General features: G+C 34.8%; 4 pseudogenes; 3 read left to right on the forward strand and 1 right to left on the reverse strand.

Moving 5' to 3' along the window:
* Window positions 1-2,971: 2,971 nt before the first annotated feature.
* On the reverse strand, window positions 2,972-3,720 carry LOC144365715 (la-related protein 1B pseudogene; annotated as a pseudogene).
* A 19,223-nt stretch (window positions 3,721-22,943) lies between these two features.
* Window positions 22,944-23,583, forward strand: LOC101964643 (ras-related protein Rab-6A pseudogene; annotated as a pseudogene).
* Window positions 23,584-45,167: 21,584 nt separating this feature from the next.
* LOC144365716 (complement component 1 Q subcomponent-binding protein, mitochondrial pseudogene) lies at window positions 45,168-46,029 on the forward strand (annotated as a pseudogene).
* A 5,130-nt stretch (window positions 46,030-51,159) lies between these two features.
* On the forward strand, window positions 51,160-52,712 carry LOC144365717 (grpE protein homolog 1, mitochondrial pseudogene; annotated as a pseudogene).
* Window positions 52,713-72,089: the final 19,377 nt, after the last annotated feature.

Genomic DNA, 72,089 nt, shown 5'->3' on the forward strand with positions numbered 1-72,089 from the left:
CAGAAAAATAATTTATTGTGACACTATTAATTTAGTTCTTTTGGTTTCAATTTTATATGACACAGGCCTTTAATTAAGAAAAGTTTTAAAATACTTTTAAAAATTTTTAACAATTAGATGAAAGAATTCATACCAAATCTATGAAACAATCATCAACACTAAGTGAGTGTCTGTTATCACTAATTTAAATTCTATGGTGTTCAATCTAGAAATAGTGTAGGACAGAGATGAGAAAAGCTAAGACAAAAAGTCAAGAATGAAGTCAAAGATGGGATACAGCTGGGACTCTTGGAAAGACAAGCCACACATTCTCACTTACTATTTCTTCTACTCCTCTTGTTCTCTTATGGCACTTGAAATGCTGAAATCCTCCAGGGAATGGCATACCCATCTCCTTTTTTTAAGTTATAACCTGTAAAACAGGATACATTTGGTCTCATACCTCTTAGTGTCAATGTTACCACATTCACATCATCAACATTGGCATTTCTACTGGTTGTTGGAATTATACACTGAAGTGCTTACATAATATTCCCATTTAAATATGTTCGAGACATCTTATATTTAACATATCTGAAAGAAATATCTATGATTCTCAGATCCAGCTGATAAAATCTTTCTCAGTTGTTTTAGTCCAGGACCTCAGAGAAATAGTCCTCATATGCAATTAAATATGAAAGAAAATTATTAGGGCATATTAGTTTCCTGTGTTTGCTGTAATAAAATTCCAATTTACTCCTTAACAACCATGGAAGAAAGAAGTGAGCATCAGTATGTTGGAAAGGCCACACTGCCTCCACATTCTGTAGAGGAAATTTCCTCCCTTGAATATTCCAGTTTCTTTGCTAATTGAAATTCCTCATCTTTCTTGGATTGTAGTCACACTACACCTATGTCTCCCTCTGTGTTCACATCACATCCTTCCCTTCTTTATATGATCTCATTTTCTGTTATATCAAAGATTCTTCTGGCATACCCATATAATATCACTTTTCATTGGATTTGGGTCAGACAAAGATAATCCAGAATGGTTTCTTAATTGAAAAACCTCAATTTCATTACATATGCAAAAATTCTTTTCTCAAAGAAGTTAACATTTACCAATATCAAGATTTCAGATGAAAAAGTATCTTTATGGAAGTGACAATTTAACCTACTGTAGTCATCCTCTGGCCTGTCAGAATTCATGTGCATCTTATGTGCAAAATATATTTAATCAATCCTACCATCCCCAGAAATCTCAACTAGAATCTCATCTCTGTATCATCATCTCTATATCATCATCTCTGTAGCTCAAAATTACAACTCATCATTTAACTCATTTAAATAGGTTAGACTCTGGATATAATCCAAAATCAAATAAAATTACTCTCCATTTGTGGAACTATGAACGTAGAAAGCAAATTATTTGCCTTCAAAATTGATGGAAGGACTGATATAACATATATATTCCATTTCAGAAGAAAGAAATTATATGTAAAGGAGGTTCACCAGTCCTAATCAAGTTCAAATCTAGCAAGAAAAATTTTGTTAGGTTTTAAGGCCTGGACAGTAATCTTTGACTTGCAGCTCCCCTCACTAGACTCAAAGATGGACCCAGGCCTCAGATTCCATTTAGTTTATTCACTCTTGCCCTTGCTCCACAAGCATCTGCCTTAAAGTCCATTCTGCCTTTTCCTTAAAGGGTCATACATATTTGCAGCTTAATGGCTCAACATCCTTAATTCTTGCCTTCAGAATTTTGGAAGTCTAAGGGTTTCTAACATATGCCTGAATTTTGTTTTTGTTAGCCCACATACAAAAGAATCTGGTTTTATCAGTGCTATTTCTGAACTAAACCATTCTCAAAAATCTGCTTGTCTATCTGTATGCATCACAAAGATACACATTATTAGAAAGAACAGTCCTCTACATAGCTTTCATGTACCATTTGTAGTTTTGGCTTCTGATGAAATCTTTAAATAGATACATGATTCAAAATTTTTCAGCATAAAGTTGACCAGATTGACTCTTTTTTATGATTTTGTTCTTGTAATTTTATTAACAATACATAAATATTAATGGACAGGCACCACCAACTTGACTGACCTAAATTAACTATCCTGTGGAAAAAGTGTTTCTATATTATCCATCTTACCAATGATTCTTCATAAGCTGGTTAAAAATGTCATGTTGAACCCAAGTTTACATAATAAATAAGTTTAACTTTTACAATCAGCCACTATATCTATAAAAAACAAGCAGCCAAGCAATGACACATTTCTTCAACTATTTAAAACACTTTCCCAAGTTGCTTGCTGCAATTAGAAGTACATGGCTGACAAAGAAATATGAGATAAAAAATTCTGTGAAACTCTCCATCATTAATGCTTTTTCTGATTGGCAGCAGTTATACTGATGTATCAAAAGTACATTTTAAAAAATTTTGGAAAAATACCCTTGTTTATTTATTTAATTTCTTACCCCTTAAATGACCACATTAATAAATCTTACAGTTCATTGAAACATCTTAACATGTGAGTTATGCAATGTTCACCATGGCAAAGGGCAGATCAAGAGCCAAAGGCCTGGAAAGCTTAGAAATACTACACATTCCTTTCTGTCTCTGCTTTATTGACTTGGATAATAATACATATGCCTGGAAACAAAAGACAGAACCTTTAAGTATTTCTACAGTGATAACAATTAGCTTCCCCCTCAAATAAAAGTAGCCACGCTGTCTAAGTCCAGCCACACAGAAAAGAACAGGCAGCTCCTGGAATGTCAGCAGGGGTCCTCAGCTGTGTCTCAGGTAGTGACACAGGTGGTCATCTCCACTGTCATGCAGCTCAGGGGTAAGAAGTGGATATTCTCACACAGAAGACAGTCTGGTGGCTTCCATCTCTACAGCACGGTTTGTTCCAGTATTTACAATGCATTTCAGTGGGCCACCTGCTATACTGAACATCCCCATCAGATGACATCCAGGGCATCAGTAGATCATCATGCTGACTGCATGTGAGCAAAAGGCTTGATCTTGCACAAACTCTGGACAATCCATCAGCTGAGAGAAGTCTGTCTGTGGAATACTTCTGGGAGAAGGACCTTGGATTGGCCACTTTTCTGGTTCTATCTTCTCCTCATTTTCTCATCCACAACTTCTACTTCTGTGCTATCCTTTAGGGCCTCTAAAATGAGATTAAGGTTTGGGTGAGAGCCTGAACACAGTGAAATCCAGCAATCAGTGAAAAAGGCAAGAAACCTTGTTCATCCATCTTTCTTTGAAGAAAGAAGTCATTTTCCAAGTTTTCTATACTAAAGTAATATTAAATTCAATGCTTAAATATTTTTTAAGCAATGCTTCTTCTACATGATACACCTGTACTGTCCTCATAGTAATACATCATACTGGCATTAATTTCTGTTTGAAATGGCTGATCTGTTCTTTCACCATGCTTTCACCATGTTCTCGGTAACCATATGAATAATCAAAGTGCACTCGGGGGTTTCCTCTGCCTCATCCTGGTCCTCTTCCTTGACCCCTGAAGGAAAGTCAGATATGACCCCCTCACTCTGCACATTGGACAGTTCATCTTGATCATCTCTTTTTTCTCTGTCTCGCCCCCAACTTCATGTGTTATGTCTCCTGTTATTATAGGAGGACTTATTTGCTTCAGGTTGACACGGAAAGCTGTTGCAGGATCCAGGTCTCTCCTGACTCTCTGGTCTGTTACTCCTCATTTCAACCTTCTCTCCTTTTTTCCTTTTCTAATTTGTTCCTTCTTATTTCTTCGGATGACGACACACTCTGAGACTGCAAAACAGTTTTTCCAGTGCTCACTAACTCTCTGGGTTTTGGCCAGTTTGCCATATCGTGGAAATCACTGGCCTTATTGGATTTCCTTGTCTAGAGTTTTCCTGTGTTTATACTGAGCTCTGCCTGCAAGGTCTCCATCCTGGGCTGCAGCGCCCAGTAATGGGAGGGATAAGCGCTCAGGAGGCTTTTAGGTCCAGGGGTTCTCCTTGGGCAGTGGCAGTCTCTCCTCAGGGCCCCGGCCCAGCAGCTCCTGGGTGTCCTTGGCTGGTGGCTCCCCGACAAAGGGGCCCTGGGTCTCCCACATCTTGTTAACCCGGTGGAGCACCCAGGCCTGCAAGAGCACCTGCGCCTGCAGGGGCATAGCTGCCTGGGGCACACTGTGGCCCAGCAATGGCAGCTTAGGACTCTCCCCACAACCCCGTGCTCCTGGCAGCCCTCTCCGCCTCCCTGCCCTCCTGCTCCAAAAAATAAAAAAATAGACTATCCCCTTAACACTTTCCTTGGGAATTCCTTAAGCTAAAGTTCATCACAAATTCTGCTTTGCATAAAAAAGAACAAAACTCAAGACAAGTTTTGATCACTATATTTCAGAATTACCTTTTCTCACATTCCCAATTATATATGCTTCACTTCTCCCTTAACACACAGTAGGAGGGGATCCAACACTCACATTTATGCCAATATTCGTTTGTGGAATATATTTATCAACTAAGACACTAGAGATTTCTAAGTTCTCACCAGACCAGTTTTGGAATTCCTGTCTACCAACAGTCCCTTTAGATGTTTTTTTAGTCATGATTTTCCAAATTATTCCAGTCTTCAACTTTTATCCAATTCTAAAGTCTCATTAATAATTTCTGGCCCTTCAGTATCCGTGTATTTGTTTTATGGCTGATAACATTGGGTGACATTGGTTCTTCTGTCTGTCCCAAATTTTCCTCTTCCTATCTCTTAGAGAAACAAGTCATTTGCTATGGCACTCAGATAATTCTGGGTCATCTCTTTATCTCAAGACCCTTTACTTTGTTAAAAATGCAAAGATAATATTTCCCTAACAGTGTAATCTGTTTCAGAATTTGGACATGGAGACTTCACATTGAAAGCCACCATTTCATCCACTCCATGTGAAACATGCCTGTGTGAGAGGACATGGAAGCTTCCTATAGGTTGTTGATAAAGTAAACTGACCACAATGAAAACCGGTACCTAATGGTAAGTTTATGAAAGGCTTATGTGGAAGTGTTGTAAACAATAGGAAAGATTTCCCAAAGCAATCTTTCTGCCATATTCATTGTATCTTTGTAGAATTGCTCATTTAGCTCCTATCTGCATCTCATCTCTTCCAGCCTGCAGCAACAGCTGTCTAACTCCTCCTCCTATTTCCCTATAATACAGGCCTCACACTATACTCACTGTTATGCTTTGAGCACATTCCAAATTTCTGTCTTTATATAACAAAAACATAATGAGATAAACCATGGATATGCTGGAGTTGTAAAAGAATAAATTATATTTATTTATTTAATAACACTTAAATAGTGCTTGCTATACACTGAATTAGGCTAAGAACTTCTAAATATTAATAATACTAACTTAACCCTCAAAAATTATCTTCATTTCACATATGGATTGTTCTGTGCATTGAGATAGGGTGGGTTTAGTGTCCTGTGCAAAGTTGCAAACTCAGTAATGGTATGAAAGTAATGGAGAGGCAAGTTCAAAGATCAAAAACATGGAGGTCAAATATCAACTATTAATTGTAAAATATCAGAGGATAGATATAGATGTATTTGTAGTTTCCTAACATTCACATTAGAGTAACATTAACCAGTGAGATTATGGGCTTCTTAATAGTCCAGAAGGAACTCTCTGTTCAGGAAAGCTGCATAGAAAATAAGCCATAGACTAAGTCATTTTTGTCTCAGGTCTCCTCAAATCCCTCATCAGTGAGCCTCTCTTACTCTTCTGGACCCAACTGAATAAAGGTGGACAGGAAGCTGAAATATAACTTTATCTCTCCATATGGGAGCATGTGAAGTAAAAAGCACATTTTCCCACCTCACTCTTTCCCTGAGCTAACACTCGTCCTTTGCTTTTGTTGCAACTTTTCATCACTGCCCTGAAATGCATTCCCATATACTCAGATTAGATTCCTGAAAGTTTTAGTGGCATGGTATTATTTTTATTTTTAAAGGAAAAGCTTATTGATAAAAGGTGGTTGTTTTCAATTTTAAAATTTATATAACATGAAAAGACCTGCTTTCTCATATTTTATTATACTGTTATCTTACTGATTGCTTTTATTGATCATAATAGTTAAGGGATAAATGAATTTTTATGATTCCTTATTCACAGCTCTGAACTTCATAAGGAAACTTCATGAATTTATTATTTTTGTTTTAGATTATTTATCTTACAAAGTTATTATGAATAAACATGTTTTAGATGGAACAAACACCAAATTCATTTGTAATGTATTTTATATAATATATTTAACAATTTTTACATATAATTATAAAATATATTAATATAGGGCCTAAAAAAAGACAAAAAACAAAGGAAGAAAAATTCTCACTATGAGGCAAAGAGGAAAGAATTATAAAGATGAGAGAACTTTGTTGCACAAATTCAGAACAACTCAAACAATGAACTGTTGAACCCAGATTTTGAAGAGTTCTTTATGACATATCTATGCTAAAATGGCTGTTATTCAATACATACTTGTTGAATGAATGGCTAACAAATAATAATAAATTACTTTTGAAACAGTCATGACTTCCTACTGGAATGGCTTTTCTTGACCTTCCATACTTATCCCTCAGGTCTCACCTTGAATGTCACCTTATCTGGAAAACATTCTTGGCATTATTCTCCTTTATAAAAATGGGACAGAGACAAAGGAAGTACTGTGTTCCTAGATGTACCATAAAGGGATGGCCTCTGTTTCTAGCTCTCTATTATATATAAACAACCCTCTGTAATTGGCTCTACACAAAATTTAGCATAACTTCACCTAAGTAAGGTCTAATGCAGTTTTAAATCTTCAGTAGATACTTTTAAATGCACATTAACATTTGATTTATATTGTTAAAATCAACATACCAATGTTGCTATTTTTAATTTCCCACAGTTTAGAAAATACTTTTTTTTAAGATTGTGGGTTTAAAAGTTCTGTGGTTAAATGAATTATTTATTTTCAGCTTTGTGGGATGCTTTTTATGAAAGTAAGTTGCCCTTGTGTTCTTGGCCACAGTTCTCTTTCTCCCTGTTAATATAGCAATTGCCATCAGCTGCTTCCCCAAAGCTAGAAGATGTCATAAAAGGTTTTTGAAATTTAAAATGTATGGAAATTGAAAGTTAATGTTATATAGGGAAAAGTAAATTTGTTATGTGGGGCTTCTATAAAAACCTGTGTTATGAATCTTGAATGGAGTCAATAGCATTCTGTACCTTTAAAAACATTCATTAATTCTTAATTTATAAATAAAATGATGAACTCCAATATAAACACAAAATTGTTCATTTGTATATAAGGATTTCTTTGCTTTTCAATCTATGAAAGAATAAATATGGAATAATTATGTTTTAAAAATAGAATTTTAGAACATATATACCAAATATGTGTTAAAATATCTGCTCCATAGGAATAAGTTTGCAGCACATTTTTTAAAAAGGAAAAAGATATTTGGCACTGATTCTTTGCACATGCTTCAGCCACTGGTCCACAACAAAGATGTTGTGTCTGCCAAAAACTAAAAAACAAATATTTGGTGCTCAACTTTTCCTCTCTAGGCCTGTTGCACACACACACACACACACACAAAAAAAATCACTAAATTATGGCTCTAGTCTTACTGTTCCTGAGTCTCCTCTTGTGATTATTCAAGGTATTGTTTTTCCAATACTTCCTGAGAATTTGTTTCATAAAAATTTCTGGAAATAAAATGGAACTATATTTTGAATGTCATCTGCCCTTCTATCCTGACATTATTTGCTCCCTATATCACAGTCATCCTGTGGTGTTCTCACTCTGCAGCATTCTAAGGAAGGCTCCAGTTGAAGACTTTGGTTGACATTACTCCTTCTGAACAAGAGTAGCATCCAATGTTCTGCACACCTATTTACATTGATTGATGATACAAAGCCAATTAATTAGTGCAGGGATTTGAAGGAATTTTAGGCTATAGTAGCTGCCTATCTTATCTCTAGTTTAGAGCTTCTGGAGATAACATGGGTCTGTAACTGAATTTGGTTGAATTAAGTGTCTATTAAAAATTCTCCAAAGACAGCATGTAAAAAATTCATATATTTTGAGTGTGTATAATGTACTGTCTTTATTTTCTTTAACAAATTTAAAATTCTTTTCTCTGTCCATATTTTCTCCTAAGCCCAATAAAATACTTGGTTGTCAAAAAAAAACCTGTGTTAATAATTGTGCAGATACACAAATAATCTCATTTTTTTTTTCATTTCTATAAAAGAAGCTGGGCTGGAATGAGATGAACATCACTACCCTAAGTGCATGTATAAAAAAGACATGAATAGTGTGAATATACTTTATATGCAAGCAGAGAGATGAAAAATTGTGCTGTACATATGTAATATCAATTATAATGCATTCTGTTGTCATATATAACAGATAAGAATAAAAAATATTTAAAAAAGCTGAAGGGATTTGGATATACTATCACCATTAAGATCATTTGAAGCAAATTTCATTAGTTTTATATTTACTTGTTATTCAAATAAAAATGTTAATCAGAAAAACTTTTAATTCATTAATACTGTTATTGAAATTCAAAATTGATAGAGGTCTAGGGGCTTGAAAAATTAATCCTGAATTTAGTGCCATGATACTCTCTTCTTTGGAGGGAGTTTTACATAGCACTTCAGTGGCTTCTAGGCCAACATATTTATTTGTATATTTGGATAAGGCCTAGATAATATATTTACCCAAGACCATTCAGCCACCAGTGGCTGTGCTTCCTCATGCACATTGGAAAATAGAAAAGAATGTCTAAAGTTCACACTGAAGGAGATCCATCCAAGAGAGCCCTTTTCAACTACCAAAGCAACACCCATTTCAACAACCAAAGCTTAGAGGCTGGCTCTCAAGAAACTATTAGGCCAGCACACCTCCATGTTTGTGGAAGGTTTGCCCTCTACCCTAGTTTAGCACTCTTCTCCACCTCATTCATCATGGTGAACTCCTGAGCATTACCCATTCCAGATATGCCATTGCAGATATCCTCCTCCTTCTAGCTATAATTGTGTAATTTTTGATAATGACAATTTTATGTCATTATTTGCAATGGCTTTTGAAAGTATTTTTGTGTTATCACCTGGTTCACATGCACATTTTATGAATATTCAAATTTTATGGTCTATGTATTCTCTAACATTAACTCTATTAAATATTGACTACTAATCCTAATATTATGTTAAAACTAAGTCTAATATAATGGGAATACAGTTGGATCATATGAGGTTTTATGTATCATTTGTCTTTCCCTTTCCATTAACAATGGTATAGTTATATAACTAGTCACATATTCATTATAATATGTATCCATGAATTCTCAAAATTAAGAAATGCATAATATCATGACTCTCATTACAATCTACCCAGGGTCAGAAAATTATATATATATATATATTCATAAATTCATATATATTATCACATGAACATTCTTATGAGTACTCTAATGTTGGAAGATACAAATTCCCTTATCAGAACACAAACCATAAAAGTTGGCTGAACTAAAAATTAACCTAATGGGATAACCATATTTAAACAATTTTTTACATAAGAGCATGTAGTATAAAATCAATATTTATGTGGACTTTGAATGATGTATACTCAATTATCAAAGGCATATTTCATATTTATTATTATATACTCATGTATATGGTATATGTACAGTCTACAAATATGAGTAATATTATACTCTAGCCTGAGTTATTACATGTACATTTAAATGGATTTTCATGCAAATTTTCAATAGTTCAATTTCAGGAATATTCATATTTCCTGGTATTCTTATTCATTCCTTCATGCTTGCAGTAACCTTTATAATATTAAATACTAACCTTAATATTACCACTGTAACTATACCTAATTTATCACAAATCCATATATATTCATATGAGATGTGATGTGTATTTTGACTTATAATTTTAATTATAAATGGTTAAATTAGTATATATTCATCATATGATATATCTATTCATTCCAAGTTCAAAACTTTGTATTTGTATGATTCACTTTAAATCATTTATTGTTTTAATACACATCTAGTCATCCATATTTTCCTACTCTGTTTGACATGAATATTCTTATAATTATACATGGTTTTCAAAATATATATTTATTTTCTTTTTAAAAAATATTTTATTTGTTTATTTTTAGGTGGTGCTGAGGATCAAACCAGGGCCTCACACATGCTAGGCGAACACTCTACCACCAAACCACAACCACACCCTACATATTCATTTGTACGAAAAATTCAAACAAACTCAATATGTAATAGTAACCCTGATATTACCACTATACCTATAAATAGTTTGAATTAATTAATTTTCATGTATATCAGATTCCATATATATTTTAAAATGTAATTTTCTTCATCCATGTTGAATTTCCATCAAATATTTTATATATTCATTATATGATATATTTATGCATCATCTTGTTAAAAATTGGTATTCATAGAACTCACAGTACACCTTTTTCTATCTAAAAACACTAATTTATAGGATTTCAAAACATTTTCACATGTATAGTAGAATAAATACTCATGTTACCTAATGCACACATTTATTTAATAATAGTAAATTACTGACACAATATTCAAAACTAACCCTGAACTGATGTTTATACCAAAACCTAATCTCAAATAAAAGCATGTATGGCTATAAACATACATGGTTATGTTCATAAATATATTGAAATTTCAATGATATTTTTGCATATATATTTTGTGTCTTTGTAATATTATATATATTCCGCTATTCCCAATTTAAAAACATTCATGATCATATAACTCACATGATACTTTTCCCTATCTCAGAACTTCAAGATGTATATCTGTTTTCAAACATATTTTCTCCTGTACATCCTTTTGAGTCTTGTATGCTGACATTCACATTCAGAATCTAACACAAACCCTACTGAAAACAAAAATCAATACTAATCTTAAACTCATTCTTCTTCCTAAATCTACATTTCAAACCTACAAACTGAATGTTTCAGTGGATTTTGACATGCACATTCAGTACACTTTCATATATTATCATATATTGACTTCTATGGGACATCCATGCAGCCCCTAACTTATAAAATAAGTGTCTAAATTACATACCTAATGCCCTTCTATGTTTCAGATCTTGCATATTTTTATGTTTTCATACATATTTTCACCTATACATTCTTATGAGTATTCATGTTTCCCCATACCAATATTCTTTCACTAGAGTGACTCCTAACCCAAACAAAAATGGCATGTTAATCCTAACCTTACTCCCTTATCTAAATCTAATTTCATGAATAGAGTTGTTTTTTCAGTACTGGTATGTAGGGGACTATACACCTGCTGAGAACCTCAAAGGTAGATGCCAGAATGATCCTTGGGGAATATTAAGGTTGCTCTGTAGGCTCTGAGATGCTTAATGTCATCTTCCAGGACAAAAAAAAAAAAACATGGTCAGAATGAGGGGATGTGTCTGAAGCAATCCAGGGAAGATGGACAAAACCAGGCCTGTCAGGATACTTGATGCCAGGTGCGTTGGTATAAATGTCAACTTGTGAAAATGCCATACGAAGATGGGTGCAGCCTCCATCCCATGAGGCCCTTGGAAACACCTGGTAGGAGAAAGTGGTTGCCAAGGAAGTGACCTCACTTCACTTCTTTGAAGGTAGTGACCCCACCTAACTTCATTGTTGATAGAACTCTCTGAACTTGGAATCCAGGTAGCTAGGCACCCAGAGCCACACACAGTACCAGTCTGCTTACTTGTTTGGACTCAACAAGTGCAGAGTTATACTTTCTTGATATCTACTGATCTGTGGATTGGCAAATTCCAGAAAAGCACCAGGAAGGGCCCTTTCCTGAGAATGAAAGTACTTGCTCATCACTGGGTCATGGCAACTTCAGTGAGTTTGCCCAAGGAGACCAGAGGTGAGACAGGACAGGCCATTGCAGGTGATAATAGTTCAACCCACCATCAGATGACATTTTGGATAGATGCAGAAGTTCAGGGGTATGTCTTGGTATGTTTTTGTAAATATGTTTGAATTTGTGTTTTTTTTCTCATATTCCCTGAGAATATGGAGGGAAAAATCATTTATTTGGTATTTAATTGACTGTATAGTGGTGAGTCATTTAGTTGAAGGCTATTGTTTCTATGTTGATATGCCCTATTAATCTGTCATCCTAGGGAGAAGGAAAAAGTGCTGTTTTGTGTAGTGAAAACATTTCCAGCACTCCTCTTGGAAAGTGTATGAATGAACTGCTGCTTGCCTTGAAGATGGGAAACAGTTAATATAGTCTTTAGATCCTGTATTCCTCCTGAAATCTGGCTGCTACCCAGAAAGTGTTCATAAAAGATGTGTACCACCTCCAAACCCTCTGAAATGACTTGGTGAAAGGAGTGCTAAGCATCACTGTGAAATTTAGAAATCACTGACAGGTAAGGTTTTCAGGGGAGAATTCTGCCTGGATAGATGGCAATCCAAGTTGGGCAAGCAGTAGAAGTAATTACCAGAGTCTTGGTCCTGTTTAAAACTCTTTTCATGGTTTGTTCTTCCATATTGTTCTGTTCCCATAAATGTAAGGAAATTCTTTCCCTCAGGACTCTCATTTGTAAAGCCTCAGGAAAAGCAATTTCAAAATCTGGATGGAGGGCTTGCATCTGTCTCTCAGTGTGAAAGCATTCTATCTAGATATGTCCAGTGACACCTAGTGGATAACTGAAACTGCTGATAGTTCTGAACCCTGTATAAATAATAGTCCATCAGTATCTATGAGGTATTGATATTTATATATATTTATAATATATATTTATATAAAGTATCCCTTATATAAATGTAAATACCTTATATAAAATATATTTATATTTATATATATTTATATAAGGTATCCCTTATATAATAATACCTAGTATTTACATATAATGCACATACTCCTGTACATTTCAAATCATCTCTAATTATGTATAATACCTCATACAATATACACATTATGTAAATTGTTATGCTGTGTTGTTTATGGGATAATGACAAGAAAAACTGTACTGTATATGAGAAAGAAATTTTTAAATATTATTGATTCATAGTTGATTGAATCTATGGCTGTGGAATGCACAGATAATGAAGAGGTTGAACCATATAGAAGTTGTACCATATAGGAGTTGTAATATATTTCTTCTTTTTAAAAAAATCAGCTGTAGATGGACACAATAATTTTATTTGTTTGTTTGTTTATTTATTTATTTATATGGTTCTTAGGATTGAACCGAGTGCCTCACACATGCTAGGCCAGTGTTTTACCACTGTGCTACAACTTCAGCCCTGTAGTATATTTTTTCATATCCACCTAACCCATGAAAAAGTTTAATTTATACATTAGGTGTGGCAGGAGTCTAATTTTAACTCATAATAAAATAGAACAATTATGCTAAATGAAATAAGCCAGTCCCAAATTATCAAAGTGAAATATTTTCTCTGATTTGCAGAGGCTATTCTAAAATGCATCAGGAAGTAAAAGGGAGAAAGAAAGAAAAAATGAGAAAGGGAATTTCATTAAAATAGCGGAAATATCAGTAGAGAAGTTGAAGGAGATTGAGGTGGAGAAAGAAGGAAAAGGAAAACAGTGTATAAATCTGACTGTATTTTTTTTGGTACATACAGGAATATATTACAGTGAATCCCAAAATCAAGTATATCTGCAAGACACTAATTTAAAACAACAATAACAATAAAACTATAAATAAACTGCAGAAACACCAGTGGAGTAGTTGGAGGGGTGCAGGGGCAGGGAGGAGGGGGAAATGGAGAAATTCTGGGGACTGAATTAGAACAAATTATATTCCATGCTTTTGTGATTATGTAAAAATGTATCTTAATGTTATATATGGATAAAAATCAATAAAAATAAAAAGAACAATCTCTTAAAAATAAAACAGAACAATTATAACAGTATACTGTGACAAAATTGATAACATTACTATGCTTGTGCTTTAGGGAGATTATTAAGTGAAATAAGGAATACTTGAATACAAGCACTATAATTCCTCAATAGTTTATCTGATAACTAAGATGGTTATTGGGCAAGTAACATATATAGTGTGGAAACTCTAGACAAAGTGATGATTCACATTCCAAGTGTAATGGGATAGGATGCTGCAAGATTTCATCATGATTCAGAATAGCTTGATTTAAAATTTATAAACATTTATTTCTAGAATTTTCTGTTTTATAATTTTGGATCTCCATTGACTATGGTAACTGAAACTTTTGAAAATGGAACTGTGGACAAAGAATGTTTACTGTAAATATAAACAGGAATATGGTTTCAGAAAGTAATTCAGGCCCTTAATTAATATGCATGCTTTTTAAAGGTATATGACCAGACAACAAAGTTTTCCTCTGTTTTCTTGTCCATGTTGTCTGATATTTCAACAATTTTACTTTCCATAGCACTTCATTTTCCTTCTACTATTCCCTTCATATTGAAATGAATGAAAAAAGTGATCCCCTTCTCTTTTTCCTATAAGCTCTACACCTGAATTGGACTTTAGTTTCTGTGCCTGTCATTGGTGATTAGTTATGACAATTTAAATGCAGGACTTCAGTCCATCCTGAAAGGTTTGCCAACTTTATACAGTGGCTAAACTCAGATAAAATTTAATAACACCATTAGAATTTAACTACTTTAAAAATATAAGCATAATTCATTTAGTCATTGTTTTCTTCCTAATTTTTAATAATGTAAAATTCGGCTCAGGTATTTTTGTATGATGCTGTTCTCTTAAGAATAGTATAATACTACAGGGCTGGGGTTGTAGCTCAGTGGTAGAGTGCTCACCTAGCATATGTGAGGCCCTGGGTTGGATCCTCAGCATCACATAAAAATAAATATAAATAAAGGTATTGTGTCCAACTATAAGTAAAAAATAAGTGTTTTTTAAAAAAGAATAGTATAATTTTAACATTTCCTCTTCTAGCAAAAATTTAAACAGTAAATTTAAAAAGTAAATTGTAAGTACATGGCTATTACTTTTATTTTTTATTAATGCATTATAATTATACATGATATAAGGGTTGATTTTTACATAATTTTACAAGCATAGATTATAATTTGTTTCAATTCAGTCCCTAGTATTTCCCCCTTCTCCCCTTCCCCTCCCATTTCCTTTCCTCTACTCTACAGAAGGTCTTTCTTCCTATTTATTTATAGATTTTTTTAAAATTTAGAAAATACATATAAGAAATACAATACAAATTATACAAAATCTAAACAGTGAAGAATATCTTAATATTACAATTAACTTTTTTATCTATATTTTAATATCTTAATATTACAATTAACTTTTTTATCTATATTTGTTCTTCACCTCTAAGTTCATTTTGTACTTTTTCTGTACAAAATGAACTTTTTTTTTGTACTTTTTTGTACTTTTTCCCTTAGCAGAGAATGGTTTCTGGAACCAAAATCTGTGTGCTACAAGTAGTCATTGATATTGGGGTATTGCTGCTTCTAAGCCCAATTGGTAGAAGAGTTAGGGAACATACCCATATACAGATTAATATCTGTATTTTCAAATGTTTATACATGGAAGACCATGAGTTCTTTCTAATACCTCAAGTTCTAATTCAAGACCATTCTAATTTTTCTTTTTTCATATTTTCACTTCTCAATAACTAACATTAAAAAAATGTGACTCCCAATATTTGACTGGTTCTGATGTAGGCCAACACTACTCTGTTAATGCACTTTTGCCCTCCCCCTCTCTAAATACCCTCCTTACTCTTGGCCTCCAACAGTCTATGCCTGGCTGCAGCTGCCAGCTCCCAGAATGAATATCCTCCTCATTTTTTCAGGCTTCAACTTACTGTGCCAGGTCTCCCCTAGTCCCCCTATCAGGGAACATCTGCTTTGCTGGGCCCCAATAACAGGATTTTGACTGAACTGTTCAGGAAAGGAAATGAAAAAAACAGTTTCTATCCTTTGATTTTTAAGTTGATGTTACCTATTTTCTCACTACCAGGATTTTTAAAGATTACTACTCTTCTATTGGATGTTCAGGTATCTCACATGTTCTTGTTGTGGTTGTTCTTATAAATAGTGATTTACTGCAGGCAACCTCCACATTTTATATTATAATTTATGGGAATTTTGCTTGCCAGATTGAGTGCTGTTCAAACTAATACTAACTAGCTTGCTGGGCATGGTGGTGCACACCTGTAGTTCCAGTTACTCAAAATGCTAAGGAGACTGAATTTCTTGAATCCAGAATTTTGAGGTCAGCCTGATAGCATAATTGATATCTCAAAAAAATATACAAACAATGACAACAACAGGAAAAAAAAACCCCAACACTAGTTTACTCATTTATTATTGTTGCTGGTTTAGTTTCTACCTAATTATATTATAGAAATAATGGCTTAATAAATGAGGCTGCTGGGACTAAAATGAGTTTTCAGATAATTTTGGCATCATTTGAAAAACTCCTACTGTTTTCTTATAATAAACATTTTTGAATAAAGCTAATTTAAAAATATATTGCATGTAATCTATTCCTAGTTATTTAAAAATAAGAATATGAGTTTTTAAAAAGTCTGATATCCTTTGCATGTCATAGAAAGCACTCCACTGGACTCCCAAACTACCTCTTTTGCCACTTTTCATTTTGATTAATTTATCACATGATTTATCCTTCCTCAAGTTGCCACCTTGTTTTTTTTTTCTGCAATAATGCTGTGTTCCTCAAGGCATAGGTACCAAACAATGAGGTGAAAAAAAGTGTATTTGATATTTCATGAGCATTATATTTCTAATCACCAAAGAAATTAAATCTCTATTTGACTTCCTTATAACTAATTCACAGTTTAGAACTGTTTATATTTTGACATACACATGAGGGAGACACCATAACCTTTTTCTGTAATTAGGCCTCTGAAGTTTCAATAAGATCCTCCTCTGTGCCTTTGCTCTTTCTGAATATTAGTGCTGTGCAGCTTGCCTCCAATCAAAATCACATGATTTTCTGTTCCATAGTATTTGACTGCACATCTACTAAAACACTTAGAACGTACTTGTGTAATATTTTTAATAGTCTCTCCTGACTAGATCATGAAATCTATGAGAAAAATTAAGTGTTATTATCTAGCCATTCATTTCCTTCAGGTAGCCTAGTGATTTATCTCATGTAGAAACTCATTAAATGTTGTCAAACTGAATAACTTATTGTCTTGTTTATAAATGCAGCTGGTGGCCCTTATAGCAGAGACTTAATTATTTCTCTTAAACTGCTGGACACTTAATTCATTAGTATCTGCTAGGATAAAATTTGACATGTCCAAGTATTCAGTTTGCCAATACCTCAAACTATTCAGAAAATAGGCAGTGTAGAAATAAACAATACAAAAATGCCATAAGATTTTTATGCAAAAAGATGGTTTGCTAGTGATTTTTTTCCTCTGTCTCGCCCAGTATTCTGACAAGCAGGATACATTTTTTGATTTTCTAGATTTATCTCTATACATATTCATGTTCATTAATTTGAACTATTTTTTTTTTAAATCAGAGAACTTTCTTAGATCAGGTCCAGCATTCTAAGCACTTTCAATTTGTACACACTAAAGGTAATTTAAGGGAAAAAATAAAATTCTGTTATTAGATAGTTTCCATATCACTGGTTCTTTTGCTGTATAATTATAATTTATCTGTGTCCTACAGGAGCCACAGCATGGCAAAATTCATTCCTATTATATCTGTCCTGCTTCATACTATAAATAAAACTCCAAAGGTCATGTTTCAAATGTGGAGCCATCTGAGTAGGACATTTTCCAATGGCAGTGAATCTCATATGCTGATTAATATCATCTTCAGTGACATATAAAAAGCAACAACTTGATTTTTCCTCAGAAAGCTAGATTTTTATTGAATATAAAGGATTATCCTTTATTCTAAGATTGTCCTTCATACTTATTGATTATTTAAATTGAATTTTGCCCTTTCTTTTAATGAAACATTCATGACCAGGTACTGTGAATCTGTACCCTTATAATGTGAAATACTTGAGACAACATATGTTTCAGAATTTAGGTTCATTTTGGATTCTGGAAAGGTAATAAAGTCCATGTATCCTATATTACATAACAGCCACAGCAGGGTCTGAGAGGACACTCTCTAATCAATTACAGTAATGTTTCTGCAGTGAAACATAAGAATATTTATTCTACATGATAGAATAAGCCTGTGAATAGCCTCATGTCAGTTTAGGTCAGGCTTTATTGCCAGACGAGGAGGGTTAGTTGAGATGTTGATGACAAATGAGTTACAGGCAGGAATAAAAAGGTATGTTTTATTTTCAAATGTTTGGATTTTGAAATTGTTGTTGAGAGGTTGCCTTTTAAAATGTTCTTACTTTGAAAAATTAAGTTGGCTACCCTGTACAGGACCCCAAGATGTTTTTTTTTTTTTGAAATTTCACTGGTCCACAAAATCTGAAAGCATAGAAAACACTCCTTGAAAGCTATTGAAGTGAGTGTAACTATACTTTTATATTCATCCCTAGCCAATAATAATGTCCCTTCCCATTTTGTTTGCAAGAAAATACATCATCAGTTATAATCTTTGAATGTTGCAAGATTCCCAAACATGCTTTTTTAATTGAAATAATCAAATTTATCTTGTGGCAATTTTCAGAGATTAGGGCAAGATAAGTTGCAGTCTAAACCCATCTACAATGTCAAATGATGGGTTAGGATTTTCCTAAAGGAATGGGTTCTAACCAGAAAGGTCTTCTTGGTTGTATTTGTTTGGGTTAAATAGAATTGTGAACATAAGACTTGAGGTTGGTCTGTGTTGGGTAAGGGCACAAATATCTATGTGAATTTAGGTTAACTTTGGCATTTGTAGTTTATGTGCCTATTCATCAAATGGAGCTAATAGTTCCCACCCAACAAGTACAAAATGAGTTAGCAGTCATGAAAGTACTTGGATGAGGAGGACACTTTAACATATCAAATGGCTGTTTTGAGAAATAATTTATATAGTATGAAGCAACAAAATAAAAATAACACAGATATACAATTCTTATCCTCGCAAATTTGTCCAGAAAGTAGACTTCGTACTTTATCCTAGGTTGACTATAATTAACTATTGCTTAAAAACTCTATTTTTCTTAGCCATTGTGTCAGTTATTTATAGAGTTCTAAATTTAAAATCTACTAAAATCTAAATTTAAAACCTACTACACAGGTACTTTATCCTAGCTAGGCTATAATTAACTCTTTCTTAAAAACTATATTTTTCTTAGCCATTGCATCAGTTATTTATAGTATTCTAAATTTAAAATCACCTTTTTGCCTGCTTTGTGAAATGTACCTGCCTGATCTCAATTTCCTTCTTGGGAAGGTAGAGATAAAAAAGATAATAAATTAATTAAATCAAGTACCTTAAAGTGCACCATGTAAAATAAGGTGACATTACTTGTGTTTGTTAAATGTTTTTTCTCTTCTATATGTTTAAATTTTTTAAAATATTTACTTTTTAGTTGTAGTTAAACACAATACCTTTATTTTATTTATTTACTTATATGTGGTGCTGAGGATTGGACCCAGGGCCCTGCAATGCTAGGCGGATGCTGTACCAGTGAGCCACAACCCCAGCCCTAAATTTTAAATTATATATAAAACCATTTCAGAAATCTGTCCTGTAGACTAAAATAAAACTTAGGTATTTTAACAACAAAACTACACTAGAACACTATACATGACAGCCCTTTTATGAATGGCATTGAACTGGCAGAAGACAGTTGGACATACTGTTACATACTGAGTGTTCATTAAATATAACCTGGATAGATGAAAAGTAGGGAGGAAAGAAAAGAGAGAGAGAGATGCTAGCCTTTGGGCTTAGGTTCCTTATATCTCTTCTCCATATTATGGCTACCATTCTTAAATGAAATGCAAAAACTAATTCCTTACAAAATCTATAGCATGGGAACTAAGCATAAATGGATTTGAAAGATCTCTGGGGAAACATGAAAATTTTCTAAAATTATCATGGTGGATATTGGCACAACTCAGTAAATTTACTAAAAAACATTGAATTGTATACTTTTCCAGGTGAATTTTATGATATATGTTATAATCCAAGAAATCTATTTTTTAAAATTCAAATTACATTTTATTTTTAAAGCTTTGAGGTTCTTTCAGAGATACATATAACTTAATAAAACATATTTACATATAAATATATGTAACTATCAAATGAGGCCGAATGTGCTGGTGCTAAAGTAAGGGAATAAAACAGGATACAGCAGACCCAACAACTGGAGCTTAATCCAGAAGATTCATGAATTCCAAGGCAAGCCAGGTGATTTTGCAGGATCTAAGCTGCCATTTCATAAATGGCTGTGACATAAATGGATCTGATACTAGGCAATTTACATATATTATCAAATTTAACTTTACATTTTTTTTTTGTACCAGGTGATTAAACCTAGGAGTGCTTAAACACTTAGCCACATCCCCAACTCTTTTAAGATACTTTATTTACGGAGATAGTCTCATTAAGTTGCTAAGGGCCTCATTAATTTGCTGAGACTGTCTTTGAACTCAAGATCTTCATGCCTAGGCCTCTTGAGCCCCAAGGATTACAGGTGTGCACCACCGCACCTCACTATGTATATTATTAAATTATTTTAATATGTCGTGGATTGATTTTCAAAATACTTTGAGAACAGGTTTATATTCATATGTTTTGTTCTTTAATTGAAACTCACCCCTGTTAGTTGTGTGAGCCAGTGACGGTAAAGTCTTCAGATAGAAAATTGTTTTATATACAGTTTCTTAGGCATATCCTATTTTTGTATACAATGATGGACACTTGCACTTGGAAACACCATTAAATATGTTTTACCTCAGAATTAGGATAAATAGAAGGATGATATGATAATCTCCATATTAAAAAAGGAAAATGATTTGTTCACCAATTAATTGGGTTTAAAATATTCTAGGGATTGACATACTTGTTTGCATATAGGAATAAATATAGCATACTGTTTAAATTGGAGATTATTACTCTTCAAATCCAAAGTATCCTATGAAATCACAGGATGAGTGCATCACCCAGTGGAAGATGTTGCTAAGTGCAAGTGATTGTGAGCCCTCCCTATGGTACTTGTCTTTCCAGCTGGGATTCTATAAGATGCTCCCCAAAGACACTTAACTTTTCTCTTGGGAAGTTAAGAGGAATAGATCTTCATATTTATTTCCAATTTTTATGAGGAGTCCATACTTTTTCCATTTGAAGAAGAGGTGGAAACTTCCTCTTTCTTTGGCAATAAAATGGGTGAGGATAGCTTATGCAGCTTTAAAAAAATAGCCCCTCTCATATCAGCATTTTCTGAAGTGTGGTATACATATTACTAGAAGTAGACAAACACACATAATTTAAATTTGCTTCTTATTTTGATGCTTATTAGAAAAGAGAATGCCTTGGTTGTACCATACTTATCATTATATAAATGTTATTGGTGAAGTTAAGACTAGAGCAGGTGTCAGCACCCTATCCAGACCAAGTGATGAATTACTGACGCAGTGCTCAGGTATGCCTGAAAAAGTGTTGCTACATTTAACATATATATATATATATATATATATATCTATATCTATATATATATATATATATATATATATCTTTTGTTGTATATAACTTTATTTTATTTATTTTTCTATGTGGTGCCTCACACATGCCAGGAAACCACTAAGCCACTGAGACACAACCCAAGCCCTGTTACTGCATTTTTATAGGGTACAGAAAATCTTATTTTCATAAAATGGTAATAATTAAATATACAACATTTACACACAATTGTGAACTGGAATCAAACCTGTGCTCTGTTTTTTCTTCCTATTTTATTGTTCAAGTCAACATGAATCAATAGGTAAAAATGGAATTTTTTAAATATAAAGGGATAATCTGTGAGCGAAATGTTAATACAAGGGAATGATTGTGATGAAATCAATTATGTATCTTTAGATATTGAGACCAAATTTAGTAATTGCTTGGATCATCTACTACTATTATAGAGTGACCAGCTGTAAAGAAAACTATTATCCCACAAATATGATAAAAACATATTTGAAGTTTGTTTTTTTCATAAGCATATTTAGAATGAACCTATTACCTTGTATGCCATAAGTTTAGGGACATGCATTTGGTGATTCTTTTTTAACCACAAGTGTTATTTTGAAACAAACACATAAAAAAATGCTACACACAAAAAATATATAAAAAAGATTCCTCAAAAATTTCAACATAGAATTAATCATATAATCTGGATATTCCACTCCTAGATACATACCAAAACAATTGAAAATTGATAATGAAACAAATCTACACCTATGTAGAACTGTGTACAGGGTAGCACTATTCACAAGAGCCAAAGGGTAGACAGGGGAGAATGGGGATCAGTTTTCTCTTAGGGTGGTGAATATTTTTTGTAACAAGATAGAAGGCATGGACAGGTTTGGCTGCTGCAGCTGCAGCTGTGGGAGTCGGGGCGCTGTGTGTGAAAGGTCCCAGATGCATCTGCGGTTCTAGCCCCGCCACCCTCAGCCTCTCCCACCCTAGTCTCCGGCTGGGTTCTGAGGGAAAGAGAAGGCGCTAGCCTTGGGAGCCCCTTGAACACCCCTGGCAGCCTCCGACACCGCCCTCCTTCCCTTCACTGAGGCTGGCCTCCTGGGGGCTAGGCTACTCTGCGGGAAGGTGGCTGTGTGCTATGGAGATCCTGCTGCCCTTCAGCCTTGCTCCTTTGCCCCGCCCTGCAGGGGCCCGCCCATCTGCTCGCCTTCTTCATCAGCTGGTTGGAGCAACGTGGATCTGGGAGGTCTCTGGGCTGAGGATGTGGCAGCTCCTCCGGCTCCATCTTGTCCGTGGGTGGAGACTTCGGGAATCTGCTGAGGAAATTCAAGCTGGTGTTCCTAGGAGAGCAGAGCGTTGGGAAAACGTCCCTGATCACCAGATTCATGAATGACAGTTTTGACAACACTTATCAGGCAACAATTGGCATTGACTTTTTATCAAAAATCATGTACTTGGAGGATACAGCAGTATGATTGCAGTTATGGGACACAGCAGGTCAAGAGCGGTTCAGGAGATTGATTTCTAGCTACATTCGTGACTCCACTGTGGCAGTTGTTGTTTATGATATGACAAAAGTTCACTCATTCCAGCAAATACAAAATGGATTGCTGATGTCAGAACAGAAAGAGGAAGTGATGTTATCACTATGCTAGTAGGAAATAAAACAGATCTTGCTGATAAGAGGCAAGTTTCAATTGAAGAAGGAGAGAGGAAAGCCAAAGAGCTGAATGTTATGTTCATTGAAACCAGAGCAAAAGCAGGATACAATGTAAAGCAGCTCTTCCGACGTGTCCAGCGGCTTTGCCTGGGATGGAAAGCACACAGGACAGAAGCAGAGAAGATATGTTTGATATTAAACTGGAAAAGCCTCAAGAGCATCCAGTCAGTGAAGGAAGCTGTTCCTGCTAATCCCTCATGGCATCTTCAAACCTTCTCCAGAAGCTCACTGCTTTGGCTTCTTTACTCTCATTGATTGCAGTGTGAATATCGGTTTGAACCTTTTCCCTTTAGTAATAACGTATTGCAATTCATCATTGCTGCCTATATCGTGGACATGATCCATTAGCTTCACATGCACAAAAAAGTCAGTGTCTTCATTGTTTATATTTTACAAAGAACCAAAAGATTCCAGCATATTCCAGTGATGACCTTAAATATCAGATACATTTGCTTAACATTTTTCTTTTTTTAATGTTATGATAATGTACTTTAAAATGATGGAAATCTAAACAATATGAGCATGGCTTGGTTAAGCAGCAATATGTTCTCAGCAGCATTTACCCTACCTACTTGATCTTTCCCTGCTTTTCTTACCTTTCTCTTATCTGCATTCCCTATTCTCATCCTCTCACAAAACAAACAGGAGGTGGCAATGCAGCAAACCCATTGGAATTGTCCTTCAGTTTTACAAATAGCCACTTGCTTTAGGCCAAGATGTCCAAAATTATTCTTGAGCACTGATATAAATTACTTAGACCTTCTTAGAGGTCAAAACATGGTGGACAATGCTTAAATGAGGAAAGGGTTCAGGTATATCCTCAAAATAAATCCTAATGAACATACTGAGTACTTATAAGTAGATGAGCACAAAATTTATTTCTGACCAAGACAAATGAGTTATTCACATGTACTTTATTAGACTCTGGGAGAAAAAAAATAACCTAGTGCTTCAGAACAAGTTTTTAATGTTTAATTATTCATCATAAAATCAGTTCCAATTAACTCTTTGTCCCAAGTTTTTAAAATTGTTGATATAGCTATTGTTTGTTTTAAAACAAAAAACTATACCACCACCCTTTTAAGCAACAGATTTTGCTTGTATTTTCTTTCTTTTAAAAAATGCTATGCAGGCAAGGCATTGTGAAAATCAAATTCCTTTAAGAAACAGTGGAAGTATTTAAATTTGATGACTTGATCAAAACTATGACAAATAGAGATAATGATATCTAAAGCTTACCCACAAAACCCTCACAGAATAGCAAATACCCTACTCTGATAATTTTAAGTCAAAATTAAAATGGAAATAATTTTTTGTAAGCTCCTAGAGGTAGAAAAGAACATTGAAAAGGGAAAGGAGAGAATGGAAATAAAAGTCAATATTATGCAGATTTATGCTTTATTTTTTAGCGTTTTTTTAAAAATGTTGGGTCTTTCAAGCTGGTTTTGCTTTTTATTAGATCTGTATTGTTTGGTTAATTAACTAGTGATTTAGTTTTATATTTAAGCTACAATTAATCTTTTTTTCTTTGGTGATATTTATTTCTTTGACTTTTTTTTAGATTTGAATTTTTAGATATTTTGGTGAGTCATTTAGAGCTTCATCACCATGGCAATATGCATTTTTCTTAAAACACTGCAACCAAATATACTAGGAGTGCACCCTTTTAATCTTTACTAGTTACTGTGAGATTGCTGTGTAAGTTAATAAACACATATGTAAATACATTGTTTGCAGGGAGAAAATTTCTGAGCTAAAGCTCATGAAAAGCCTGCTGAATTTATGTTGTAAGCATTACTTAACACAGTATAAAGAAGAAAATACAACAAAAATAACTTCATACTTCCTTGTCTCCTCATTGCTACAAAACCCTTAACTCAGAAAACCTTGCTCCCCTCTATTCCTCTTCCACCTTCACTTCTCATTTATTTTCACCTTGTAATATTCAGAGAGAACTTGGATTATGGATCTGAATAGAGAAATGTTTTCAGGTGATCATTAGCCCACATACCTGTAACTTATACTCAAATATGAGACAGAGTTGTAAAGTGCCTTTATAATAGAATGTTATTGCTAAAAGCAAAAAAAAAAAAAAAAAGATAGAAGGCATGATTCCATAACATTCTGAATGCACTACATGCCCTGAATTTGAATTATTCATTTTAAAACCATACATTTTATGTCATGAGAATTTTACCTCAATTAAAAAAATGCAAAGATAGATAGCTATCCTGTAGTGTGGTATGTTTAATAAATAGAATGATATTAGGGTATGTATAAGCATTACTTGATTTAGAAATTACATATCTATTTTATGGTTTTCTTTTTATGGTAAATTATATTAATTTTCTACTTTTAGGAATACAAATTTTACTTTTAAGATAAAATTTAAGTCTAAAAGGATTAATATAAAAGAAAGAAATAATAAAAGTACTACAGATGACAAATGAAGACAATTAAGAGATGAGTGAAAACAGTAGAAACTTCAAGAAATACTGTATTTTATGTTCAATCCAATTAATTTTTAATGAGAAAATATTGAGTACTAATTGTTGTTCATCAAAGTTGAACAAAATTTGTTTCTTGCCATCAGGAATTTCATCTAATAAAGATTATAAACCATATTCATAGATAATTTTAGGCAGAGGCTAAATGTGCCAAGTGCTCAGACAGACTGAGATCAAGATCAGGAACCTGTTTGGTTACCATTACCATTCAAGAAAATGAATGGAGAGAGAGAGAGAGAGAGAGAGAGAGAGAGAGAGAGAGAGAGAGAGAGAGAGAGAGGAACTAAAGCCAAAGATAGCAACTTAGTTTAGGCATTGTTAGTTGGTAGAAGGGGTATTGATGTGACACTATTTTAGAGAACAATTTGCCTTCAAAGTTAGAGATGAGGAGCTGCAGTAATTAACAAATGCACAAGCAGTGTATTTAAGTTCTATACACTGTATTACTTTCTGTCTGTACTTTTTCTCTCTCAGTAACCTGCAGTTATCTGGGTTCCCTGTCCTTGATGATAGTATGCTGAAGCACTTAAGAATGTGGGCTCTGAAGCTCAATTGCCTTGGTTCAAATTTCAGTTCCATTAGTTATATGTCATGTAAAGTTATATGACACTTGCTTTTACTATCTTAGTTTTCCAACTTGTAAAATGAGAATACTATTATTGTCTACATTACAAATTTGCAGTAAGGATTAAGTCAAATGATTAAGTGGATAAAGCATTTTTTATTATTATTATGGTGCTGGGAATCAGATCCAAGGCCTGGTGTATAAGAGGTAAATGCTTCAACACTGAGCTACACCCCAGCATTGACAAAGTGCTTTTAACATTGATTTGAACTTAGTAAGTGATGAATAAATGATAGTCATTATTATTATTATTGGTCTATTAGTCTTGTACAGTCTACCTCCTAAAAATATTTTTGAATGTCCCCGAATCCCACTGCCTTAGTTTAAGACCTTATGTAGTCACAGTTGCTATTTTATCCTAACTACTTGCTTCATCCCATCCAAATTCAGAGGGCTAATGACTTCTTGATACACTTTTGCTTAGTCTCATATATTCAACTCAGGTTACATCTTTTGAAACTTTCCCCAATCCTGTACTACCCTAGTCCAGTTAGAGCTATTCACCGGCATTTATGTCACCTTGAGAATACCCCAATTATAGCACATTTCATGGTCCTGACTACTTGATGATCCTTAGGCTATGAAACCTTGAAAGCTGCTGGTACAAAGTATATACTTATTGAATGCTTAAGTAGATGAATGGATGATTTCTGCCTGCGGACTGCTGGCTCACAATCTATACTTAGAAAGTTAAGGTGAACACACTGAAGAATAAATAACTATGAACATTGTGTGGTAAGTGCTGTAAGAGTTCAGGGAAAAAGGAGTATTTGGTGAGTATTGGAGTAATCTAATTAGGTCTCAAAAAGGTAGAGCTTGATTTGGAATTGAAGAAAAATTAAAACTTGTGTGAAAAGAAGGGCAACCACAATCTGTGTAAGGGAGATATTTTATGAGTTCAATGGATGGTGACATAAAAAACATGTAACATTTGCAAAACAGAAGACACCAGTCTAACTAGGATGTTTGGGTAGGAGTTATATGTTGAAAATGACAAGTAGTTCCCATAAACAGTGTGTGTTCTAAGGATATATTTTCAAATTATTAGAACTTTAGAGATTATATACATTATAATGAGATTTCTGAGCCAGCCCAAGATACTGTAATTAACCTACTTAAGTAATAAAAGTGGCCTAGGACAGCACTGGTCTGAGCTCTGGGGCCTGTAGAAGCAGAGGGTCAGAAAAGTTGTGGTGGATTTGGGACAAGAAGATAAAGTGATAGAGGAAGTCAAGCTTTGTCTTTAGCCTATGGCCCTCTCTACACCACTTTTTACATGTCAGTTTCTTGGTTCTACAGCTAAGTTTCTCTATCATATCCCAAGACATCTGTGCTTCTAACTACCTTGAAAAAAGCAGTAGAGTTGAGGGTGCTGGGTCTCATCTCCAGCCTTTCCCACTCCCTCAGGGTAACAGCTCTTTGCTATTTAAAGAGAGTTGATTGAATTCATTCAGGACAATGTGTCAATGACTGATAGCTACCTCATTCTGGCAACTGTATTTCCTATAATTTTAACACCCTACTCCTTAGCTCAGCTCAAATGAACTTGTAATTGCTGGAATTTTTGACAGTACTACAGACCAATAATGGGGTGGGATAAGGGTTGAAGAAAGAGAGTTCCCCTGTGTAAGATATTTTCATAAGGGAAACCTTGGCTAAAAGATTTTCATAGTTCCATTTCTTCTTCACCTCCCTCCCTCAAGTTGTTCTTGTGCATTCTTCTCCACAGAGTTGCAAGTTGTGTAGTTTTTTTTCATATATTCATGGCAGTTCTTGGTAAGTATTGTTATTCATTTGTGCACAAATCTGGGACAGCCTGTAATGGAAAATAGGGTTCATTACAAAGGCAAGAGATATGGTTAAGGGGCCCTTGAAAGTGGAGCATACAAAATACATCTACACAATTAAACAGAGAAGGTTTTTGAGTAGAATATTGAGATGATGAAAGCAATAAAGAAAGCACAATTAATTCTAAATTTTGGATTATAAATGATGAATCTTGACTTGTAATGATTAATACAAAATCTTATTTGTACCTGCTGTTTTTCATTTTACTTTTTTATTAAAATTGTTAATGTCTAGTTCCCTAGTCATCTGACTTTTCCCTGTGGCTCCTGATCAGATTTCCTATAAGATTAAAGCTCTTTGAGGCTTTTGTGTTCTTGTATTCCCAAGACTACTTTATAAGACAACATTTTTCTTTTTAGTAAAAGTCTCCAGCCCTTTCAACTGTCCCCCCCAGAACACAACAGAGATAGAAGTTAATTATCTGCGTCCGTTAGCCCACACAGCTGCAGGAGATTCTGCCCTCCTCCCCAACCTATGCATGGTAAACCATATTGCACATAGACTTTTTCCCCTGTTGTTTTCTTCTTTATAATGTTCACTATGTTAATACCTTTGATGTTTCTACCCTCCCAGTCTGCAGAAAGGAAGAGGCAAGGTAGTGGGAGAGATAGACATTTCAGACACTTTCTTAAGCCTAAATTATAATGCTGTAATTGGAACAGGATTCATAGGCTTTAATCAAATATATATATTTTCCTACATATTGAAAGTTAAAGAGTCTTGTTAATATTAGATGCTGGGGCATCACATTTGTATACTTTACTCTTGAAAGCTTGCCATACCATTTGTGATACTGGGTATTGGTGATGGGCAGTGACTTGCTTGGTGGAATTTGCTATTTTGTTTTCTTGTTCCATCTAATGGAGCAGTTATTGTCAAAATTGGATTTTGTGGTTTAGTCTTTAATCATCACAGGTTGCAGCCATAATTCAATGAGATCTAATAATCCAAACAGTACACTTTCATCTTTTTCAATTTCCAGTCTGTATAAATGACTAGTTTTAGGTGATACTATTTTATTGTGTATTATTCACTGGTCTAGCTGGTGAAAAACCAATGAAATGCATTTTTTACTTTCTAGCATTAACAATACTATTTTGACTTAGAAAACTAATTACTGACATTTCCCTTTCTTGTCTGAGCTAAGTATTTCCCTTGCTCAGTTCAGTTCAGCAGTCACTTATTGAACAAGCCACACACACCCTACATCCATTGATCATAAAGTTGTTGTGTATCTGTTATGCTGGGCACCCTGCCAGGCACACACAGGGCTCTATCAGGCAAACATCAAGTGGAACCATTTAAGAATACTGTTTGTAATTTTAATATTTTATTTATTTTTAATGATTCATATCTTAGTTTTATAAATTAAGAATTTCTTTTAAATTTTCATCAGAAAAGTGAGCATAGGCATGGAGAAAGAAATAACCTCTCTCTGCTGCCTAGATTTCACCAAAATTGCCTCCTATTGGGTTATTATGTGATAGACACTGAGGTAGGTATCATATCAAGATGGGATTTAATTCATGAACCTATCTTGTGACAAAACGGGGAAACCCTGAAATAGCAATGTCCCCAAACCTACAAGATTAGAAAATCCTCATGCTTCTAACATTAAAGAAATTGGCGGGGCTGGGGATGTGGCTCAAGTGGTAGCGCGCTCGCCTGGCATGCGTGCGACCCAGGTTCGATCCTCAGCACCACATACCAACAAAGATGTTGTGTCTGCCGAGAACTAAAAAATAAATATTAAAAATTCTCTCTCTCTCTCTCTCTCTCCTCTCACTCTCTCTTAAAAAAAAAAAGAAATTGGCATGCCCACATTTTACCTGTGTTTTGTTTTTTGTTAGAGTTTATTTTATGTTCATTTAAAGTGATTAATGCTTAAGTAATTACTGATGTGAAAGCATAAAAGTATAGCTAAGACATTGCATTAGAAAACTTTAATGTTTAACATGGGATTTTTAAAAATTCTACTTATCTAAAACCTGATTTCTTATGTGTAATAGCTTAAAATCTGATGATTGATGGTGGTGATGGATTGTATATGGAATTGTCTCCTATGGTATTTTTGATGAATTTGAAACATTTGGAATTAACATATTGGTCAGAAAATGAATCTTTCAATCAAGACTTTTATACTGTAGTTGTATGTCAATATTAATAAGTTTGATGTTGCATTTTTTCACTTCTGTCATTCGAGTTCTGAAGTATAAGTTCAAATTCCTGTAGATTATACTTTGAGCAGTTATTTATCTGAGAGGATGAAAAATATTCTATTTGTTATTATTTTAGAAATGTATATTAAGTAAAAAATACTGAAATGCATTGAGAAGTCTATCCAAAATTTTTTAGAATTTTCCAAAATCTTGTTAATTTCATAAAATGTAATTTTAAAAACAAACTTTAGGAGATAAAACAAAACATTCATTTAAAGTAGTATTCACAAACCTTTTCTTTTGGTGGAAGAAGGAGTCAAGGAAAGCTGGATATTTTTAAAAAACAAAATTAGTGCAATAAAATCTTTTGAGTAAAAAAAGAATATATATTTTAACTGTGAGTGTTCACTTTAAAATATTTTCCAGTAAGAAAGATGCAGAACTTTTTCCTGCTTTAGGTTAATTGTGTTGTAAAAGTCTGGTGAGTTGCCATTATTAACTTAGTTTTTCTTTTATGTTAGATTCAGAAACACAGTGACATCTGTCAGGTTCTTTGAAAGGCTTTCAGCTGCTGAGGAAGTGTGTTTATCTTTCAGTCCAAAAGAAATGATTCCTTGAGAACCACTGAAAAAATGAGGATATTTCAGAATCATTTTCAGATTATTTTTTATATTCCTTTTTGATGCTATAAGTTATTTTATCTGTTATAGGTGTTAAGCACTTTTTTTGAAATAAAAATTTAGACTATATTTGGAAAAAAATACCCAGCTATATCTGATTTTTAAAAGCTGTTTTATCAAAAGCATAAATGAAAAGAGGTGACAGGTTAATGGAGGTAAACAAATTAGTTGAGCTGTCTCACATTATTTGAGAAAATAGCAAATGCTTGAGGACTTTATGAATCATGGCTGGTGAGAAATCGCCAAGATTTACCAGAAGCAACTTTATCATAAACAAACTTTATTAAAATCAGCAGATTCCAATTAATAAAGGTTATAAATGTTTCTAGTATTCATACTGTTCAAAAGATTCCAATCACAGCTCAAATTGCAGCTGATTTGTCAGTTTTTAGGGATGGTTGAATATATGCCCATATTTTATTAATTAATACTAGCCACAAGCCAATATACAACTTAATATAAAATATTTTAAGTGAATCACTTTCTTACTTTTAATTATTTACCTCTTTGATCTAATGATATGAGTGAACTGATTTAGAAGATAGAATCCAGAAAATACCACAGGTTTTACAATGTAAAATATTGATCATTGGTGGTACACATAGGTAGAATGGAAAAATATGTTAGAAGACCTGATGGGAGGCTAAACTATTTTGACTCACATCAATATATATATATATATATATATATATATATATTTAAGTTTGCCTAACTTAGTTTTCCTTACAAAAGAATTAATATTTATTTTTAAGTACATATACACCAAGAGAAAATATTACATATAGGGAACACTTGCTTAGGGAATTTAAATCAGGTCTTTTTTTAAAAAAATCGTGTAGTTTTTGATTATTTTAGATCATAGTTCATTGCCTCACTTTACATATAAAAACATCCTATTTAATATGTTCTCATCAGTATTTCTTTATATTACATAAACCTCCTACATGCAAAATTGATATTAAGATTAACATAAAATTTAAATATGAAAACTAAGTTAGATTACTTACTCAAGTAGTGTATTTGCTCTCACAACTGATGGGCTGCCAAACATAGGTTAAATCAATTTAGTTGCCTAAACTTCTTGCATTGTAATGGAATAAATTCTGACTGCTTGAAAAATTGTGATCTACTAGAAATGTACCTGTAAAATCATTTTTAAACATTAAATATTTTGAATATAGGATTCATCACAGTTGATATAAATAATTTTGTATGTACATTGTATGGCATCAGTGTTGATTTTTAATGTTTATCATTATCTTCTGTAACTTGTCTAAAACACATTATGAGATTTTCATTGAAGTATTGGGTACTTTCTCCAAGACTGAAATATAAACATGAGGTGTGTTTGAAAGTTGCAGAAATGTGTTGCATTAATTGAGCAAATGAAGAAAAATATAAAGACTCTTTGTGATCTTTTTCTAAACCTAGTGTAGGTGTGGCTTAGCTGTAGCTCTTTATTGATGCTATAGATAGGGTGGTTCTGCTATGCTAGTGAAAGTTAAAATACAAAACATTTCACTTACTGCACACCATGAAGAGAAAGGCTATTTTTTTCTTTGTGCATTTAAAGACCAGTTTGTTTTCTCTTTTTAACAACACGAGTGATACTTGAAATGTTTCAACAATTTTCAGACTTCTTGATGATCAACTATTTGTGGCGATTTTAAGGAAAATAGATTCTTTTAAAAAAATTTTGTTTACACTAATTTTAGTATTGATGATGGATGCAAGGGCAATGAAAACATTATAGAAGCAAATCATGTCTGGAATAAATGAGGAGAAATAAGTAGGAGATAGGTACCGAATTTCAACGTGCCTATCGTACAGCATAGAAAATGAAGTTTATGCCTAAACTTAATGGTATTCTTTTGAACAAGAAGGATAGAATGCCATCCTTCATGTTGGGCAGGGAAAAAATTATTGTTTAGATGTTTTTTATATCATATAAGGGTACACATATTCCTTTCCAAAAAGCAATAATTTGGTCCCAGAATACAGGATGAAATCTTAGTTTAAAATAAAATTATTTTGTTTCCACTTACACTGAAATTTTTTTTACTGGAATAACTTGCTATGATGAAGTTTCCTGTTATTTTTATTCATTTTTTCACATTTTTCATATGGTAAGACAAGAAAATACCCAATTTGCATTGAGAGTGCTTCTTAAACTATTGATTGAGAAGTTAAAAAAATCCTTCAATAAGGGAAATATAAACAAAACCAGTTTAAAACATTAATTTATCTTGTATAACAGATATTCTCAATTTCATATGAGACATATTTATTCCCAATGTAAAAATGTGCTGGTTTAGCTTAGTTAAATATAATACTCTTTGTTGAGTGCAGCTGTAAAAGTGCTAAGCAACTTGCATGATGTTATACCAAAACTTTTTAAAGTAAGTCTTCTCCCTGTTTACATATAAGTACAATCCCTTTACTCTACTGATGTGTCTTCTATTTTAATGGTACTCCCCCAACACTTTTACTTTTTTTTGGGGGGGGGAGTATCAGGGATTGAAGCCAGAGGCACTTAAACCTTGAGCCACATCCTCAGACTTTTCTATTTTTTTTACTTTGAGACAGTGTCTTGCTGAGTTGCTTAGGGACTCGCTAAGTGGCTGGGGCTGGCTTTGAACTTATGATCATCTTGCCTCAGCTCCTGAGCTGCTGGGAATAAAGGCATGCACCACTCTTTCCAGGAAGTACATTTATTTTTGAATAATCACATCAATGCAGAAATGAGTAAAAACTAAGATGCTGGGCATTAAAACTTTGGTATTTCTTTGCTTTCTTCAGATGTAGGTTGCTTTGTGATAATTTGTATGATCCAAATCTTTTTTTAAGTTAATAAGTAGTAGTGCCACATTTTTAATAAAATCATAGAATTTTTTTTCTTAATAAAATTTGATGTAAAAAATAGAAGTATTCAAAATTATTCCATTGACATCAGAACTTTCAAAAGTACAAAAGTGAGTGCATAATATAAGTTGGTCAGTGTTAATTGTATTGAACAACTGAAGGATTCAGCTGAGTGTTGTGGCACACACACTATCCTAGTTACTCAGGAGGCTGTCACAGGAGGATCAGAAGTTTAAGGCCTACCTCAGAAACTTAGTGAGTTCCTGTGTCAAAATAAAGATGGATGGTGGTGATAGGATTGTAGCTCAATGATAGAGTGCCCCTCAGTTCACTCTCCATTACTGAAAAAAGAAAAATTGAAGGAATCTATGTTTCCATCTTAAAACATTTTCAGTTTGTTTAAAACGGTTCAAAATCAGATAAAATATTTAGGCTGCTATGTACATTACAATAGCAAAGTTATGGAACCAGCACAGGTGCCCATAAACCTAAGAATGGATAAAAATATGTGGTATATATAAACAGTAGAATTCTACTCAGCCATAAAGAATAATGAAATTATGGCATTTGTTGGCAAATTAATGGAACTGGAGAACATCAGGCTAAGCAAAATAAGCCAGACTCAGAAAGTCAAGTGTTGAATATTTTCTTTTATGAAAAAGCTAGAGATAGGGAAAAAGGATTTCAAAAACAAAAATAGAAGGGAAACTAATAGATGAAGTTGCTTGAGAGCGAGGGAGAAGGAGAATGTATGGGGGCATACTAGTGAACAAAATCTACCAAATTATGCTTGATTTATGTAAATGTACCACAGTGAATCCTGCATGTATATATAAAGTTAATACATTATATGTGCAATATATATATATATATATATATATATATGTGTGTGTGTGTGTGTGTATATATGTACAAATATATACATATATATTGCATTTAAATAATAATTATAGAAGGGATATTAGTAGGGGAAAACAAGCAAATCAGGGGTACTTAGGAATGATAATGATCAAATTATGAAAGTATGAAATTGGCAGAATAAATCCCACTATTATGCCTAAGTATAATGCACCAATAAATAATTTAAAAGAAACAAAGGCCACTATAAAATAATAGTTTACAACCTGAATGTTCCCTCACATCTCTAGAAATGGCACAGATTGTTGCAAACACTTTAAAAGTCTTCATATGTGTCAGTTTAAAAATAGATTTATTTTAATTTGAAAAGGAAAGAAATTCAATAACCTTAAAAATATTTACCTAATTCTATAACAGTGGCAAACAATTATATGGTTGTTGGCCCTTCAACACTTGGTCTTTTGCAGATGAGTCGGGACAATATTAAAATTTGGGTTGTGACTCAGTTAATGTTGAATGAAATAGGAGCTGTAAAATAACAAGTGATGAGCAAGTATGCTACTATTTCTGAGCTTTTAAACCTGATTCACCAGGAAGTGACTCTAGCCTGAAAAGTAGCATTTCTCAACTTGGAGTTGAATGTAGGAAAGTTCTTAACTCAGATCGATTTTTCTACCTCTCTAGAAACTGTTTCTTATCATGGGAATGTCAAGGGCTTGATTGCAATTGCAAAAAGTTAAAATACTGTATTTTTGAGTACCAAAAGTGTAAGAACCAAACGTGAGGAGAATGATGGATGAGGTGGCAAGCTGAGTCTAGGGTATGTGGATAGTTGTGCAAAACTAATGCTTATGCTATCCCTCTGACTCTTCCCTTGCTTCTTCTTTCCCATATTTAAATCTCTCACTGCAGGTGTTTCAAAAATTTTAAATGATTCTTATTCATGATTTTCAAGGTTCCTTGTATTATCTTCTATTTTAATTTTTCATTTTTCTGGTTTCAAAAATATAGAGTGTTTCACCAATCAATGAGATGAGAACTTGAAATCTTAAAAAGAGCATAATTATCTTTTTAAGAGCTCTTTGAATCCAAGAGCTCAAAGGCACCTTAGAAATCACTCTTTTGGTTGTACTTTGAAATGCCTAATCACTTTTTCCTTCACCTAGGTACATTTTTATTTGATGATTCAACCCAATCTTAGTTTATATTTCATTTTTTAAAAAATACCATTTCATCAACTGTATTACAAGTTAATGTTAAAGATCAGTTTACTGTAAGATTCAAATATATCTCTCTTTATAGATATGATCACATCAGAACTTTCTTGTTTCTATGGCGAAGCATGTTCCAAATTAATAGTCTGATGTAGCTAAAGATAAAAGTATTGAAAATGAAAATTTTTGAATTCTATGGACGAAATAGGTTGCTAATAGATGATTCAGTAGATAATTCCTTAGCATCACCGGGATGAATCAATTTTTCATTTATTATGAACATTTTTTCCTTCAAGGGATGTATACCTAATCATTTCTGAATGATTCACAGCTAAACAGAAATATGGGGAACTGGAACCAAAATTTTTGTCTTCAGTAGATCAGAGACCTGTCTTGTTAACATATTTTTCATAGATATTTTGCTGAAGTATATAAATAGATGCAATTAAATGCTGCCATTTTTTTAATTATCATAAATTTTGTCTTTCTTTCATATAAGTATAGTTGCAGTTTATTTTGGGGGAGGGAAGTTAAATCAGCCTTTATTAGAATGTTGTAGCAGTTGTATTTGGAAAAGGTGGTCTTACAGAATAAGGATTTTAAGTTAAAGTCCCTAAATGCATCAGTAGGAAAATGGGCTGGAGAAGAACTAGGAATAGCGGTGCCCAGTCTTCTTGCAGACACACAGATGTGCATGTATGTGGGATTCCCTCACATGGGCACAGGGGTGGCTCAGTGTGTGGTAGACACAGAATGGCTTATACCTTTTCTCATAGAATCATTTTTTAAGGAGAAGGGCAAGAAATAAAAATAAAATAAAACTAAAAGCAGACCTGATCCTTTAAAAAAAATTCTGTAGATTATAAAGGGGAATAGTGAGAGAAAAGAAGTCTGAAAGCAGACCCTGACAGCAACCCCCAGCTTTAAGGAAAGGCTCTAACTAAACACAAGTGGAAATCCTTAAGTCTGGGGGAAAGCAGCTGGCCACCCATCTGGACACACTTGTGCTCGCTCACTGACAGGTGCACCTGCCAGGGTGGCTTGAGATTGTGTCCATCAAAAATATAGGAAAAGAAAAGGAAAAAAATAATAAAATAAACCACAACAACAATAACAACAAAAACCTCACAGCAGCCCTCTCTCCCAACTTCCTGCTCAGGTCCTGGATGCAGCTGCCAGTTGATTCTCTCCTCCCTGATTTGAGGGCAGCGCACCACTTCAGGAATTGCTGGGTCTCTGACTGGATCTGGTTGCATTTGTTCTTCTGCTACGTGTGGGAAGTTTGGGGGTCTCGAGCAGCAACGGAGGCTTTCAGCTGAAGCAAGAACCATGTTGGCTATCTCTGTATCCATCAGTCATCTGGGTTGGGCCCGCCATCTCTGCTGGGGGACTGCGGCACCATCAGTGAACCATATTCCAGGGTATGGGCCTAGTGGGACTACCCTATGCATGACAGGGACCCCTGGACCTGCGCAGTTTACTTTAAATTCCTATCATCATGAGGTGATTAGGAAAGCGCGGGCGCGCGCGCGCACACACACACACACACACACACACACACACACACTTCAACCTATAGGTTGCCATCAGGGGAGGCAGTGGAAGACTGGGAACCTAAGATGGGGAAAAGCAAAAAAGAAAATGAAATGCCTCCAGAAGCCCTGGGAGCCAGCCTCGCCTGAGTGTGTCACAATGTCCAAGATGAACTCACTGAGTGTGGGGCAGAGGGAGGGGGCCAGAAGCACAGCCAGCCCCCAAGGTCCACTTTTATGCTGGTGTCTGGTAAACTAAAGGCAAAGAAAGAAAGGAAGAAAGCCCATGGAAAGGTCCCTCAATTATGATCCTTGTCCACCATGAAGCAGCACCCCTCTCCCCAGCTGCGATGAGGCTCTGCAACCTCATGGACTGAGATCTTGCTTCAGTAGCAGCATGGCCATCACTTGCTTGCAGAGGGCAATGTAGTGTGTCCTTTTAGATTTCATGTCAGTGTGTGAGGTTCCTATATCCACTGGCCCATCGCTCACCAGTCTATCACCTCTGCCTATTGTGGTGGCCTCTGCTGCGCTCAGCAATCCTTGGGATGGACCTGCTCCTGGGTCAGGTGTCACTCTTGTATCTCCATCAGAGTTTAAGTCTGCAGCTGAGGATCATCTCTCCAGTTACATTTTCTTAGCCTCCACATCATCCTCTCTAGGGTCCGGTTCACGGGCTCATTTCTGATTTAGAGTTCGGCATGCTTCCTCAGTCATTCTTAATGGGGCCGCGGATCCTCTGGGCAATGCTCCGGTTTGCGGAGCTGAGGGGCCAGGCGGAGGGGCCAGGGGCGCCAGGCCATGAGTATTCGCTATGCCAGTGGGGCCGCCTGGGGCCCGCGGCGTTGCTCCACGGGTCTGCCCACTTGCCTGCGTCACCCGCCCACGCCGCTGGCCAGATCAGCACTTTATTTTTTGAATAGTGGATATTATTTGATTGCTGAGACAGACTTACATATAGCCTAATCCAGAAGAAAATAATCCTTTAATATTATAGTAAGAAAAAATATGTGACTTTAAAAAATTTAGTGTTTATATGCTAAATATGAACTGATACCCTTATGGACTGGGAACAAAATTTGCAATTAATTGTTATTATTGTTTATATGAATTATACAACATGATATTTGTTGATAGATTATGTTATTTTATTATATCAGTTAATCTTTTGGAAAGTAATTATTTATTTGATGCTGATCTCTTAGCAAGTATCCTGACTGCTGTTTTTTTTTTCTTGTTTCTTAATGCAATTCCTAGCATATAGCAGCTAATGAATGAATGTTGAATGTATGAGTGAATTTAGAGAGGCTAGTTTTTAAGTCTGTAGCAGTGTTTATATCTATTCATTTAATAATGTTGGGTTTCATATATATATATATATATATATATATATATCACAATATTACTGAAGTGTAATATTTTAGGGTATCTCTCTTATTAAAGAATGGATACAAAATTTAGATTCTATTCATTGTTGATGATAAATATTCAGATGCAAGCACAGACTGGAAGTAGTTTCATTAGAAATAGTTTGGCAGTCACAAAAATACTTAGTTATGGTGCACCAAATTGTAATTTGATAAAGAAAATAATGTTATAATCTGCTGGAAGGTTGCAATTACTCTTAAAATTAGGAGTTATTTGAGTGATTTTCACATCTTTTATCAAAACAGAGAAAACTATTTGAGACAAATTTATATCTTGAAGCTAGTATGCTTGCACTTAAAGGATAGTGTGTTTGATGTGAGGAATTTGATAAAAAGAATGGCTGACTAGGAGAAAAAGAAACCTGACTAGGGTTTAGAAGAAATATATTTAAAATTAGTACTCAAAAAATCATCCACATTTACTTATGTTTGAAGTTTTTATACTTAAAGCGCTTCAATGTAGTTAAATTATAAGATTAGCAGATATTAGATTTACATGAAATGAATTTTCTACTAAAAATGTTTAAATAAAATCGTTTTTCCACATTACTTGGTTAGCAATAGACAAAAAGTCATAGCTGTGAATATATATAAGCAATGTACTTTAAAGGAAAAAATATTATGTTGAAATATTAATTTATATTTTTGTTTATTCTCTAATTTTATTTTGAATCATTTGTTGGAATGTGGAATCAGTCAAAGAGAGCTTGGTGAAAAAACTTTAAATATAAGAGTGTAGGATTTGATTGTTTTTTAGAGAGTAGTGAGTCATTGCATAGTTTTGAGAAAGGGAATGATTTACAATCAATCATTTTATAGTCAAAGCTACAAATATAATCATAATATATAAAGCTATGCCATAATGTTTATGAAATTTGTAATCATAACCAAATCCAAGAAACTTTTAGTAGAGACTAGAAGTATGGTAGAGGCAGTGAAGAGGAGGTGAAGGGTAAAAACATTCTAGAGAGATGTAGTACTTAAAAGATAAAGCCATCTGCAGTGGTTTACTCCTGTAATTCCAGTGACTTTGGAGGCTGAGGTTGGAGGGTTGCAGGTTCAAAGCCAGCCTCAGCAACTTATTGAGGCCCTAAGCACCTCAGTGAGACTCTGTCTCTAAACAAAATACAAAAAAATGGCCTGGGGATGTGGCTCAGTGGTTAAGTGCCCCCAAGTTCAATCTGCAATTTTAAAAAAAGTTGATTAGACATGAGAGATGAGGAAGAAGCAGTGGTCAAAGATGACAAGTATTTTGATGATAACAATTTTCTTTTAGAATCCAAAATATTTCGTCTGGAGTTGCAGCTCAGTGGTGAAATGTTTGCTTCACAGCATGAGAGACTGGATTTGATGCTCAGCAACACATAAAAATAAATAAATAAATAAATAAATAAGTATTATGTCCATTTACAACTAAAATTATTTTTTAAAAATCCAAAATATTCTTTGTATGTCTCTCTTGAATGTATGACATCAGATACATTTGAGATTCCTAAAATTTCTTTTGACTAACCAAGCTTCCAGAATGGTCATTAAGAAATATGTAGTGAAATGCATTCCCCTGTACATTATCTTGAGTCTATGAAAAGACTGTATTTTGAAGATTTAAAAATGATTATAACTTCAAGAAATAGCTCATGGAGACGAGTGCAGTAGACTTTGGAATAACATCTTCCAACTAGCTGGGCAGACTTTTAACACCTCAACTCCCTGCTATTCTCAATTTCTGGTTGACTCTTGACTTCCTTTGTCTGCTTCTTATCTCCAATCTGAGAGTCAGAAATAATAATTCAGGTGTGAAACAATTGTTTAAATGTCTATATTGAAGGAAGAAATAAATGCTTCTATCTCAAACAAATTAAGGTTATACTTAATTATTTCACAATTAATAGGATGCTTTTTCAAAACACATACTCATACAACCCAAAATGCTCCAATTATTTTTATTTAAAATTTCCAATTAAATCAAGAATTTGAATGTTTGATAAATATGGTAATATTTCATCAAATGATATGGTCTGTATAAATGATGTCATTTCTACCTAATAAACCAGAGCCCATGGTATTTCTTTAAAAAATCTTACTCTCAAACAAATAAACTCCCCAGTGATTTATAATTTGCATCTCTCTTCCACCCCATACACCAGTCTGGCTTCCAGGGAAACATTAAACATTTTATTAAGAAATTTTAATTGTTTTAATGCATGGCACAAAAATAATTTGCCCAACTAACTCCTTCCTTAGAATTAATGCACTATGGACAAAGACTTATAAAAGAGTTTTTAAAAAACAGTTTTCATTATTCACTTAACACAATTTACTGTGGCTAGAATATGAAATTACTTGTGATCTAGAAGTTAGCACTGTAGTAATCTTCATTAAAATAGTTTCTAAGGAGTGTAGTAAAATGGTCTGGAAGGCATTTTAGGAGAAAAATCCAATACCATTTCTAGGATTAAAAACTGCATCTATAAAATTGAAATATGATCATTGTTTTTTAATAGATGAGTGGACTATAAGTGATAGTATGGATTTTTGCATTTCCTAACAAATAGCTTAAGGCCAGCAATATATATGTTTCTTTCTGGAGAGAATAGTACAGAAAGATAATTTCACATTTATAACAAAGATTTTAAGAAAAAATACCCTTTAATGTAATGTAATGTAATGTACCTTTAATTGTAAGACAGATATAAAAAAAGGAGAAAAATGACAACTTAGAATCTTTGCTTCCATAAGACCCCATATGTGAGGTGAACTTGAGAGAACTATCCTAAGTGGAATTCCCAAACTTATGAGGTTGAGAGCCTGTCTTCCATTTTTTATATTATTCATCCTTGTTTTAAACAATACTGGCAGTTGTATTAAAAACATATGATTGATACTGAAATTTTTATATTCATTGATATAATTAGAGATGATGCTAAGTTTGAAGGCTGTGATTTCTGATATTTATTGTGGGCTTTGAATACATAAATTCAGTGGGACTCCTAGAGCTGCAAATTATGTTTATTAAAAAATGGAATGCAATTGTTATTATGTTGTAAGACTTACTTTTTTGTTTATGTGGATGTATGTTTACTTTAAGAGAGAAATAAACATTCCCTTAAGACCTGGTCATGAATTATTGACTTTGTGAAGTTGAATATAACTGGGAAATTCAGAAAAGGACAGGATTTTCTTTATCTTTTTAAAAGTACTTTATTAATCCTTTTCCTTTTCCCAAATGGATTTGTCCCAGTGATTTCTAATTGTTTTGGGGTGTAGGAAATCTGCCTTTATAATAAACATTAAAATTGGATAACTTGGATGTTTGAATTTTTTAAAAACTGAAATTTTAGGCAGGTGAAACTCAATTGGTTTATAACATGACTTTCAGTTTAAACACACCATGGCACAATAGTGACATTTCAGAATTGGTAAGCTACAGATAATGGGAGTAAAATGACACATTGATTAACATATCATCTGGAAGCAGAACTCCTTTAGAAAAAGTTGGCCTGGGTGTAGGAGGGATTTAAATGCCTGTTCCAGTTTCTTCATTCTGAGATTGAAGAAGGCAAGCGATTGCTGTAGTTATAGTCACACTTCTCAATGGGCAGACATGCTGTTAGCAGTAGGGTGGAGAATTGTGGTAGAAGGTTTATGTGCAGCCAGAGGATTGTAACCATTTCCTCTGCGCATTGTGAGAGGGACTGTTGACAACAATGGAAGCACATGCTTTCTCTCAACCTACATCATATCATCATCTTCCCACATAGAGGCATCTCTAATTTCAATGAATATAAAAATTCTTTAGTATCAAATCAGCCATATGTTTTTAATATAACACATACAACACCCAATATTTTTAAAACAAAACACTGTTGCTTGTACACTTTCTTATTTTATGTGGCTTCTTAAGGACAAGAAAAGCTTTGAGATTTTGGTTTTTTGTTTGTTTGTTTTTTTGATTACATAGTCAATATAGAAACAATATTCAGCAATTAATTTTTTCTTATTTGCTTATTCCTACTTAAGGAAATAGAGTGAATTCTTACATATCTTTTTAATTTTTTTTAAATTTTTTATTTCTATTTCCCTACCTACCATCCATCTATCCACTTATTCATCCATCCACTTACCAATCTGTCCATCTGCTTGTCTACATATCTTGTTTCCATCAGAATAGTCCAAAAAATATTAATAGTGAAAAAATAATAGATAAATCAGTCTTCCTAAATAGAAGAATTATGTGGGGGCTGGGACTGTGGCTCATCGGTATAGCGCTCGTCTAGCATGTGTGAGGCTCTGGGTTCAATCCTCAGCATCACATAAAAATAAATAAGCAAAATAAAGGTATTATGTCCAACTACTTTAAAAAAATAATTAATTGGCCAACATTGTGAGACTCTATATAGTTTTAGTAGAATCTGGATTTTACAAGATGAAGGGAAACTAAACTCTTGAAATATAGTAAGTAGAGGGAACAAACATTAATTTTAAAGTTTTTCAAGGGCAGGATTGAGATATTCAGTGCATATGCTTTTCAGTTTGGATAATTAACTTTCATCCTATTATAATTATCTAAGGAATGTCATTTATCATTCCATTGATCTAGCCCAATTCTCTCATCTGTATCATAGTGCTATTTATGTGATTGTGATGGTTGGCATTGGAATGTGGAATCTGTTCTTTTAAATGCTGATACCAATAATGTAAAATTCTCCCTATATTTAATCTAAGCTATATTTTAGGACATTCAATCTCCTTACTCAATATGCATCAATAGAAATTTTTAGCATTGGCGTTGTTTTTATGGAAATGGAGTAGTAAAAGTGAATAACTTCAATGATTTTTTATTTTTAAAATATATTTTCAATTTTTATTGTTTGAGGCAGGGTCTTGCTGTGTTGCTTAGCTGATCTTGAATTCCTGGACTCAAGCAATCCTGCCTCAGCCTCCCAAGTAGCTGGGATTACGGGCATGTTCTGTGCGCAGCCTAAAATATATGTACATTTTTAAATAAGACATAGTAATTGTACATATATATGTGATACAGTGTGTGTGTGTGTGTGTGTGTGTGTGTGTGTGTGTGTGTGTGTGTGTGTAATGATTATATTTGGGTATTTGACATGTCTACTGCCTCAGACACTTATCATTTCTTTGTGTTAGGAACATCCAAAATCTTCTATTAGCTACTTCAAAACACTCAGTTTATTCTGTCAACCATAGTTACCCTATTTAATTGTACTAAATAACTATTAACAATCCTCTACTCTATCCCCCTCCCTGACACACAAAGCAGGTGTCTTTATACTGAATTAATTAAACTAAAAAAATCACTTGCCTCTAACAGAATCTCTCAGACATCCTTGTTGTATTTATAAATTAAGTGTTGAAACAGGAATTGCTTTTTATAGTTTCTACTATCTGCTATTTTTAATTTTTATGTTTTGTGCATTGGGAACAATGTGGGTTCTGGGTTCAGAAGTGGGTTCAAAATCAGACTCATAGTGAGGCCTTAAACTCTCTAAGCTTCAGTTCCTTGTCTTTAGAATGGGGTTGTCATGAGGATTATGTACCATACTAAAACGTGCCTGGCACAATGCCTGGTACATAGCAGGTGCTAGGTAAATGATCTTATTCTTATATTAAAATAAACATGAGATATTAATTAGTGTGATTCAATTTTAAATTTGACAGACAAGAAGTATGTGCAATAGCTACTCTGGAAAATCATCTTCTAGTATAATCCTACCACCTTGACCTTTGGTGGACACTGGTGTAGCTACATCAGAAAAGAAAGCTTTGGGAAGATAGCAGCTATTTTATAAAATATCACCTATGGTAAAGGTTTCCATTAATGAAATCATTTCACACAGATAGATATCTAATTATATTTATGTCATTAAAAATACAAATAACCATCTAAAACTTTGTCTCTCTGGAATCCTTTTAGGCAAACACCACATTAAGGAGATACGTTCTTTTATAGTATCTTAAGCAGCAAGTAATTTATGCCTTCTTGAAAGAGGTTCAGGCCTTGGCCGGGGTTGTCCTTTGCTCTCGCACAATTTCGGGATGCTTCCTCTACTGCGCTGCCTTCTCAGAGGCCCCGGCGCCCGCCATAGCCTGCCTCTGCGCTGTCACGCCCGCCCCTTGCCTCTGGCAACTGCTGCAGTGGGCACCTGGGGCCAAGCATTTGGCCCTAAAGACTGCTCTGTGTGTGAGCCAGGTCGGAGCAGCAGCCAGGCTTCTTGCAGCCTTCTGGGCGCTGCGGCTCTGGCTGCCGCATGCTGCGCACGGAAGGAGATAAAGCTTTTGTCGAATTCCTGACGAATGAAATTAAGAAAGAAAAGAAAATCCAGAAGCATAAGTCTCTTCCCAAGATGTCTGGAGTGAATGGAACAGAAGCTAAATTAGTGCAGAAAGTTGCTGGGGAAAAGATTACTGTCACTTTCAACATTAAAATAGCATCCAACCAACATTTGATCCTGAGGAAGAGGCCTCAGAAGGGCAGAAGGTTGAAGAACAGGAGCCGGAACTGATCCACTCCCAATTGTGTGGTTGAAGTTACGAAGAGCGATAGCCAGAAAGCTCTTGTACTAGACTGTCAGTATCCAGAGGATGAGATTGGACAAGAAGAGGAAGCCGAGAGTGACATTTTTTTCTATTAAGGGAGTTAGCTTTCAAACCACTGGCAAGTCTGAATGGAAAGACTAATTACACTCTGAACACAGAGTCCTTAGACTGGGCCTTGTATGACCACCTAATGGATTTCCTTGCCGACTGAGAGGTGGACAACACTTTTGCAGATAAGGTGGTGGAACTCAGCACAGCCCTGGAGCACCAGTAGTACATTAATTTTCTTGAAGACCTCAAAAGTTTAGTCAAGAGCTGCTGGAGCAATCAGAGACACTTGAAGGCCTTAATATTATGGTGAGCTTTGACCAGTTGACAAAAACCACCCTGACACCAGACCGTGTGCTTTGAAGTGGTTATAATCCTAACATCATGTGGTGGGGGATAAGCACATTTAAATTATTGCTATAATGCTCTCATTTACTATTCATTTGGTAGTTTTCCTGTACAAACCTATTATTTCTAGATTTTTGTATAACATAATGATGGACAATAAAATTATTTTATCTCCAAAAAAAGAGGTTCATATGATATTTGTAATTTCTTCATATAAAGATACCTGATAACATTTTACATTTTAGTTGGAGGACAGATCTTTCAATTCTCAAAGATTTAAAGGTTTTCCCCCCATTATTTTCAATGAACACAAGTTTATTTTATAGATGTTAATTCATTTCAGGAGTTGGAAATTCTAAGTCTGATTTTTATTTAAAATATTCTCCTAAATCTTCATAACAGAAGTTGAGCCTGTATGTGTGTTTGCAAAAATTCTTGTGGTCTAACATTCAAGTTTTGTTTGGGAGGGGTGATGAAGGACAGTAGAAAAGTTATTAATATCTTTAGAATTCAATGTTGTATGTATAATTTGAATATATGTGGAAAACAATGAAAATTATTTCTACCATCTTAAGTTTTTAATTAATTTCTTAAGGGTGGAAGGAAATACTTTGAAAGATTTAGCAGTAAAATTCAAATGACTATGCAAACAGGTGGCAAAATTTCTTCTCCACCTGCCATGCAACTTTATCTCAAGAAATGTTTCATTCAGCAAATGCTGCTGCTAACAGATAATTCTCTTTTTCAGAGCAGAAAAACAAATGGAGGGGGAATAATTCTTTGAAGAAAATATTTTTCTTGATTTTTTAAAAATTGTGAGTATGAAAAATATGTATTTTATTTTCTTGGGGGATGGGTGGTGGAAAGCATGAATGAGTGAGTGCATTGATTAGCCCACCTCTTTTGTAGTATTGTTAAACCATAACTGGATTTTGTTTTGTTTTGTTTCTCTTTTTGTATATCAAAGCACTGGTGGTAACTTTCAGATGTGATAATTATATTAACCTGGGATCTTAAAACATTTGTATAATACTTTAAACACTATCTCAAGAGACCATATTCTTAGTGAAATTGTGTTATTAGAATATATTGTTAGACTTAACCTCTGTAAGGAAATGGTGGCAAGCAAAATGTTGCACTGACAAACCAATTGGTAACTAAATACAAAAAGGTAAGGATATTGTTCATATACTTTTGCATTTTTACTTTTCTTTGATTCATTTATTTGGTGTGAGCTAGAAGCTAATGTGCCAATGCATTAGTTGGCACACACAGCCTCTACTAAGAAAAGTTATGTTTCTCTGTATTTTTGAAACTAATAATTTCAGAAAACACCAAAATTAATTAACTTCTGATAGTTAACCAGTCTTTTATACCAGCACTAACTTTTTCCAGGTCATATATTTTTGTTTTGTTTCAAACATATGGTTAAAAATCACAGTGCTTTTAACACAAGATGATGGGAGTTGATGTGTTTTAAAGAAATAAAATCATTTTCTCAGACTTAGAACTTAATTTTTTGATTACTGTTATTAGACAATATTATAAACTCACCCTATTTCATCTGTCATTTGAAATGTGAAGCAGTTTTTTAAGTTGGTATAATTTAATGTAAAATATATATTATAATTTTGGTTTCTATTTTTCCTTTCTGAAAATACTTGGCTTTAATATTATTTGGTTAAGCTCTCTTAATATGAGAGATCATGTGTATATGAGATACCTATGGGATTTAGGTGATTTGTTGTCATTTCATCATATATCTTATTTCCTAAAACAGCATTTATATAATCAGAGTCTCAAGCTCAGTACCCAAGTTAACTTTGCCTTCACATATAATGTAGGCTTATCTATTTTATGAAAGCATATCAGTAACTTCTCTGTCTTCCCGTGGTTTTTCAATCAAGTGGCACAGAACTTTGTGTTGACTGCTTAAAAACAATTTTTCAGAAAGTTGTATTACTTTTAATGCAAATCCCTGTTATTAAATGTCAAACATTAAGTCCATAAATTTATACAAAAGATGCTTCATTCACGCATTCTAGGGGGTTTCTACATTCTTTCCATTAAAGTGAATGAAACACAACTTGATTTACAAAAGAATTAAAACATGATTAAGTTTCAGGAGTGATGTCATGTAAAATGCCTAGAAGGGAAATAATAGATAATTTATTTTTCCTTTTTCTAAATATCAGAAATGTTTTAAATTAAATTACTTTATGGCAATTATTATCAGTTTAATTCTCCTGACTATGATTAGAATGGATAGGTAAAAAGATGCCTGGAGCAACAGCTGATTTTAAGTTTCATTCTTGCAGTTCGATTCCTGGGGATGGGTATGTTTAGTCATTATTTAAGTTAAGGACAACCACATTTTGTCCAGAAATGGAAATTATTCATATATTAAAGGAAATTAGAAAAAAATGTGTGCAGTCTGCAAAAAATAAGATATCATGGGATAAATTATCCATATTCTAATTTGGGAGGGTTGGTAATAAGTGAATTCTGAATTAATCTAAAATTTATTTTCTGTGGGTATCTCTTTTATTGAATATTTATTAATTTTAATTAATATTAAAATGTTAGCATTCAAAATTGAAACAATTTTAAGAAGTTTTATGAATGAGTGAATTATATTCTATACATTTTAATCTAGGAATAAGTAGATAATTTTTGTGTACTTAATATAGAGATAAATGTGTAATTCAGACAGTAATTCCATGCTCAATAAATTGAGAATCTGTAGTTAGCATTTTTATATTTGTCCAATCTCATACTGTTTACGATAGATCAGAACAAATTTATCTTTAACATTTGAAAAAAGAAAGAAGCATATTACATGTCAGATGTCTAGACCTGAACTGTTTCCATAGTGAATAAAATCTTCTATAACTGCATTTTCTAATATCATACCCAGCAACAATATAAGGATATTGAGCATTAGAAATGTAGCTAGTACCATGGAGAACTATATTTTGAGTTTTATTTAATTTTAATTAATTTCATCTTGCATGCATATATTCACATGTGGCCAGTGTCTACTGGCCACTGTCTATTAGACAGTGCTGGTCTAGAATCAGGTTCTCTAACCTTGACATCATAGCCATAATCCACTACTACAACATCAATATAACTCTTGTTTTTATAAAATATGCATACCAAATTTGAAGTTCAAATACTTATTATTAAAATATATTTGGCTAATATTTCACATGTGGATTAATTTACACTTTAAATAGCATACTGCCATAAACTAGAAAAATTCTGAACAAAGCAAATGCTAAAGAATTTTATTGTGTGTAAGGAAAACTGATGAAGGCTAGTACAATTGACCAGTATATTTCTACCAGTTTCCATGCCAACACAACTTTGATTATTGGGATATTTGATGATAATTGACACAATGGAATAAATATGAAATACAAATCCTAAGACCATTTTTATTCTCTATTAATGTTAAAAAATCTCAAACTAAGATTACTTGTTAATAACTTTCTTTAAATAAAAATTTTTCTAAGACTCTGATATGGAACTAAGAGGGTCATAAAAATAAATTTATAAAATTTATATAATAAATTTGAAATATTAGATACAAAATATTAGATCTGTTACTGAAGTTCATACTTTTAAAGATAATTAAACTACCCCTTAAGATTATACAATGATGTCACAGTAACATTTTAAAGCCAGAAATAATCAGAAACCACATTTTTACATGGTAAATGACTACTATTATAAAATATTTTGTTAACTACTTTATTTCTAAGTATTTAAATTATGAATTAAAAATTGATAAAGAATTGTTGCATATACTCTGAGGGAATGAAATCTTAGAATAATTTTCCAGGCCTTAAACTCAAAAGCTAGATTCCAAGTTTTAGTTTTTCAGAAAAATGTTTCTATACATTATTTATTCCAGAATAAGATACAATATATAACTATATGTTTTATTTTCTTTAATATTTTTCAGCAAATTCATTTCAGACATTAATTGTTGTGTAGGCTTTTTCTAAAATGTATTAATGTTCTTAAGATATAAATATACATGTACATATGTGCATACATGTATACACTTTTAGAATTAAAACCAACATAGAATTATTTTATTAATACTGCTTGAATAACCTCATTTAGTCATTTTGGGCATGTAGACATATATGAAAGATAAAATATATTTCAATATAAGATAATTTCAAAAATTTAAAACGTGAATCTCACACAAATAAAAAATGAAAATATGTGCTGAGGTTGTGGCTTAGCACATGCAAGGCCCTGGGCTCAATCCTCATCATCACATAAAAATAAATAAATAAAATAAAGGTATTGTGTCCAACTACAACTAAAAAATAAATATTAAAAAATTGAAAATATGTCAAAGACTTTTAGTCATTAAAAATGAACACTGGCAAAATGATACAATGGTTTGAGAACTTTATAAACAGTAGTTTTATCATCCATCTCAAAAAGATGCTGAATTTAGTTGCCAAGTTAGAGACAAATTTGATTAATATAATATATAGCAATAAAACAATCATTTTTTCAGAGAGAAAATATGCATCTTTAGTGAAAAAATATATAACTTAATATGTTCCTAGAATTAAGACCTAATCAAACAATAAATACTAAGTGTGACAGAAATACATCCCTGACAGAACTGAATTTTTTAATGTGTCTGTCAAACAATGCTCAGTAAGACATTTAAAGTTGTATGTCCATGTACATATGTACAACTATAATGCACCAATTTAATAAATGAGGAAAAAATACAATAACAACAGACATGTGGTTTTTATCTTATTTTAAGGCTTTTGATAATTTTTTTAACAGAAAGGAAGTATTAGATCTTAGAATTTTTTTTAATCAGGATAATACTTTTTTTTTCCCAAATCAAAACTCTATTATAAACAGAGCAAAACAAAAAATCTAGATTATTTCTTCAGAAGCTCTTGAGAGATAAATAATTTGATTTTGCAATTTATGCATCACGTTTTACCAACACTGATAACCTTAGAAAACAGAATTTTGTCCATTTTAATGTGGTGACAAAGACTTTAAATATCATTGTAATTATTGATCAAACTAGAGTGGAGTCAGCATGCAGGCAATGCGGAGAGCAAGTCTTCCTGTTTTCTCTCAGTATTACAGCTACCATTTCAGAGACCACTCTGCTTCCATCTGTCAGATTAAGGCTCTTTCTAGACCATGAAGATTCTTTGGTTAAGTTATATGGGCTGGTGGTGAGGTGGGGGTGAAAACCTAAAACTGGAAAGGGGACCATATTATAAGAAATACCTCTTGCTTCCTGCCTCCCTTTTTCCCACCCTATTTTTTCCTCCCTTTCTGCCTTTATCAATTCCTTCCTTTTATTGTTCTTTCTTTTTAGGTTAAGGAGGCTTATTTCTTCTTTCTTTGCAGGTGCCAGGTTTCTGCACTAGAAGGTGAGGAGACACTAACAACTTCTAAATAGGTGGATAGGAGAGTGTCATTGAACAAAATGCACAGATCACAATAAACAAGTGAGCAAACAGATAAAAAACATAATGGTGTGTGCTTCTCCCAGAAGAAGGTCTGTATAATCTGTTTTTTTTTTGTTGTTGTTGTTGTTGTTGTTTGAAAGGGAAGTTGAAGCAACAGAAAACACACAGGCAGGAATTTTTCCTGTGTTGGATGATAGCACAAAGTTCTTTCCAATAGTTTTCTAGAGGAAACAATGCAATTCAATTTAAAGCAATGGGCAGTGGGGAGGGGAAGTAGGTGGAGTAGCATGGATAACTGAATTTTAGTTATTGACACATTATAAATTTGCAATAGCAAAAGTACTGAGGCAAGAATAAACAGAAATCTATATTATGGTATATTATGGAAAAGAATTTAGCATAAGAAAAGTGGTGTTTTTGAAAAAAATATACTAATATTTTAAGATTTGTGATTGTATTTTTGTTTCCTTCTTTTGATTGTTTATCTTTTCTATATTTTTAAGAATAAATCTGTCCAGTATGTGCACGATGGAGGCCACAGCGGCAGTCATGGTGGCTCGGTGTGTGGTGTGTGAGGCTGGTGCAGCACAATATCCCGGCTTTGGCATTGTCTCTCAAGCCCTCTCCTTGGTTGTTATGCACAGCTATAAAACAAAAGAACAATTCCCAAAGCCTGGAAGAGAAAGTGGGTCACAATGAGCAGAATACAGAGCATCCTTGGAATAGAAGGTCAAGTTTGAATAGCAGCTGACACTATGGAAAAATACAAATGAGCTTTGGCAGATATTGAGAACTTTAGACAGAGGATCCAAAAACTGGTGGAGAAAGGCAAAATTATATGGCATCCAGGGCTTCTGCAAAGACTTGCTGGAGGCTGTGGACATTCTGGAGAAGGAAACGCAGAGTGTTCCAAAGAGATTACAGATGAAAACCCTCACCTGAAAAGCCTATATAAGGGGCTGGTACTCACCGAGGTGCAGATCCAGAAGGTGTTCACAAAGCACGGCTTGCTCAAGCTGAACCCTCTTGGAGCCAAGATCGACTCTTATGAACATGAGGCACTGTTCCACACACCAGTAGAGGGCGAGGAGCCAGCATGGTGGTGCTGGTTAGCAAGGTGGGGTACAAGCTGCAGGGGTGCACCCTCAGGCCTGCCCTGGAGGGGTGGTGAAGGAAGCCTAACTGCCTACCTCAGGGTCTTTGGCTTTTAAGTCACTTGCTGTAACTCTTGAAAGGCAGTCTATCTTTTCTCCTCTGGGAGTCCAGCCTTGATGGAAAGGTTAAATGGCTGCAAAGAATCAAGCTGGGTACACAGTTGCTTCTAGGAACTCTGGTCCGGGAGTCTGATTTCTTAGTACCACACGTTTAGTAGCTCCATATACTTCCAGAAGAGGGCAGATGGGACCTCTAGAGTATTGCGAATAACACTGTATCTGCTTTAAACTCATGATTGCAAAGTACTTTAAACAAAAGTTTTTCAGGAACTGTCTGGCTGCCTGGCCACCCATCTGTGCCAACGTCTGCAGCTCACTGCAGCACTGAGTCCTGGTACCTTTGGCCACTGCTGGGTTCACTCTGAGAAGAAAAGGCCAGAGAGGAAACATGTTTCTTGCTTTAAAAAAAGGATGCCTACCTTGAGAACATACAAGTTCATTTATAGCTAGCATCTAGATGCCAGGAATGGTCAACCTTGGCTTTTCTGTGGAGACAGGAAGTGAGCATGTGAACTTGAACATTCTTAACACTTTATTTTGCCAAGTGAATTTGACAAAGTAAATCCTTTTTTCCTATTTTTCCATCTCAGTTATTTAAATCTATTCAGTTAGTTACTAATAACCTCAAGGTATATTCCCTAATAAGATAGACCTTCTCAGTGGGGACTGCTTGCTTGGTATACTTAAAATGTTTGTTTAATTTTTAAATTTTTATTTAAGAGGATTAAAAGCCTAATGTTTATTTTCCTTAAAAAAGAATAAATCTGAATTTTTTATTATATACCATATATAGCATATTGTATCAAAGTTCAAAATCATGTGGGAACCATAAAATACACACACAAACAAACATCACACCTCACACTTTTATTGAATTAGATAATTGAAATGGGGGTTTCTTTGATTTTACTTGTCAACATTGAATAGTAATGAGACGTGTATAATAAAAAAGCAAGGCATATAGTCTCACTTTGCTAAGACAAATGGATAAGATTACCTAACCATATGCTGCCCAACATTTTAGGATTCTCTGTTTTTTGTCAAAGCAGATCTGGCAAAGAAGCATGTTTTTTGTTTTGCTCCAAGAAACAATAAACTTCACTTCAGCATTTATTATGCACAATGTATGCAAAATGAGTCAACCAACTCACACTTTTGTGTCAAGCAAATACAATCTAAGCATAAGAAAATGTCATGTCTAGTAAAATGTGCCACAAAGGCCAAGATAAGAAAAGAATAGCTAAAATATGCAATTAGCACATTCACTGAAGAAAACCAGGAGGATATTGAGATGAGCCATATAAATATAATTCTATGCTTTTGACTAAGAATAACATTACATTTATAGGAAAATTTAGGCTCACATTTAGAGAGAAGTTCTACACTTGATAAAGAATAAAAGAGAAAGCATCTATGAAGACAGTCATATAAAAGGCAGTCATATAGAAGTGTCAAATGTGATCTTTTTTTTAAAGAATGGGAGCATATGCTTCATGATTTTTTTCATGTTTCAAAAAGCGATTGGGCTGGGAATATGGCTCAAGCAGTAATGCACATGCTGGGCATGTGTGGGGCGCTGGGTTTGATCCTCAGCACCATATAAAAATAGAAAAATAAAAATGTTGTGTCCACCTAAAACTATAAATAAATAAATGTTTAAGAAATTCTCTCTCTCTCTAAAAAAACTTATCATATTCTTTTCCAATATTTGAGAAAATATTATTCAGTATTACAACAATAATTTGTAGAAACATACTTTCTTCATAAAAGCATAAAATTGTTCAACTTTTTCTCCTACTTTAGTGGAATGTGTGTGTTTATTTATAGATTGATCTTTTTATATTTCTTTTTGGCTTGGATGCTAACCTTCTTTCAATCAGTGTACACAAAACCAAATTTACTGCTTTGTCTAAGTGGCAAATTAGAATAGATTATGAAACACATAGAGTTCAGATAGTTAGGTTACTAATGCTAAAAGATTACTTCCAATAGTCAATTATTCCAAGATATCAACGGTTCTGTTTGTTGAGATATCATCAGAAACTACTATGACAATAGAGGATTACTTCTCAAGAGGTCAGACTTAAGTGTGACAAGACAATAGGAACATGGAAACCGTGGCAGCAGCCTCGGAGGACTGTTATTTAAAATGTTAAAGTCACCTGAAGGAAAAGGATGGAAGATAATGTTTTATAGAGTCAGCTCTATATACAAAATAAAAAACAGTCAGCCTATTTTAGTAGTTCTTGGGCTTTTGGGATTATCACCACCCCTGATGGTTATTGCCACATGATAACATCAGCAGTATAACCACATCCCAGAGCCTACAGAAGCAGTGATGACTGAGGAGTCATCACTGAATTCAAGCAGTGACTCTCTAGTACTGGGCCTCTTCTTACAAATCACTGATGATTGCAGATAAATACCTTCTCAAATACTCAATTGTCAAAGATCAGATTTTACCAAGTAACCTCTCTATGTTACTTTGAAGCTGGCATGGAAACACACCAACCAGTTTTTACTTTTTTCTCTTATCAAGTCCTAACCTACTCCAGTGCAAACTGTAGAAACCCTTTTTGCTCCATTTCCCTTCTTACATACATTGCAGTGACCATATGTATCTTTAGTTAAATCCAACTAACTAAAGCAGCACACCTGGGAAACATTTGTGGTGCATCTCCATATGCCCCGACATGCCAGTGAAGGGCAACTGATTCATTGGATCATTTCACTCACATAAGAAGCAAACAAAAAGTTTGACAAATGTGACCTGCAACAGTATAAAAAAAAGTCAACAAGCACCCTAGTTGGCACCAGTTTGGAGAAAAAAAAGGCATTTGGAGGGCAAGATAAAATATGATTTCAAATTTGAAACGCTCATGTTGGGTTGTTCATTCTGTATTTTCTTTAATTGACACTGGAGCATATTAAAATGTTTGTTGTTCATGTGTATTTATATGGTGGAAGGGTGGCATCTGTGAGCTTTGAGAGGATCATGACAGCTAGTTTTCTTCTAGTTTATTAATATTTTCCAAGTATATTCCATGAAATTATTTGCTCAGGAGGAATTGAGAAACTGGATGTAATTCCCTATTTAGATCTTTGTATTTGATATTAATTTGAGTTCTATAGGGATTAGCAATGCAGCCTTGGTCAAGGATGCTTAATTGAGGCCTTAATTTTCAAATTTGTAAAATGTGGTTAACTAATACAGACTTATTAGGTAAGATAAAATGTGAAAAACACTTAGTACAATGGCTGCAAATAATAAGCGCTCAGTAAGTACAATTTGTTTTTATCAGGCTCCTAATTTTTGCTATATCCAGGCATTTAAACCATAAAATGGTAAAGCAAATGTAAAAATCAATCATAGAAAGACTCATCTCTGAAGATCACCTGGTGACAAAATTCGAGATATGACACAAACTGAGAAGCTTAATTTAGCATGATAATTGTGAATAACTTCCAGGAAATAGTCTGAAAAAGAATAGACATATAATAATTATTCTGTATAAAACGATCTGCTATTTAATCTGAGATTTAGGAGTGAAAGCATATGAATTAGTTCCTTCAGTCCTTCTTTGAAATGTTTCTATGACAAACAAAACAGTGAGGGAAATAGGCCATGGGAGTTTCATGCTTATCTGAAGCAAAATTAAGAAAATCTGTTAGAATTGCTTTTCATTATTGAGTATGTTTTCAGAATCCTCTATTTTCTGTGTCCAGATCTATACAGTAAAATAGCTTTATCAATGGCATTTTATATACCAAAAGGACTTGGAACACAGGCAGATGTTCCAAAGAAGAACAAAGGTAATGTTACTGAGAGATAGTGAAATAAAAATAAAATCTTTGAATATTTGAGAAAACAAAATACGATGAACTGGTACTTGCTGAGAGAAGTAGGGTAAACATGACATAATAGTACTCAAAAAGCCTTCCTGGACTGCAGTAGCACTGAAAGCAGTGCACAGCAAGGCCCCTGGACATTCCATCAGGTGTCAGACTGGCCCAAGAGTGAGCTTCATTTAGAATTTAATTGCAAGAGTTTTTTCTCAGGTCATTGAATGTTACCTTGAGTCCATCTTTTGCTTACCCATCTTTTACTTACAGACTATGGGGAAAACATCAATTTCAAAGTTGATCTTTCATTTTCTGAGGGAAGATTGAAGCTAGCAAAGTAAAATGTCACAGTCTCTCTTGGACAATGGCAGACAGCACTTGTTAAAGTTTACTCTCCAATAAAAAATAGTGATTCAACAAAATTAGCAATCCTTTAAATCAGAATGAAACTTTACTATGTTCTCTCATGTCAATATTAGGAATCATTGCAATAAAATTCACAATTCAGATATTTAAGATTAAAGCAAAAAATAAAATAGAAATACACTCTTTCTGAAGATCCATCCTGACCTAAATCTGGTACTTTCAAAACATAATTAGTCTAAAATTAGCACATGTATAATTTCCAAACGCAAAGATATGCAAATAACCTTGCATATTTTAGCTTCTAGGATTGATACACAAATATGTCTCTGTGGTTATATTAGTAATAATTTATATAAATTTAACAAAATCTGCACAATTTTTGACAGAGTCATAGAAATTAAAATTTTAGAGTTATAATTTTTTAGAAAGTACAAATGCAACCTTCTTATGAGTAAACAGAGCTGTGGTCATCCAAGGTGGGTGCCTGAGTTATGCCATACTGTAGTTATTTATTTTCCTTTACCTGGATTCACAAAAATGCAGTTTAATCTACCATGAAAATTATATTCTATTGAAACAGCACGATAATCTGAAAAAAATATGGTTAACTTGATCCAAGTTAAGGCAAAGGGCAAAAAGGAATGGAGCCTTGCACAGTTCAATCTGCAAGCTGTTGGGGATTCTTTCATTTGGCTTTCCTTCCTTCATGCCACAAGCAGTGAGCTCTATATGTGGAGAAAACCATAGTTATCATTTTAACTCATTTGAGATAAAGATAATTTTTCCAAGAAAGATAGAGTAGCCTCTGTATGTTATGGATTGATCAATAATATAGGAGAAAACTGAGTTTCTGCAGAGTTATACAAATAGAGGCAATAATAATGAAAATGATTTAAAACAAACTGAGCTATTGGGAAAAGGCAAACATTTAAGAGTCTAGGCTAGATTTGTAACTCAAATTAGTTACATGTTGGCTAAGGTTTGGTTCCCCTGAAACTCGAGACCCAAGTAGTATTAGACGTGCTAGTGTCTTATTTGGAGATAAATCCCAGGTGCACCAGTGGAGAAGTCAATATATGATACAATTAATGAGCATGTTTCTATTGTGGGCAAGGGGGTCTCTGGATAATTCATGAACTACCTGGCTTACATGGATAGTTCATGTCTATCTGAAATACAGAACTTTCAATATCACACTTATTTTCAGTACAGTAAGACACTCATAGGGCCTTCACCTTTAGGGACAGCCAGGGAATGGAAGATTCCCTTTTCTCATCTCCTACTCATACTCACCGAAAGGAATGGCAAGTGAAATCATTAATTCAATTTCAACTATGTTTCCCTCTCTTTTTGTGCCAAATACATATATAGAGAATTTAGACAAGTTATAGTTAGAATGCATAGTCTAATAAAGCTGGAAACACTCAAGGGAAATGTGCATGCAAGATACACCTACAATTCAGTGTTCTCTGTCATGGGGAAAGTGACACTGTCCAGTACATGGAGATGCAGTGTAAAACAAAACAAAACAAAACAAAACAAAACAAAACAAAAAAAACACCAGCTTACTGAGCTCGGGACACACATGTAGACCACTTCTGCCCATGAAAGGGCTGCTGCAAGGTGCTCCTGGTGAGAGCTGTTGCTTGAGCTGTGCTCACCCGTGGAGAAGGACTTATATGTAGCCTCTCACCATCTTTTCCCTCTTTCCTTTTATAGCTAAAAGTGGGACAGAAACAAGACCTACTGGCTGAGCGAGGAAGCTAGAGCAGAATGTAAGCTGTGGGAACAGCCCCCTTGAACTTAATGAAGGTCATGGCTCATTTCTCAGATCAATATCTGTACAGGCCACCAAGCAAACAGTCCTCTCAGTTGCTCCAACAGTTCAGACAGAACAAAAGAGTCCAAGCTCCTTCCAGATAAAGCAACAAGTTCCCTTTGCTTTCCAGAGTGAAAAATCACTCATACATAAATACAATACCAAATAAACACTTATCTTTGTGCCCATCTGGGCCATTCTGGAATGTTCTACTGAATCAAAAACCTACCAGTCAACCCTACATATAAAAACAGGACTCTTTATAAACAAAATAGTGGTTTAAAAACAGAAACAAAGCATTGTTTAACATCTCTGAATGCCTGCTAAGAACATGTATTCACATTCCATAAAAATTAATATAGCTAATCTCTATTGACAAGAAATTTCTTAAGAGAAAAGCAAGTTTCATACATATAAGTGGGGAAGGACCTAAAAATCTCATTAACACACTTTATGGAAATAAGAGTAACCAAAACAAATACAAATAAACAATGCACTACTGTTAATACTCTCTCTTAAGGTCATGTGAAAAACAAAATTTTATTCGAAAACTCAATTGGGCACCTAGGAAGTTATTGCTGCTCTACAGGCACTGTGGAAGATAGAAACAAAGGTAAATTCAACAGTTTCTATCCTACTTCATCCCCCCCCTTTAAGAAGCTTAAAGTCTACAAGAGCCTTAAGCCAGAATCTCACCATAAGGAAACCCATAGGAAAAACACTAACTCTTGTCAGCAAAATAGATGAAGAAGTCTTAACAGGTTAATGACAAGAAGTTCATCAAATGTTCCTGTGAGTAGGAAGTGTAATTGATCAATCATATATTTATCCAAATATATACAATGCCTTTAAGTAGATGCATTCCCTTGATGAGAAAGAAGAAAACACAAGACAAAAATAGAGGAGCAGGAGAGATTTTGCTATTACAAGAACATAAAGGTATGATTGAGAATGGTTTGACTACTCACTGTTTTTCTTGTATATCAGAATTTCATAGGAATTCATCTCATATTTCTCAAAGGTTTGCCACACCTTTTCAATTGTGTCTTTATGAGTCAGCTCCCCATACATAAACCTGCAAATCAACAGGTATTTATTATTCTATAAGCACATGTTAAATATCTGTTCTGTTCCTAAACTCTATGCTAGGCATTGTGATGTGCACACATATGTGAAAATGTTTGTTGGATCAAAAAGTCTTAGAGATTTAACTGTGAATAAGAATTTCTCACTGTCCAAAAAAAACTAAGCCTAATGAGAGACACACATGAAGAAACAATACATCAGAAGAGGATACAATCAGTGCTACAGTGGTGGCACACATAGAATAGGCAAAGATCATGCTTCAATTGGTGAAAGAAAATTGCCAAAATTTAAGGACAAATGAGATCCAAAGTGTATCGGGAAAATAGTAAGAAAGAAGGGAAGAGAAAATTCAAAGCAAAAGATGAGCATGTGAGCTTTAACCAACAGTCAGGTTAATTCAATAATACAACAGCCCAATATGACTGAAGGTAGGCATGGAAGGGGAAATCTGCTATAGATAATACAGAGAAGCAGAGGACAGATGAAGGAGGAGACTATGGCATTAGAAGCCATGCGAGGCAATTCAAAGTTTATCCTGAAAGCAACTGGAGGACATGGAAGGTTTTAAACAAAGGAGAAACCTAATTATATTTCATTTTAGAAATGTAAAGCTGGAAGAATTCCGATAAAAATGGCCAAGTAAATATGGACTAAGATATTGCCTCTTTTAATTCCTAATAAACAAAAAATTAAAAGAGGGGCAGGGAGACAAAAAAAATATTCACCAACTAAACAAGAAAGTGAGTGCAATTGGATGCTGTAAACATTAAGATACAGCTAAGGACAGAAACAAGATTCAGTCACTGTCTGTGCAGCAACTTCCTGATCCTGCCCCACCAAACAGAAAAGAAAAACAGCATTGAGTTAAAAATAATGTTGACAGCGTAAAATTCTACATGTTATTAATAATATATCTCCCTGATGCTCAAGTTTAGAGACAAGTAGCCTAAGAGGGTAAATGCAGAACATGAAACAAGAGAGAGAGAGAGAGAGAGAGAGAAAGAGAGAGAGAGAGAGAGAGAGAGAGAGAGAGAGCGCACAAGACAGCGCAGAGCTAGAGAAAACCTTGGAATAGAGCTTTACCGACTAACTCTAGTTCTTAGCAGAGGCAGAACAATTGCCAGGACTGTCCGATTTTCTGAATACCAGAACTTATCCATGCAGGAACAGAATAGTCCCTCAACTGAGTAGAATGAACCTTTCCACTGGACACTAACAGAATGCAAGAGGAGGGGCCATCTCTCAAGGGAGCTGGAAGCCCAGCTTCCAGATGAAGGATGCTCAAGGTTTCTAGTAAGCATTTTCTCTTCCCACCCCAGGTCTCAGGCAACAATGATAAGGAAGGACAGCTCTGGTCAATCCTCCAAGTCTTAAGTAATGCAGAAATGGTGATATAGGTTCCCAAAACATACAGGTCCCCCCCAAAACTCAGAGCTTATCTGATCTGAATCTAAACAGCCAAGTCAAGCACAATACTTTGCTTGAAACTGGAATGACTTTATACTTACTATAGGCTTCTGAATTCTGGCACCCTAGCTGCTAATTTTATGAATTCTGTGTCATTTTATGAATACTTTTTTTTATTTCACTCTCCAGCCCACTGAGGGACAAGATTATCTGTGGTTGTCTTTGGGCATTACCTCATGTAGCTCTCTGTTTTTAAGTTGTTCTCTTTACTTATGTACTATGAAAAGAGAATATTGACTTGTTAAACTATCTTTAAAAATAAAAATAGATCAATGCTAAATTAGCCCTACCTGAAAACAAGGGAATTTCTCTTTATTTTTCTCTGAGTTAATTTTCTAGATATGTGGCCATCATTTAAGTGAAGCAATGGTACATGTGATAGCAATTTTCTTCCCAAGTTAACATAAATTGCTTCAAAATTGAGTCTTCATATAGAAGAAGTGCCATAATTACCTCCGGTTTTCACTGGTCTTGGTTACTCTTTCAAGCAGAGCAGATGTAAATTTCCTTAACCTGAACATTATATTACAAATATCTACAAAGCAGGAAATAAGCCAAAGAAGTTCCTGAGCTATCAGGAACATAGCTAGTACAAAGGTTTCTGTATTCTTATAGTAGGGGCCATTCAGGTAATTTATAAGTTGTTCTGAATTGTGCATAAAAGTTTGCTAGATTAGCAAAATATTTTATCTGATTTTTGAAAGTATTTATATGCAATAAGAAGGAAGAAAAATAAGAAAAAGCTGTTCAATTTACACCAAAAAAATGAAGCTAATCTTCTTGATTTATTGATTGTACATATGAAGTACAGATGCAGATTTATAAATATATAGATACTTAAGAGGAAACCAGCACAGAAAGAATATAACAGCATTCTATTGCAGTTAGAGTCATAATTTCTAAACCTCTGAGAAGTGGGGAGAAAATCTTAAATTTTCCATTGCTGAGTCTTCAAAGTAAAAAATTTAAGAAAATTAAAATACTTCCAAACATTTCATATTTTTCACCAAACTTTTTATTTGTCTGATTTAATACATGAAAATGTAACTTCTGAGAACAGACAAGTATGTCTGAACAGACAGGCTTCTCCACCCTTCATAGACGAGTTTATTTCTTAATTTGGCAGGTGTGGGAAATGGTACCACTTCATGCAAACAGTGATGAAGAGAAAAAGATAAAAAAGGAGAAAAACAGGAGCCTGAGGCTATGCTGTACTAAGACCTTGGTAGGGCACAGCAGAGGAATGTCTGGCAGGATCCAGGCTACATGCCCAGCTCAACACCTTGAAGATGCTTTGAAAGGATTTTCCCAATGCCAAGGTCCAAGGGGAGTCCTCAAATACATAATATTTGGCATTAGCACAATTTGCTAAAAGAACAGAAAGAGAGGTCTAACAAAGCCACAAAATATTAGTTCTATTCTCTTTTTCTGAAATAAAGAATTTTAGCTGAGAAAAAAAAAAACACTTTAGAAAAGGCTCTTGTCTCCAACATTATAAATTACTCTTCTCTAAAATGTTCATAAATCTTAAAATTAATCCAATCATCTAAATTTTCTTTTCATTTTCATTTACTTTTATTTGATATGTTTTTCAAACTTATTCAATATAAAATTTCATAAGCTTTTGAGTTCACATGTTTTTATAGATAAAGTTTTCCCAAGCTTTTCTAAGTTTCTCCCCATCTTACTAACTGCAAATTTGTCAGTTGTAGCTACCATGTCCCACATAGGCTTTGATTTTCTCAGTACATTCATGAATGAGAGAACATATTACAATAAAAGTTCTTCAATTAAAATGGAATGAGGGGAGCTCCCTTTGTGAGTGGGTGGAGGTGAGTCCCTGCTCAGAGCAAGCCCTGGGCTGTCAGTGCTCCAACCCTCCGTGGTCTGCTTCCACTGCCCTGAGGGCCCCTGACTCTCTCCCAGCTGTTTCATGTCCACCACTGTGGCCCTGTAGTGCTGTCACTTGCTGCCTGGCCTCTTTGTCTTGGCTACTCTTGTTCGTGTCCCTGGGCTTTTCATGGATGCGCTGTCTGCTGTTGGCTTCTCTGCTGTTGCTATGGTGGCCTTGCACTTTCCCCTGTGCCTCACCTAGAACTTGTAGTTCCCCGCACCTTAGGCCATGTGGTTTCAATCAGAGCAGTGCTTCAGTAAGCTGTCAAAAGACAGCATCTCCAGTCTGAGTGTGTGTAATGAGATGGAGGCAGGAGTGGTGAAGTGAGAGTGCTGGATCTGAGTTGAAACTCTTCTGTGGCCTAGGACAGTCACTGAAAGAATTCTCTCCTGCACAGCCAGAGAGGACTGGTGGGCTGTACTGCCCCCACTGCATGTAAATTCTCCCTTGGTTGACTCCTCACCACACTGAAAACTTTAGGAAAAATCCTTGTGTTTAACAGCAGAGACTTCAGAGTGTAATCTATACTCGGACCTAGAAACCATTTTAACTGGCGACTGATATGTCTCAAGGTGAACTCCTCCATCCAAGGCACTGCCACTTATAGTGGGAGCTCAGCTGATCCACCCGGACAAGATAGGTGAGGTAGAAGATAGCACCATGCAGATTCATCAACCTGTGAATTCTACCTGGGAAACTCTGCCCAAAAGCAAGCTTGCTGAAGGTAAGGAAGAAAAGGAAGAAAATAATGGAAAGAAGGATTGTGTGACATAGGTAGTAAATATCTGTCCTTGTTCACAGTTTGGACCACCTCAGCAGAGATAATTCTTTCATTTTTCATTAAGAACTTTTTGTTTTGGGGTTGGGATTATACTACAGTGGTATAGCATTTGCCTAGCATGTGTGAGGCACTGGGTTCAATCCTCAGCACCACCTTAAAAATAATAAAGGTATTGTGTCCATCTTCAAATAAAAAATAATAATTTTTTGGGGTTTTGTTGTATATGTTGATTAATTCATGTTACACACATATAAAGATATTTTGTTATCATTTTTCTCTTTTTATTACCTTTTACTATTTTGTTTTGTTTTATGGGTGTTTTTTTTTCCTTTTTTTATTGTTGGTAGTTCAAAACATTACATAGTTCTTGATATATCATATTTCACAGTTTGATTCAAGTGGGTTATGAACTGCCATTTTTACCTTGTATACAGATTGCTGAATCACATCAGTTACACTTCCATTGATTTACATATTGCCATTCTAGTGTCTATTGTATTCTGCTGCCTTTCCTATCCTCTACTGTCCCCCCTCCTCTCTCCTCCCCTCCCCTTTTCTCTCTCTACCCCCTCTACTGTAAATCATTTCTTCCACTTGTATTATTCTTCCCTTACCCCTCACTTCCTCTTGTATGTAATTTTGTATAACCCTGAGGATCACCTTCCATTTCCATGCATTTTCCCTTCTCTCTCCCTTTCCCTCCCACCTCTCATCCCTGTTTAATGCTAATCTTCTTCTCATGCTCTCCATCCTTACTCTGTCCTTAGTTACTCCCCTTATATCAAAGAAGACATTTGGCATTTGTTTTTTAGGGATTGGCTGGCTTCATTTAGCATAATCTGCTCCAATGCCATCCATTTCCCTGCAAATTCTATGATTTTGTCATTATAATGCAGAGTAATACTCGATTGTGTATAAATGCCATATTTTTCTATCCATTCATCTATTGAAGGGCATCTAGGTTGGTTCCACAATCTTGCTGTCGTGAATTGTGCTGTTATGAACATCGATGTAGCAGTGTCCCTGTAGCATGCTCTTATTAGGTCTTTAGGGAATAGGCTGAGAAGGGGAATAGCTGGGTCAAATGGTGGTTGCATTCCCAGCTTTCCAAGAAATCTCCATACTGCTTTCCAAATTGGCTGCACCAATTTGCAGTCCCACCAACAATGAACAAATGTACCCTTTTCCCCACATCCTCGCCAGCACTTGTTATTGTTTGACTTCATAATGCCTGCCAATCTTACTGGAGTAAGATGATATCTTAGGGTGGTTTTGATTTGTATTTCTCTGACTGCTAGCGATGGTGAGCATTTTTTCATGTACTTATTGATTAATTGTATGTCCTCCTCTCAGAAGTGTCTGTTCAGGTCCTTGGCCCATTTGTTGATTGGGTTATTTGTTATCTTATTGTAAAATTTTTTGAGTTCTTTGTATACTCTGGATATTAGGGCTCTATCTGAAGTGTGAGGAAAACAAGGATCAACAGAATGAAGACTTAACTCAAACTCCTCTCTTATTGTTTCTTTTGCTGAGAAAAAACTTTTTAGTTTAAGTAAGTCCCATTCGTTGATTTTAGTTATTAACTCTTGCGCTATGGGTGTCCTATTGAGGAATTTGGAGCCCGACCCCACAGTATGTAGATCATAGCCAACTTTTTCTTCTATCAGACGCCGTGTCTGATTTGATATCAAGCTCCTTGATCCATTTTGAGTTAACTTTTGTGCATGGCGAGAGAAAGGGATTCAGTTTCATTTTGTTGCATATGGATTTCCAGTTTTCCCAGCAGCATTTGTTGAAGATGTTATCCTTCCTCCATTGCATGCTTTTAGCCCCTTTATCAAATATAAAATAGTTGTAGTTTTGTGGGTTGGTTTCTGTGTCCTCTATTCTGTACCATTGGTCCACCCGCCTGTTTTGGTACCAGTACCATGCTGTTTTTGTTACTATTGCTCTGTAGTATAGTTTGAAGTCTGGTATCGCTATACCGCCTGATTCACACTTCCTGCTTAGCATTGTTTTTGCTATTCTGGGTCTTTTATTCTTCCATATGAATTTCATGATTGCTTTATCTATTTCTACAAGAAATGCCATTGGGATTTTGATTGGCTTTGCATTGAACTTATAGAGAACTTTTGGTAATATCGCCATTTTGATGATGTTAGTTCTGCCTATCCATGAACAGGGTATATTTTTCTATCTTCTAAGATCTTCTTCTATATCTCTCTTTAGGGTTCTGTAGTTCTCATTGTATAAGTCTTTCACCTCTTTTGTTAGGTTGATTCCCAAGTATTTTATTCTTTTTGAGGATATTGTGAATGGAGTAGTTGTCCTCATTTCCATTTCAGAGGATTTGTCACTGATATACAGGAATGCCTTTGATTTATGCGTGTTGATTTTATATCCTGCCACTTTGCTGAATTCATTTATTAGCTCTAATAATTTCTTTGTAGACCCTTTTGGGTCTGCTAGGTATAGAATCATGTCATCTGCAAATAGTGATAATTTAAGTTCTTCTTTTCCTATTTTTATGCCTTTAATTTCTTTCTTCAAATTGCTCTGGCCAGTGTTTTGAGGACTATGTTGAACAGAAGTGGTGAGAGAGGGTATCCCTGTCTTGTTCCAGATTTTAGAGGGAATGCCTTCAATTTTTCTCCATTCACAATGATGCTAGCCTGTGGCTTAGCATAGATTGCTTTTACAATGTTGAGATATGATCCTGTTATCCCTAATTTTTCTAGAGTTTTGAACATAAAGGGATGCTGTACTTTGTCGAATGCTTTTTCCGCATCTATCGAGATGATCATATGGTTCTTATTTTTAAGTCTATTGATGTGGTGAATAACATTTATTGATTTTCGTATATTGAACCAGCCTTGCATCCCAGGGATGAATCCTACTTGATCATGGTGCACAATTTTTTTGATATGTTTTTGTATTGATTCGCCAGAATTTTATTGAGGATATTTGCATCTAGATTCATTAGAGATATTGGTCTGTAGTTTTCTTTCTTTGAAGTGTCTTTGTCTGGTTTCGTAATCAGGGTGATATTGGCCTCGTAGAATGAATTTGGATGTTCTCCCTCTTTTTCTATTTCCTGAAATAGCTTGAAAAGTATTGGTGTTAATTCCTCTTTAAAGGTTTTGTAAAACTCTGCTGTATACCCACCCAGTCCTGGGCTTTTCTTAGTTTGTAGTCTTTGGATGGTTTCTTCTATTTACTCAATGGATATTGGTCTGTTTAGGTTGTCTATATCCTCCTGACTCAATATGGGCAGATCATATGACTTAAGAAATTTATCGATGCCTTCACTATCTTCTATTTTATTGGAGTATAAGGATTCAAAATAATTTCTGATTATCTTCTGTATTTCTGAAGTGTCTGTTGTGATATTGCCTTTTTCATCCTGTATGCTAGTAATTTGAGTTCTCTCTCTTCTTGTCTTCATTAGCATGGCTAAGGGTCTGTCGATCTTATTTATTTTTTCAAAGAATCAACTTTTAGTTTTATCAATGTTTTCAATTGTTTCTTTTGTTTCGATTTCATTAATTTCAGCTCTGATTTTAATTATTTCTTGCCTTCTACTTCTTTTGCTATTGTTTTGCTCTTCTTTTTCTAGGATTTTGAGATGAAGTATGAGATCATTTATTTGTTGTTTTTTTCTTTTTTTAAGAAATGAACTCCAACCAATGAATTTTCCTCTTAGAACTGCTTTCAATGTGGGGGATTCTCATCATTATATAGGCACACACCATCAAATCTCCTCAGTTTTCTTGTTTTTAAAGATGGATTTGATTTGGGGGAAGGAAGAAGACAAGTTCATATGAAAATATAAATGAAAACCACAATGAAATACTATTACAAATGCATTAAATAGATAAATTAAAATAGAGATAGATCAAGTGCTGATAGGGACATGGAGAAACAGGCGCTCTCATGCATTTGCTGGTTAGAAGAAAAACAATGGAAAAACAGTTTGAACGTTTCTTATATAGTTAATAAGCACATACTTACTAAATGATGTAAGAAAAAGGAAAACTTATGTTTACACAAAAGACTGTGAAGCTTTACAGCCTCAAACTGCCCATCAACAGATAGATGATAAAATGTTGGTGATCTGTTCATGCTGTAGAGTACTACTCAACAAGGAGAATAAAGCACAACAGACTCACACAGCAGTAAGGCTACGTCAACAGCCTGATGCTGAGTGAAAGAAGCCAGAAACAGAGGGCTTCAAATGATCTCATTTTGTCTTTCCATAGGCTACTACTATCACTATTTGACCTATGGGGATACTGAGGCAGAGAGCACTTAAGTCGTAGTCACATAGGTTGACAATTTTAGAGCCAGGATTTGATGCTAGTGGCCTGACGTTGAAGGCTGAGTTCTTAGTCACTGTTCTACTACCATGAAGGCTTCTGCCTGCCACTGCCCCTGTGCCAAACATGCAGACTCCCCTCCAGCACCTCCCCACCCCCAAGACACCTGGCCAGTTGTAATGGAGATGGAATCAGATTTAAGAGCCTCTGCTGATGGATGAAGGGTGCAGAGCGCTTCAAGCCGCAGAGCCAGTGGGATGAGCATACTGCCAAGTGCTGGCAACCCAGACCGCCCTGCAGCTGAGCCCACCCAAGTGATCCACTTCCACTTTTAAACTCCATCAGGCAGGTGGGGATCAGTGATTATGCCTTATAGAATCTGAGTTCTGATTGAAAGGACAATTGGGAGCAGGTAGTTTGTGTCCTTCTCTCAGAACCTTTCTGTTCAAACTACCCCAGGCCTGAGTGAGGGACTCCTGTCCATGAAACCATAATGCCCCATTCTTATCTCTTTCACAGCCTGCCCCTTCACCCAGTGCCACAATTCCTATGTGTCTGTTTTCTCCATGAAAGCCTGAGAAGCTAGTGGCAAAGAGGAGTCTTACTTCAGTGTCTGGCACATCATAAGGCAAACTATATATATATATATATATATATATATATATATATATATATATATAATAAAAGGAAACAGGATCTCTTCACATGTTAATCAGGTTTGTGTTACCATAATGAAATACCTGACAAAATTAACTTAGTAAGGGAAAAGATTTATTTTAGCTCAAAGTTTCCTGTTGTTTTGGGCCTATGGTAGCACAGTACATCATGTCAGGAGCATGTGGTGGAGGAGAACTGTTCACCTCAGGGAAGCTGAGAAGGAAGGACAGAGAGGAAGGAGCAGGGTACCATCATTCCCTTCAAGGACACGCCCCCAGACACCTGACCTCCTTGCACTAGGCCCCACCTCTCAAAGTTTCCACCACCTGCTAATTGGCTGGGAATGGAGCCTTCAATAAATGGGCTTTTGGGAAACATTTAAGATCCAAACTTCCACCATACGCTGTAATTGGCCAGCCAGTTAATAAACAGATTGTTTATTAATCAACTGTTTACTGTTGTGCAGTTCTGTGGAGGATATATGTTAAGGAATGGTTCTTGTTCCTAGAATCTACTCATATATCTTATTATTAGGAAATGAAAACCAGAACGTGTAGTGGGGCATGTCCAGTACTGAGAGTGGCCCTGCCAGTAAGTTCCAGCAATTGAAGGAGCAATGGTGCAGTCTGAGGAATCCAGGAGGTTTCCCTTGGGGACATGCCTGTGTCCTGGGCACCAGGGATGTAATGGGGAAGTAATTCAAGGAGTGATTTTCCATTTCTTTGGCCAGAATAAGTCATCTCTAACTGGATATAGGAGAGCTTATGGGCATTTACTGTCTCCAACTCCTGCAGGGTGGAAACTGAAAGGTCATTACTCTGGTCAGGCCACATGAGGACTTTGGCATCTTTGCCCACAAAGGTTTACAAATGATTAAAATTTCAAGGAGAGAGACTTTGTACTGACCAGAGCAGGTCAGGCTGCTATAGTGTTCTGACCCTGGAGCCACCAATTATTCTTTGGTATGCTTTGTCCTACACACCAGCCCCTGACCAGGAGAGAGTACCTGAAGTCTGTCTAGTTACTAAGTTCAGATCCAAGACCAGCATCTTCAGGTGACAGACTGTTATTATTGCATATGTTGATATGATTGTTTGGGGCTGGTTACAAGTCATCTCTTCTCCCCATTTCCACAGAATTCATAATACACAATGACAAGTAGGGATGAGGGTAGCACAACAGTGATTTTCACTTAAAGAATAAAAGATATGTGGCACCCATGATTGTCTGGTCTACAGCAATGGTGGACTCTTGCCTGATGGGGCTGGAGAAGACACCCACCTCCTCCTGTCCTGGAGGAAGTTCCCTAATTAGAACTTGGTTTCTCTCCAAGGGAAGAGTTCTTTGTTCTTTGTTCTCCAGTCATCTTGACTTTACTTTCTAAATTGTCTCTCCTTGTTACCCTTCTTTGTTACCTTCTTATTCATGGCTGCTTCTGAAATGGGAATGTGAGAACACCCATCCCTTGGATGTTGTCTAACTTTCATAGCCCTCTTTCTGATCATGTAAATTTAAAGACTGCTAGAGTTTGGACATGTCCACCAAAGTTCATGTATTATAAAGTTAAAGCTCAGTGTAGCAGGGTTGAAAAGAGAGACCTTTTATAGGTGATTAGGTCATGAGGGCTTCTCCCTCATTAAGGATTAATGTCACTATTGTGGGAGTGGGTTTGTAATCTCAATAGTGAATTTATTAGAAAAATGAGTTTGGATCTTTCCTGCTCTTTCTCTCTCACACATACTCTTTTGCCATTCTGCTTTCTGCCATGGGATGATGCAGCAACAAGAAGGCCCTCACCACGTGTAGATCCCTCAGCATGGACCTCCTATCTTTCAGAAGTATAAGAAACAAAAGCTCTGTTCTTTATAAATTACTCAGTCTCTGGTATATAGCAACACAAAATGGACCAGGACAGAGAATTATTTTAGGATTCATATACTCAGGGGCCTTTTTAACAGTATAATTCTTCTAACCTGCCACACACTCTGCTTTCAGTGTTCCTTCAATCCTTTTGTTTTTCTTTTGGTGGTGCTAGGGATTGAACCCAGGGCCTTGTGCATGTGTGGCAAGCCCTCTACGAACTGAGCTATATCCCCAGCCCCTCCCTCAATCCTTCAGATTTATAAATGATGCTCCAAATATTCCTAGTAGTAATTTTTCTGTCTATTAGAGCTCCCCCCTACTCTTTAAATAGGACCCAGAAAGAAATGCCCCCTTCTCCACTGAAGCTTTGGTAATCCAGAAGGATCAATCTTCATGCCTCTTGGGACTTCCAGTGGGATGTCCACTCTGTGACATCCCACAGAGTGGACATCCCACTGGAAGACATTGCTGTCTGTGTGGTGCACTGTCACTTTCCTGGCACTGAACCTGTCCCAGGCATTTAACCAAAAAATGATTGCATGTTGTGCTTTTATCATTGAACCATAGCATCTGCAACATTTTCATCCTCATCTGCCTTGACTCTCTTGTTTTCTCCACTGAAACAAATCACACAGGGTCAACAAAAGTTCTGTCTTTGCATCTTCAGGTGCTTGCATAATAGCTTTTCTAAGTAGTCATTTATTTAAAATTTTGTTGGTTGAATGTTGAGTTACAAGAAAATGTCTTCTTTGAGATATATTATTACATTAAATAATGTCTATCAAAATTTAGTACACTTATTCTGATGTATTTATGTCCAGTCAACTTCCCATGCTGGGAATCACAACCCGACTTCTATGGTGGACATAGTTCTTAGGCCTCTTTTGATGCTCTTTCCCAAGTTAATGGTGTCCACATCAAGGATATCTCAAACATCAAGCTTGAGTGGAAAGGCCTTATCTCTCATTATTTCTGGTTCAGGAAGAGTTGACTTTTCCAACTATATAAATTTTAAGATTTCAGTGGTCTTCCTATTCCTTTACACCTCTATTCTTAAATGCCAGAACTTGTATATTTCTTTATGACTCATATATATGAAAACTATCCTGCTGTTTTTTTCTTCTTATTCAAATTTCTCCCCAGATCTGTAGGTTCTGTAAGCGCTTAGTGCAGCTTCACACTCACATTCGTGTTACTGCGTGTGATAGTTTTATCACATATTTTTCAACCAGCGAGTATAGG

The sequence above is a fragment of the Ictidomys tridecemlineatus genome, chromosome 7 (assembly GCF_052094955.1).
Source record: "Ictidomys tridecemlineatus isolate mIctTri1 chromosome 7, mIctTri1.hap1, whole genome shotgun sequence".
In the NCBI taxonomy this organism is placed as follows: domain Eukaryota; kingdom Metazoa; phylum Chordata; class Mammalia; order Rodentia; family Sciuridae; genus Ictidomys; species Ictidomys tridecemlineatus.